The following is a 63,080-nucleotide window of genomic DNA, read 5'->3' on the forward strand; positions in this document are numbered from 1 at the left end:
AATGCTTATCTAATTTATTCCTGATTATAATACAAAACATTTTTACATGGATAGGTTTTAGTACAAGACAACACCATTGTTTACCAGAGGGAGAAAAAAAGTGAATATGTAATGGTTTCCTCTGCATCTGAATAGTTCCCTCCATACAAAAAACAATAAACAGCAACATCCTAATTTAGCATTTACATGATTTATTCAGTATTAGTCTGAAAGCGCCTTGCTTTCTGCTGGTCTTTAGATGGCCTCTCCTTCTGGATCGCTGAATTATCTTGTTGCAAAGGGGAAAGTGCTTACTTTACAGTGCATCGCAATGACCTACACCAATCTTAACCAAAAACAAAATATGATACATAATGTGTTTCAGTGGGGGCAAGAAAACCAATGAAGACTTATTGTTAATAAACCTTTAGGGTGCGTTTCCCCACCAAAAATGGCATTATCATTAATTTGTAATGAATTTTGCATGACTTTGCAAACTGTACTTCAGCACATTAGCATAGAGTCAGCATTGCTTTATAGCCTTATAGTTTATAACCCTAACATAATGAACCTCAACACCATTAATAGAAACAATAGCAGACCTTGCAAAATGCAAGGTAGACACTTTTTTGTGATTTACTCTACTTGAACTAGAAAATGCAAAAGGTTTTTAAGACAAGATTAAGAACAGAACATCTTTATCAAACATTTTTCTGTTCAAGGAAAAAAAAAATTGTCCAAAAAGTACTCAGACCAAAGACTTGGACATTTTTCTACATTTTACAATACCAACCACCTTTCTGTCCAACAAAAGTGATCCAAGAGATTTAAGACACAACCAGAAAATGTTGAGAAGTTTGGGAAAAATATGGGAATTGAAATATTTGTTTGAAAGCTCAATGAGAAACAAAGAAGTACTTTCTGGATACAACACAGTGAAAAATCAACCCTTATGTGCAAAAAAAAAAGTCGGTTCACGTGTTGCAGGGTTCAGTCGGATGTCACCGAACAAGTTTTCCTGCTCCATATATTTGCATTTGTTTTACTTATCGTTTTAAGAAAATTAGTTGGAGTCGTATAGATTTATTGTTTATCCTTTCAGGTTCCAACTCACCCACCATTGATTGAGTACAGTATTAGATTTGACAAAAAGCCTTCTTTTTATCCTGTAATGAACAAATTATAATTGTTATAATTTAAAATACTAGATTTTTTAAACATAAATCTCTGTCTAATTCAAGTCATTTTAAACTAAGTCAGATGTTATGAGGCAACAGTTACTCAGTACTTCAGTAGTCATGTTAACAAATAATTGTATACTTTTACTTGAGTAATATCTTAAGTGACTACTTTCTACTTTTACTTTAGTCAAAAAGGATAGAGTAAATCTGTCTTTTTGGGGTTTCATCTCTGGTGGTTAGCTAATTTGTAGCAACCCCTACCCTGGGGCAGACTGTGCTTGTGCTTGTGAAAAATCAGCCTCAGTCCTAGTACTGATCCAATTCACAAGAACACAAGACAGAGAACGGGCAAAGTCCCCGGATGTTGTTCTTGCCCCTCCCTCTTTACTGTGAATGCATCAGAGCAGACTTGTCCTTTCTTGAGATTGACAGCTGTAACAGAATGCACCACGGCAACTGCAGCTTCCAGTGGAGTGCTCACAGAGCTCAGACTATTAAGTTAAAAGTTCTCTTCTGTTGTCATTGTTCTTCAAAAAGCAACCAATGTTAATCAAAGCAACTTAAACTGTTAATCATTGCCTCTGTAAAAAGAAGCCCTCTGCTTGACCAACATCTCAGATTTATCAAATTATTTTTTGTTATCGACCAAGTGAATGCTTTTTATCGACAAGGGAGTGCTTTCCCTACAAGCAGCTGTTCCCGACCATGTACATGAAAATCAGAACTAGAAAAGAAAGAGCGAGAGAGAACAGGTAAAAGCAAGAGATACAATGACAGAGGGAAGGAATAAATGTGTGTATCCGTGAGTCTGCAGATGCATACAGTACATGTCGCTGCCTGTTTTCCTGTCTTGTCTGTGACAAGCGTCTGGCTTGGCTGCACCAAGGGTTGTGTACTTGTTCCTGCGTGTCTGTAAACGTGTGCGAGCGAAGTAGAAATGAAAGGCATGAGTCCCATCTGTTGTGGTGTAATGACTGTGCTATTTGGAGGCAGGAAAGGTTCGGCGCGGGAGCAGCTGGTACCTCGCCCGGTGACCTTTTAGCATTCCTCCTCTCACCATCTGACAGATGTGTCAACTCGATTATTTCAAAAGGGCCTGAATAAATACACAATTGTAAGAGGGAGAGAGCACGGTCCCGACCGAGCCAAGTAGTGGAAGCATCATTTCCACAGTGGTTCGCATATAGGTGAAGGCAGATGTTACTTGAAAGTTGCCTGGAAGAGTGGAAAAGCACTCTAAATGTTCCCAAATGCAATGATGGACAGTAACACGCCCACATCCAAAAACAAAATCAAAATCTCCCTGAATGAAAGAAGTAAATCATCACAGAAGTGAGCCTATGCCTCACCCATGTTGTTGACTTGCTTATTTCCTACTTCACTCACTTTCCGTGGCTCTCGCTTTTTCTATCATGTGCTAAATAGCTGTTGAGCTGCTGGTATGAGAATTGGTAAAAGGGGTACAATGGGGTGAATTGAATGCCATTGTGGCTCGGGTGCCCTTGGAGCACCACTATTAGCTGAGTATGAGCGGAGTGGGAGGGGAGATGGTGGAGGGTGGGTGGGGGCCTCAGGTGTTGCTGGGAGGTCGCCAATGGACTCTCATTCCCTGGTGGAACCCAGAGCGTATGGAGGGGAATAAGAGTCTGTTGTTCATACCGTCTGTGTGTATGAGTGTGTGTTTCTGAGCAAGCTTGTACGCAGGGGCAGGGGGCTAATTGACTCACTGAGTGATTGGGGGACTGTGAAGAGCCGACCGCAATCAGACCTGGCCTGATAGAGTTTGATGCCTCCCTAAATAGTTTTCAAATGGAGGAGCAGGTGCTGTTTTTCCGAAGCAATCCCCACTGCCCGGGTGTATGAGAGAGGAAAAGGTGTGCATTGTGTGCGAGCGTGTTGGTACACGCACACTAATAAGAACATATAGAGATAGAATTGTGAGGATTTGTGTCATTATACAACTGATTGATTAGTCTAATCAGAGACATAGAGTAAAATGCATTCGGTGGATCTTTAACACATTGCCTTAACATATTTTTTATATTTATATGAAAAGAAAATAGATTTTCATAAAGACCAAAACTTCTTAGTTTGGGCTATTCAAAAAAAAAATCTGATTAAATCAGTTTATAAATTCTCTCGAAGTTTTGCCAACAGATGCTTTTTGGAAGGTTCCCAATTTCTTTTTAACAGCAATAACATAGAAAATATAAGACGAGCATTAAAAATGCTTTCCTTTTATATTTTCCCCCAACATGCTGTGAGTGATAATTAAAAATTTATGTCAAAAGCAGAGGCCATGCTGAACTTTTTTTGAGAAAGAGTAGCTGCTTTAAAACCACACTGAGCGGTTCACATTTTCGTGTTGTCCATTAATTTTTGGTAATGGAAACCTTGTCAGGTATAATCCTGTACTTAATGTGTTCATATAAATTAATGTTTGTTGGAACAAAACCAAGCTATGTTGTTAGGGGCTTAAATGCCCCATGTAGGGTCTCCCAAGGCAAACAGGCTCGGAGTGACGGGTCAGACAAAGAACTGTTCAAAAGCTCAATGATTGCAAAGAATTCAAGGAAAGTGATGATGCTTTTTACAAGGGAACTGGGATCCCACCTTGGAGCCAGGGGTAGGGTTGGGGTTCACCTGATGGTTGTATTCTTACTCTTGGGACCTGTTGGGCCCTGCCCAAAAGAGCAAGGTTAAGCCATTACACAGTGGGCCCACCACTTGCAGGGGGAACTATGAGGGACCTGTGTAGAGAGGATTGGACAGCAGTCAGAGGCATGAGGCCTTTCTCTACCTCTCATACACTTCTTTGACACTTTTTCTCTTATGATCCTCTCCCATTTTTGATGAACCGCGGTGAGAAAGGTGAGCTACAATGACTGTCCTAAACCGTAGCCCACCACATAAAAGTGTGCATGCACAAAAAAACATCGCTAACTGAGGCCTTACACTGCATGAAAAGTGGGATTTTCGTCAATATGCGGCACTGTAGATTGTCGTGGAACTTCAGGTTAGCGGCAGTTTACGACAATTTGCAGGCTTCGCCGAAAACTCCCGTAAATTGTCAGAAATTGACGTGGACTTTGTTAGGCAGTGTTCCCCCAATGCCTCCCCCCCATGGAATTCTAGGGGAGGCTTTAACATGTAAATGAACATGCTGTGAGCTATACAAATGCAAATCAGGGTTGCAGGGGGGGTTTTACTCCAAGTGACATTTTACTAAAAGGTAAGAAAATCTTTGATACAAAGAGATCAGGCTCAGTATAGCCTCTTACATTTTAGCTTGAATTGATTTATTTAATTAAAGTATAGAGACCAAAACAGATCTTTAGCTGACAGAGCAATACATTTAGAGCAGTAATTATAAAAAAAAAAAATTGCATTTAAGATAAAAAATAAAATGTTGTCTGTCAATATGCTCAATTCACAATAACTTAAGTGGAAAAGTTTCAAGAAATGAGTCTGAGATGATTCACTTTATAACATGGCGCATTATCCTGTTGGAAGTAGCCATCAGAAGATTGGTACACTGTGGTCATAAGGTCCGGCCAGGTCAAGGTCCGCAATTGCAATCGCACCAAACAGGAAAAAGAACATCGACAAATTCCGGTTCGTCAAATTAAAATATAGCAGCAACAGATCGGTGACTAGAAATTATAGCACAATTCTTATATATATATAAAAAAAAAAAAAACTAACACCGTTTATTTAAATGATTGGATCCAAACTATTGGTTATTCACCAACGAGGAAGCAGATTTCTCATCTCCATCAAAATATTTATTTTATACCGAGGGACTTAAACTTTAATCAAATCCATTCAAAAGAAACTTCTTATTACAGGAATGAAAAGAGATGTTTGGGAGAAGAGAACAAGTTCATTCAAAAAAAGCAGTTTTGAATTATCCTTATCCCCGTTACAAAAATCTACAAAAATATAAATATATATTTGGGCAGAAACTGAACATATGCTGGATGATGGTGGGATTTTTTTAATATGTCATATTAAATTAAGCGCTCACAGGGTTCATACAGGAATGAGTGACTCTAATTTAATGCTATTTGAAATGATTTTAATGCCATCAACAAGAACCATGTACTAGGGTGGCCATTTCTATAGCACCAAAAAGGAGGACATTGTGCGGCATATCAATAAATTACTAAGGTGTACATAAGAATCGGGTAAAGTTACATTTATAGCACAATTCTTAGTAGTTTAAAGAGGATGCTTGTGTAGCTGAATAGAACAAAATATTAAAGAAATGTAAAAAAGAATTGGTTCCCAGCATTTGTATTTATTTAATACATTGTGGTGTTTAAAAAGTGAACATTTTTTAACACGATTAATTTGCGCAGAACTGCTGCAATTGATCATAAAGCAGTTGTTTGGAAAAGAAGCTCGAGAAAGAGCTAGAGAATAGGACAATGCAAACTGCAAAAAGTGGCTGGAAAAGAGGAATTCATGACATGGCTGCAGCCTGTCGAGAGTAAAGATGATTTCACCATGTTCTCTATCTATCCATATCTATATATATCTATATATCTATAGATATATAGATATATATATATATTTGAGTCATGGAACTGTGCTTACAGCTCCTTATTTCATGTAAACTAATAACTTATGTACATGATACTTGTTGATGGCATTAAAATTATTTCTAATAGCATTAAAAGAGCATTAAATTAGAGTTCCTCATTCCTGTATAAAACCTGTGAACGCTTAATTTAATCTGACATATTAAAAAAATCCCCATCATCATCCAGCAGATGTTCAGTTTCTGCCCAAATATTTTATTTCTGTTGTGGATTTTTGTAACAGTGATAACTAGGATCATACATAGTTTGTATGAACTCTGTTTATTCTCTGCTTCCAAACTCATCATCTCTTCATTCATTCCTGCAATAAGAATTTTCTTTTAAAGTTGTGAGATTCACTCTAGAATCTCACAACTTCTTCCTGGTCTGTTGAAGCACCAATAGTCTGCATCCAATTATTTAATTAATTGCTCTTAGTTTTTGGGAATATATACAAACTATGCTCTAATTTCTAGATACCGATCTGTTTTTACTATAATTTAATTTGACAAACCGGGTCTTCTCTACATTCTTTTTTCTGTTTGGTGCGATTGCAATAGCGGGTCTTGATCTGGACGGACCGGAGGGGAGCAAAAAATAGCTCAGCTCCGTATTTTGACGGTGAAGGACGGAGAAGACGTACGTGGGCGGTGACGAGCGGAGGATGTGGAACAGCTGTCATTGATTTACATGACAGACAAGTACTCCGTACGTGAGCGGGGCGGAGCGCTGACGGAGTATGTGGAATCTGGGGGTAAAGGAGGACAAATACACGTCAGGCTGGGTGCAGCGCCGGACGCCGGACAGTGCAATGAAAATCCGGACTGTCCGCCCTAAAGCCGGACATCTGGCCACCCTACCATGTACACAAGTTATTAGTGTACATGAAAATGAAGGAGCTGCAAGCAGAGTTCCATGACTCCTGTATGTATGTAAACACACACACACACACACACATATATACGTATATATATATCCTCTAGCTTTTTCTCCGCCTGGAGCGATATAATATATCTGACGAAATTGTTTTTATAAGCATTTTTTATTAAAGAATTATAAATACTTCGATAAACATATTTAAATAATTTTAGTGCCAATTAAGGGCTTGATTTAAAAAAAATGAATGATTTTTTTAATTATTTTTATTGATCTGCGGAAAGCCTGGTTCATCTCGCGCATGCGCTCTACGATCTCCAAGAAACAGAGCAGCGCGGTGTGCAGCCACAGTGGAGGATGTATGCTTTGCTTTGTGCACGCGGTCTGGAGCGTCTGGATTTCGGGGTAAAACTCCTCTTGGACGCGATGGCGACTCTGCATCGAACAAGACGAACTCAAAGAAGAGATGCTAGCGGTAAATATATGTTCGATTACTGCCTGCTAGGCTAAAAGCAGCCTAGCCTAAGCTACGGCTTATAGTAGCCTAGCCTAAGCTACCGCTAACAGTAGCCTTGCAAGAACAAGCTTTATTAAAGTGTATTTTTTGTGATTCACAGGAAGCAGTACGCCGTCTTCACAACTCGGAGACTAACTGCAGGCGCTATGAACCGGAACAAGGGTAAGATTTAAAGAATATGCTTTCATTCTGCGGTAAAAGGCAATGGATACGGATAGATACCGATCATAGCTCTACATTTTGTTTTCACAGACCTCCTATTTGCTTGGAGCCATATCAGCAAGTCCAGATTTGCACGATGTTGATAAAGACATTGTGTGTAAGTGACTTGTTTTAATGTTTTCTCCTTCCTTGTTACTGTGACTTGCGTTTGATTTTTTATTTATACCACTCTCATTTAATTGTTTTCCAGCTGCCTGTAAGACGTATTTTCAGACGGTACGCAGGAGCTTCAGATATAGGCTGCCAGCCAACACGCTGCGTGCGGAGGCTATCTGCTCGGAGTCGGGCTAGAAGAAAGAGGGTAAGACTTTATTTGGTGACTATTTTTCAGGTGCATTAATAGATGTGTTGTGTCCATACGCAGTGCGCTGATTCATTGTTTTTTTTTTCAGCTGCTGAAAGCGAGGCAGAGTGTGCTAGCAGATGAGGAAGTGGAACTCTGGAAGTCCGCCGTCGTCGCGGTGTCTCTGGATGGATTGTACGGTCGCCGCCATTTCGTAGGCCGGATCTCACTGAACTCTGTGTTAAGCTGCAGTCCCGGTTAGAAGCGATGCCGAAGTACAGGGCCACGCACAGTAGGCGTCTGCACATCGGACCTGCCTCAGAGGGAATGCTGCCAGTTACCTCCAACCCCGAGGAAGCAAACGGACCGTTCACGGACTTTTAATTTTTAGAAACGCATGTGTTTGGATACGCGTTGTATATAGTTGTGTGTGTGTGTGTGTGTGTGTTTCAATAAAGCTCTTTCTTTGCATAAACAGCTTCCTGGCAAATGTTAATTTCCTGTATAAATTCATTCATGTCCTTGATGGTAGCATAATAATTGTGTAGTAGTGTAGGATAACATAAATACACACCATATGAATTAATAAATATATGAATGAATAAATATATGAATGAATAAATATATATATATATATGTAAATATATATATATGCCAACCAATCACGAGCGACTTTACTTGTTTAAAAAGAAGTGGTTCCGTCCAATACTCAGTAAGAAAATTAAAGCCGGGCTTGGCCACGTGTGGTTTTGCTGCCAATCACGAGCGATTTCATTTGTTTGAGAATAGTGGTTTCAGCCAATACTGAGTAGGTTATTCAAGCCAGACCTGGCCAGCCGCGCGGGTTTGCTGCATTCATATGCTAATTAGGGCCATTAGTACAGCTGATCGCTCTCCACATACGTCATGGTCCGTTTCCGACAATTTCTGGCACGACAAACGTGGACAAGCACGGGTTGCAAATTGTCGGAAACTGACGAAAATCAGGCAGATCTGCGGGAGTTTACGGGGACGAAAATCTCACTTTTCATGCAGTGTTATGTAAAAAATATCACCAGAATGATTGACAATTAGGAAGACCGCTTATTTTGATGGTCCACCCGCAAAAATAACATCCTCGGCTGTACCTTTAAGGCATTCAAGATGTAGTAGTAGTGAGTCATTCTTGTTACCTAATTTTTGATTAACTGATTAATTTGAATCAAAATTGAGGTGTCTGGTCATGTTCACTGAAATCAGGCCCAACTGGATTAATCAGTTAATCCAATAGAAAAAGACAGGAAACAGGTTCCTAGTGGTGTGATCAGCCGATGGTTGTATATTTACTCTTGTGGGCAATTTGTTTGTTAGATCAGTAATATTTTTTTTGTGAAGTAATTAGTTTGATTACATTTTTTTACTTTGTAAAGTGAACTTTTTGGGTTAAAATAACAACCCTTTTTTTTCTGATAATACCTGTGACATTAACCCTTATAAGGGTTATTATTTCCTTTTTTTTTACTGATACCTCCTATGACTCCTCAAGCCTTCTAATTTAATCCTTCATCTATTTATTTAATTTATTATTTTTGAAGGGTTAATTTGGTGTCAGCAGTCCTTTAAAAAAGTTTACCACAAGCATATGGCCAATTTCAAGCTGCATGGCATTAAGATTTCTGCTTGCTGAGTAAGAATTATGGACCATAACTGTGGCTACATCTGGACTCATACTGAAGTGCTTCTATCAGTGCAGGAACTAATCCATCGCTCATTTTCACTGATCTCCACTAATTACAGATGGATGTTACTGTTGGAAAGACAGATTATGCATAACATGTAAGAAAAATAAATTTAGGTTGTGTGTTTTAAATGTGTTGGAAAAGTATAATATGTGTTGTTGTCCCTTTGTTTGAGAAAAAAATTCCTGTGTTTCTTTTACTTTTGATAAACAACAATTTCCCAAGTATTCTTATATTTATCATTCCTATGTTCATACCAAACCCATCATCCATTAAAAAAACCAACAAAGAAACATTTTTATGCTTACAGTTGACATTCCATTTATATCAGTTGCTTGTTGGACCAATATTTATGAAATCATCAAAGAGAAACATCTGTCACTGGTAAAAACAAACAACAAAAATCCCATTACAGAATCTGGGTCACCCATTCACTCATGTTATGTGCCCAGACACCAGCCAAATGTGTAGCATGTGGAGGGAAGTGGGGAGGTTCACTTTCCCCTTTAACATTTATTTTGATTGTTATGTATGTATGTATGTATGTACGGAATGCTTTGCAGAGGGAAAATTAAAGTCATGCCTGCATCTCTATAGCCATTTGAGCACTGCTTAGTACTCATCCTTTCATCAATGCTCTGGGTCCCATAAACTGTCCTGAACTTTTGGATGTTTAGACAAACTTTCTTAAACTGTCTCAAAAGAAGCTCTTGTAATACAAGCTAAAACTTAAAAATATGTCAATTTTAACAGAAGTATGAAAGAAAACATAACAGACATAGGACCAAACAATCTGGCGCCCGTGTAATATCCTGATCCTGTTAAATAGGTTGAAACTTGCAGACAGAGCCTTCATGATTTAAATGTGTTTAAGTTTTTCTGTTTCTGTTTCGGACATTTGTTTTTTTTTTTTTGCTTTTCCTTTTTCTTTAGTTCACATGCCAGTGTTTATAATTATTTTTATTTTTTCATTCTTCAAACATAGTTTCTGAGTTATTCCTGGTCTTTCTAAATTGTTTGTTTTGTCACCATTGATTAAGCTCATTCAGTCAGCCTGTTGCGTAATCATTACATTCATGCTTCTCACCTGCTCCCAATTGTTTGTCTCTGTAGTATACTTAATGTCTCACCTGCTGATAATCATGCCTGTTTTGTTTTTTTTTCCATTAAACTTAATTGCACCGAGCTGCTTATGTTTGACAGTCTACATTTTGGTCCAATACCAAGAACCACATCTTCTCTTTCCAACCATCTTCTAAGTAAAAATTGTGGGAATTTTAGTTCTTTAACAAGGAGTTTGTAGATGGTAAACTAAACATAAATGGCATGTACTTATATAGCGCCTTTATTCAAGTTAGGAGACTTGACCAAAGCACTTTACACTACATTCATTCACCCATTCACACGCACACTCACACACTGATGATTGCAAAAACATAAACAAAATTGCATAATTTCTCTAGCCACCTTCAATGATTAAATAGGTCAGCTCCATCTGCTGCATTGCGTCTTTGTGTCTCTTACTGTGAATGTACATAAATAAAGGATTTCAAGTGAAATATATCCCTTAACTTAGATCAACCCTATTTCTAAAAAGAAAAAATAACACCAAATCATTTTCTTTTTTTTACAACTTTTTGAGAACTTCAGCTAATTTCTCCTCTCACACTTTAACTGCTATAGATAAGCCACATTGTGATTCTAGAGCAAAGTTGCTTAAAAGTATTTCAGCATTTGAAGCAAATACTTTTAATACCTGCATCTGGGTCATAGATAAGGACAGCTCATTATTTATGGTCTCCTGTCTTTGCTCTCCATGCTCTAATGTCACTGAATTTCTTCATAATTAAAAAATAGAATAGAATAGATCTTGACTTCATTGCAGATTTTCAAGACAACAGTCTGAGAGTATCTGAGGGATATGCCTGACAAAAGGTCTGTAAAAGGTAACTTGCCATCTCAGGACATACAGTATAAATGCTAAACCAGTGATATTCAGCCTTTTTTGAGCTGCAGCAGATTTTTTACACATAGATATGTGGTTAAAAATAGGAACAATGTCAAAATAGCTTTGTTGGCCAGAATTGGGAACTCCCTGGCAATATATAACCAAAAACTTTCTGAAGGAAGATCAGCAAAGTTTAGTTTGAAACCAAATTCTTGTTTCAGTTCAATGAGTTCCTCTTGCTTGCTCTTCCTTTAAAGTCATGTCCTTTCCAGCAATTGATATGAAGCTGTATGGGTCCCAAACCCAGTCAAGGCAATCTTTGAAAGCTGAAGATAAATTAAATGACAACTTCTCCTCAAGAGTTTTCAAATGTGTGCCAATCACCTTGCACATTGCAGCAATCTTGCCAACTACTGTAGCAGATTCTTGATGAACAGAGACATCTGAAGCTGCACATGTTGCTGCCAGAGCTGCACATTTAAATTAAACCTGTCATTATATCAGTGCTTGTTGGCAGGTTTCCATTTTGGCCTTGCATCCGTTTGTTCAGTTCATTCTGTTAATGAAATATATATATATATATATATATATATATATATATATATATATATATATATATATATATATATATATATATATATATATATATATATATATATATATATATATATATATATTGGGGTTGTTGTCCTAGTGGTTAGAGCAGTGTGCTTGTTCTCAGAAGGTTGCAAGTACCAATCCCCTCAGCCTGCACTCTGGGTCTCTGAGCAAGCCCCTAAACCCCACACTGCTCTCCGGGTGCCACACAATGGCAGCCCACTGCCCCCCAAGAGGATGGGTTAAATGCGGAGAATCAATTTCCCCATTCTGGGACAATAAAGAGATTTACATTTACATTACACATCAGCCAGGTTTGCCAGCTTTGCACACCACTCATCACTTGCAAGCAGCTTTGAGTAAGCGGATCTCTCAACTACAACTCTCAACATACACATGGGCCATCACTTTGCCGCACAACAGCCACCAGACCTCCATGTGTAGCAATAAGATTTTATGTTCCTCTCCTATTTCTTCACACAAAATCACAAATAAGCAACATCTGAAAGGTTACGTCTTCACAAAGTTCACTATGCGCACAACTTTGTTCAACACAGGTACTTTAGCAATCTCTTTGGCCGTGTCTGGCCAAGCATCTCATTTACAATGGTTTTGCAAGCTGTCAGTATTAATGTTTCTGCCACAGTTTAGGATTTTTGGTTTAGCTATGAGTTCAGCAACAATGTAGTTAGCTTTGAGGGCTCCCTCATTTACCTTTTGTGTTTTTTCTCAAAAAAGGTTGTATGTTTTTCATGGTTTGTACGTAAACGTACAAAATAGTCCAACGGATTGTTTATAATGGGAGGGTGTTTTGTTTGAAGATGCCGTTTAAGCTTTCTTAGCACCATGGCGCTATTGGATACCTTCACACCACACAGCAAGCACAGCGGCCAGGTTGTCACATTCCAGATAACAGTAAATCCAAATGAAAGATAGCTTTTGTTGTAGTGCCTTGCGCTCATCGTCTTGTCTTTTTTCCTTGACCACTCATACTAGGACCTTCTTCTTGTTCAGAATTTTGACCAGGGCTCTGTTCGGCATTTGCATTTTCCCTTCTCAAAAACTTCTTCATCACTGTCACTTGCTGATCTTGCTGAGATCCCAAACAGTGCCTGTCACTTTTATCCCCCTCTGCTGCCACTCACTGAAATAGAAGAGTTTTACTTTATCTGCCACACTTACTTTAATTACAGCACAGACACCCGATAATAGTTAATTAGGTGATATTAGATAATTTCCCACTCTCTGATGGCACACTAGTTGAAAATTGCTGCTCTAAACATCTCCTAATCGTGATGAACCATATTACCGAAAATTCTATCAAAGAATGTCTAGGTTGTGGGCAATGCGTCAGGTATTATGAGTATATGGTACATTCATTCTATTGATTGGGACCAGTGTTGTTTTTGGCAGCAATCTTAGATTTAATCTTAGTTTTCGTCTTCAGGAAAAAACTATTATTAGTTTTAGTCACATTTTAGTCATAATGATGTGATAGTTTTATTTTTTTTCTTAGTCGATTAAAACTCAAAAAGGTTTTTAGTCTACTTTTAGTCAGTTTTATGTTGCACTTCAAAAAACAGCTAACCTTTACAATTTTGAATAACAACCAGACTGACAGCTCTCACCTAGATACTACAATTGCTGGGTATAGAATGCTGCCTTGCAGTTCATCATTGCTGTTGGACAGAAAAACTTTGATTTATAGAATTCAAATAAACTTTTTATGAATTAATGCCCTACTTTATACAAAGGTGTGTAACAAAAGTTGTGAAAATAGCAGATCTAGTTCAACACATCATATAGGTTAAAATGGCAGACAAGCTAACAACATTTACAATAAAGGAATGGTTTTAGATATACAAGGTTTCCATCCAAAAGCAAACACTTCCTGATCAAGTATGAATTATGCATTACAAACGTGCACCTTGGTTAGCACTGCTCAGGGGTCAAAGTAGATTTAAATTCAAAGGGGTCAAATAAAAAAGAAAATACACAGAAATCCTACATAATTGCCATATAATTCCATGGCAATCCGGACCTAAATTTCAATATGCTAGCTAAATTTGAAAATATTCAATTAGACAGAAACTAGAAATATGACAGAGAAATATTCTAAAATCTATGCACATTTTCATCTGGGTCTTTATACAAAAATAAACAGTATGCAATTAAATATTTGGTTTGGATAAAATTTAGGAATTACATTTGGTGGAAATTAAAGAAGGTTATCACTTCTTTTGAGCTGAATAAAATAAAATCCTAATAGATGAAATATTTTTTTTACGCTTGGCAGAGGGTGATCAGCCAAATATAGTTTATCAAGTAGCGAGGGCAGGAAGAGCCATACTGCTGGGAGCAAAACATCAGTGTGGAGCACAACCGCAGCCTCGGATTTGTCTAATCTTATGTACAAAGATGCATTTCTGCAGAAGCACAACTGGAAAAAGCAGTTTTTCAGAGTTTAGGGCGCAGTACCGTCCTGCCGCTGCCATGGTCCATCTGTGATCATGTAGAATGTGCACCGATGCATGCCAGGGGTGCAGCATGACTAAACAGGATGCAGCCACACGGCTGATACCGCTCAGCAGATAACAGCAAAATTATGCATTTTAAACGTCTGACAGACCACCTGCTAACATTTTTATTAAGTCTCGTCTCGTCTATGAAAACTCCCACCCATGACTCGTAATGTTTTTGTCATCAATGGTCCATGTTTAGCTCATTAGTTTTCGCTATGGCCATGAAATAAAATAATTTCGTCATCATCATCTTTGACGAAAATAATACTTCGAAAATAATACTTGTTGATACATATTCCATTAATTGTCAATTTGTCTAAAACCATCCTACCTACTTGTTGGACTCATACTGGTAATTATGAAGATATTAATAATATTGGTCTATCATCACTTTCCTTTACTTCCAATATACTGCAGTAGCATATGTAATTTAATATCAATGTTTGCCAAGCTGTCACAAATTTTTGTGCAAGGCTCCAATGCTGATTTTCTGCTGGGCTGCTGCAGAACTTAAATGCTACTCAACTGTTGCAACAATGACTTGAAAAATATTTTATAATTTACTTTTAAAGAAACACCTTGTATATGCACTATCTATACCAATGATGATTTACTAACCTTAGCCAGGTTATTGGTTTAAGCCCCAACAACTGGGCGTCTAAACTATTTTCAGTTATTCTGATAATAATTATTTGACTCTCTGTCAAGAATCATGGAGCAGTGTTTTGGGCATTTAACCACTATCTCAAAATTATTGGATGACAATAAAGATGAGAAAAGTCAGTCAATCAGTGATATCAAAGCAATAGTAACTGACTGCCATTATGCAGAGAAAGACATTCATTACTCGGTTCAAATTTCCAATATCTCATATTTACAGCAGAGCAGTCGCTTTGGAAGTACAAGTATGAGAAGGTGATTAAATGTATCACATTTCTGTTTCATTACAGTTTCCTAATGGGCAAAACATTCATGTAGAAAACTAGAAATGTGCAACAATAAAACATTTGAAGTTTTTACAGCTGCAGTGTACCTCCAATGTTCTAACAGCTTTGACCAGCTCCACAGCCCAAGCACTTCTTAGCGACAAGAAACCTTTCAGATTTAAAACCTAATTTGCCTAATCTAGACATCACCTAAGGCCCTCTGTCTTTCTTGTTGTTTGGGTCTATAACACACTGTTGACTCTGTCGGACCTTGTCAATTCTTTTAGTCTTTGGGACTGTGGGTGAATAAGATCAGTCTGACAGGCTTTTAGTTCAGAGTAAAACTCTGCAAAACTGAACCATTAGGTAATATGATAAATTCGTAAAATGGGAAGAGTGCTTATCTTTCAAGAGCTCTCAGTTGCTTTATGGATTTAAGATACAATGCATTTCATGCATGCAAACCTCAGTGATGAAAATAATTTCTCAATGTATAAAGATCAAAGCACCATTTTAGTTGTTTTGTTTCTTATAAGTTAATGTTGTAATGTATTTTGAGTAAATTACATAAAGAGTTGTTTATCGACAGGGTGAATAACTTTTTAGATAATGCAACATCTTGTGGGAATAATTTTCAAGAACCATATTCCAAAAGGTTAATGGGGAGGCAAAATTACAACAGCCATATATATATATATATATATATATATATATATATATATATATATATATATATATATATATATATATATATATATATATATATATATATATATATATGTGTGTGTGTGTGTGTTTTTTCTTTTTTTTTTTTTTTTTTCTGGTGTATAACAAAAGGAAATTATGTTGCTGAACAGCACTGACTTCAGCCCACAGAAATGAAGCCTACATGGAAGTTCAGCTGAATAAACTGAATCAAATACCCAGATTCAACAACAGGCTCATCGGACTTCAAGCAAGGCAATCAGCATTGGGCTGCACCTCCATGAAGTCCAATCAGCAATTAAAGTCCAGCATAAAAGACTTTCAAATCCACATTCAGTCGAACCAAACTTCTGCATAGCTGGTTTACACATCAGATTTTGACTAAGGTGACCCTGGTTCTACTCTTCTCCATCCCCCTCTCCAACTTTTTTACAAGCTCTATGTAACCCCTTCTCCAAACTGCTACTGCCCTTGTTACCATTGGAGTGATACCTCTGGTCTCTGCTGCATTCACAAGACAAGACATTAGTCACTCTGGCAGAATACCACCATGTTGAGCCTGGTTCTGCCAGATATTTCTTCGAGGGGAGTTTTTTTTGCCCCACTGTCGCTTCATGCTTACTCATCATGGATGTTTTTTACGAACTTGTACCTTCCTCCACCTGGAATCCATCTTCATGCTATTTCTGTTCCACTACCATTTTCAGGCCTGGGGGAATTAATCCCTGTTGTCCTTCATCAGCTCATGCATATAATCAAAGTACATTTCAGCGCTAATGTCTCCCACTGCAGTTAATACCACCAAAGACCTAAAATATTGTACTATTAAACTTTTCGAATTGCCTTCTTTCTTTCTGTGAGCTTTTGAGTTGAAATGATTTGGTCAGCTGTGATGGACTGGCGTGTACCCCACCTCTCGCCCGTAGACAGTTGGAGATAGGCCCCAGCACCCTTTGTAACCCCATTTGGGATAAGACAGAAAATGGATTGATGCTTTGGTCAGCAAGTCTCTTTTATCTACAATTATGAACAATTAGTTTGAGTTATATAGAAATGGTTATTTACTTAAAGACCTGCAATATATATGCATAGTATTTCCTCTATCTTTTACGGTGCGCAAAGGAGTAAAAATATAAAGTAAACAGGCTTAAAGGTAATCCTAAAGAAGAATCAACATCAACAAATCTTTTGCTATTGTAATGTAAGATTTCTGAAAGCTGGTGCTATAGTCGCTTCTTAAAAAGGTAAATTGTACTGTAGGGATTGTCATTACATTATATATATTTCGTGTTAATTTTCAAGTTAGCCCTTGCCAAGGAAAAACAAGCATGTGCACATAAAATGATGTGAATTGCTATTCAGATTAACATTGGTATAACTACAATGGGTGGGTAAAATAATGGGTAGGCCTACTTAGTTTTAAATTAATTGTTAGGATCATTTATATGATGAGAATCACATTACAGACTTTGAAATTGTAGAATGTGAAAACATTTGCTTGTTCAATAATCAAAATATTCTTGCTAAAAGTCGAACCTTCAGTTTGAAGATGCAGGAAAGCCACTTAAATCGTACATTTATTTAAAAGGTCCAAGTCATGTGTATGCCATCCTAGACCTAATATCTGACAGAACAGAAACAACTCCTAGCAATATATATTCTACATATTTGGACTTTAATAAGTGTTACTTTTAGATTGCCTTTGTTCATCTTGAAGCATACTGCATGGTATAGCAGCAGATGATCTCCTTATGTTCATAAACTTCAACCCATTTAACTACGGCTGTTGGGGGATTTATTCAGTAGACTATGTTCTGAATAAAGCAATGTAAATGCAGCAGACCTTACTGCACTGGTCAATAACCGGTCGATGAAAGATGTGCTTATGACAGAATTATTCATCATTCTTTTGACTGGTGGGTCACCATTATGTCAGCAAATGCCAATATAAAATTGATGTTACCACTCTTGATAGAGAGCTAGAAGAAGATGAGATGTCATTATGTTGAAGTTATTTGATAAATTAGCAGGTTTTTCTTAAGACCATTAGAGTTGGCTTGATCAATGGCTCTACCCTGGAGGAAGAGACGCTGCACTGTCTGTGCAAAAAAAGGCAGCTTTCATATATGTGAAGAAATATCAATGGAAATTAAATTTAATCCACCACTCTTCATTGATTCAGGGTTGTATGTGTTCCACTGAGGGTTTTTATATTGACCCAAATGCAATCATCCATTCATGATTATGCTTGTTATAGATTTCTAAGACTATGAGCATTTCTTTTGTCTATGAATATTAATTTAGACATTTATATTACATTCCGCCATGAAGTTTAATTTGAAATACGCTGGGAAAAAAGTAAAAAAGAAATAAAATGTAAAAAGGTTATCTGTGTTCATTCAAGTTGGTTTCATATAAAAACAAAACAAAGTTTATTTTATTATTGCAATCTATCTAAAAACATAGGATGTCAACATCTGAGAGCAGCGTATCTTCAGCTTTATTATATGGTGAAGGGGGTTTTAAAAATTGTAGAGGTGTAAATTGTACAAATCCAAGCCCAAATCAAGGATAAAATTATTTTAATAGGTTTATCTTTTCATATATATATATATGATTAGTCCACACAAATTTTATTTTTCTTCTAACATAGATCTAATTTTAGCTTTATAGCTACACTATATTGCCAAAAGTATTTGCTCACCCATCCAAATTATTGGAATCAGGTGTTCCAATCACTTCCATGGCCACAGGTGTATAAATTCAAGCACCTAGGCATGCAGACTGTTTTTACAAACATTTGTGAAAGAATGGGTCGCTCTCAGGAGCTCAGTGAATTCCAGCGTGGAACTGTGATAGGATGCCACCTGTGCAACAAATCCAGTCGTGAAATTTCCTCGCTCCTAAATATTCCACAGTCAACTGTCAGCTGTATTATAAGAAAATGGAAGTGTTTGGGAACGACAGCAACTCAGCCACGAAGAGGTAGGCCACGTAAACTGACGGAGCGGGGTCAGCGGATGCTGACGCGCATAGTGCGAAGAGGTCGCCAACTTTCTGCAGAGTCAATCACTACAGACCTCCAAACTTCATGTGGCCTTCAGATTAGCTCAAGAACAGTGCGCAGAGAGCTTCATGGAATGGGTTTCCATGGTCGAGCAGCTGCATCCAAGCCATACATCACCAAGTGCAATGCAAAGCGTCGGATGCGGTGGTGTAAAGCACGCCGCCACTGGACTCTAGAGCAGTGGAGACGCGTTCTCTGGAGTGACGAATCGCGCTTCTCCATCTGGCAATCTGATGGACGGGTCTGGGTTTGGCGGTTGCCAGGAGAACGGTACTTGTCTGACTGCATTGTGCCAAGTGTAAAGTTTGGTGGAGGGGGGATTATGGTGTGAGGTTGTTTTTCAGGAGCTGGGCTTGGCCCCTTAGTTCCAGTGAAAGGAACTCTGAATGCTTCAGCATACCAAGACATTTTGGACAATTCCATGCTCCCAACTTTGTGGGAACAGTTTGGAGCTGGCCCCTTCCTCTTCCAACATGACTGTGCACCAGTGCACAAAGCAAGGTCCATAAAGACATGGATGACAGAGTCTGGTGTGGATGAACTTGACTGGCCTGCACAGAGTCCTGACCTCAACCCGATAGAACACCTTTGGGATGAATTAGAGCGGAGACTGAGAGCCAGGCCTTCTCGTCCAACATCAGTGTGCGACCTCACAAATGCGCTTCTGGAAGAATGGTCAAAAATTCCCATAAACACACTCCTAAACCTTGTGGACAGCCTTCCCAGAAGAGTTGAAGCTGTTCTAGCTGCAAAGGGTGGACCGACGTCATATTGAACCCTATGGATTAGGAACGGGATGTCACTTAAGCTCATATGTGAGTCAAGGCAGGTGAGCAAATACTTTTGGCAATATAGTGTATGTCTTGAAATTTTAGAATACTTATTGGAACAACAAACCAGAAAAACTACATTTCCACTTCAATAAAGAAAACCTTCTATGGAAGGATCAAGGTCTGCACTTTTTTTAATCTCTTAATTATTGATTATTATTTTGCCATCCAGTCCTGAATTTAAAGCAATCAAATCCAAAGTCAACATTTGCTTGTATTAGAGATTATTTGAGTAACTGGTTGTGATTCTTTTCCTTCTTCTGAGTTGCATTTTTAGGTTGCACAAATGTATTTCAACTGGCGATAAAATTAGGATTAATTCATAGTTATTTAAGAGAAAAATTATATCTCAAAGTAATCTGTTTCACTACAAAATGTACAGCTAAACTTTACATCTGCTCGAAAAATATTTGCTTCTGCATGGGTATAAGGTTAACAGTTAGAGGTAAGGTGCATTCAGACTGAGCCTCACAACTTCATGCAGTTGCAGTATTACTCAAGCTTTGCACTAATTAAGAAGAAAAAAAAATGCAAATAAACTCTGTCTCAAGATTTTAGTTTGTCTGTTGAGGCAGTTTCAAAGTATTTTGCCTTCCAATTTACACTTTTGATCTGTTTGTCCTCATCTTTTCTAATAATGACTGTGTCGCTATAATGTGCTGCCTAAATCACAGCAGGATCCTAATCCCAACTATCCATCATTTTCGACTAAGATGAAAAAAGCCCATGTCACCATTTGCTCCCATAGGCCTCCAACAGCCAGCCAGTGGATCCAGCACCAGGATTTAAATGGGACCATAAAATTCTAAATGGAAATGGGAGGCCACTTGCTTAATTGACTTTTATTGGGATTTCTGCTTCATTTGAAGACTAGATATTAAATTAACATGATAATTTAAGCCCAGCATGTAAATGCAACTATTTCCTGCCTCCCCCCACCTTCACCCTCTACATTTTAATATCACCCTGTAACTTTTATGGCTTCCATTGATTTACCACTGCTTTTTTATTAACTATCTTTCATTTTCCATATTGGCGCACATTTACACAAAGATGGTTTTCTTCCAATTGAGCAGTGTCACTGTTGCAAGATCTAGGGTTTATGAGGCAGTTTCAAATAAAATCCTCCCTTATTCTCACTGTGACATGTACTGGCTGTAACCTGAGAGGAGATCTTATACATATGGAGAGCCCAGGGATTGTTTATTGGTCCAGTAACAACAGCAAGCTGGGGATATAAAGAGAAGGTTTTACTTTATGTCATGTCAAAACATTTTATAGGTATTGTGACAGGAATGTCACGCATAGTAAAGTAATTGGATTCCAAATCACAGGTTGTATATTCAGATAAATGCACACGTTATACTGTATAGTCCTTTTAAAGCCTTATAATGTTATATGTAGTTATTAGCATCTCTAATAAAATGTACACTATTTTTGAATGCATACAATTTTTATTGCTGTACAAAAATCTCTCCTGTTGTTAAACTTCAAACCTTATCCAGCCCAGATTATTATAGTTTCATTTCTTTAAATAGCATGCTCTCCTTAGTTTTCTATTTTAAGAAAGGGGCTCCTTTGTGTCAGATAATATCCATGCCAAATGGATCCAGGAAAGCTCATAAATTGATATTGCCAAAGTGCTCTGATTTGATTCCATAATAACTAATCTTATGGTTTAACATAATAAAAAACAAAAAGACAAAATACATATCCGCCGTCTAGTATTATGTTAAAAAAGTCAAGTATGGATTCACAAAATCTGTTGATCTTATTATATATTAAGTTATATAATAATCCAATAACATCAGCAACTTCAACAAATACTGTGTTTCTTATTCTTTTTTTTTCTCAAACTGAATAAAAATTATAATATTAAGATTGTTTTCCATTATTATTATTATCTGCAAAATAAAAATAAAAATGGGAATGTTAGAATAATACGGAAGAGGATTAGGGCCACTGAAAAAAAAAAAAAAGTTAACTGATTTAAAAAAAAAAAATTTCAGTTTAGTATGGGAAAAAAGTCAGAATTCTGACTTTAATCTCAGAATTCTGACTTTAATCTCAGAATTCTGACTTTTTTCTCAGAATTCTGACTTTAATCTCAGAATTCTGACTTTTTTCTCAGAATTCTGACTTTAATCTCAGAATTCTGACTTTAATCTCAGAATTCTGACTTTAATCTCAGAATTCTGACTTTTTTCTCAGAATTCTGACTTTAATCTCAGAATTCTGACTTTTTTCTCAGAATTCTGACTTTAATCTCAGAATTCTGACTTTTTTCTCAGAATTCTGACTTTAATCTCAGAATTCTGACTTTAATCTCAGAATTCTGACTTTAATCTCAGAATTCTGACTTTTTTCTCAGAATTCTGACTTTAATCTCAGAATTCTGACTTTTTTCTCAGAATTCTGACTTTTTTCTCAGAATTCTGACTTTAATCTCAGAATTCTGACTTTTTTCTCAGAATTCTGACTTTAATCTCAGAATTCTGACTTTAATCTCAGAATTTTGGATCTTAATGCAGATGCGCACCATGCAGGAAGAGATGTGGCAGCACTAAGCTTCATTGCCAAAGATACAAGTAGTTTGGGACGGCCTGGTGGAAAATGACGGAATTAGGTGACTTTTTACGTGCCAGAGGAGTCCCCGATGATGCCATTTCATTAATGGAAGAGCAGAAGGTGAGTAAAACAAGAGAGTAGTCTATAAATAGACACGGCTACAGCTTTATGCTAACATGTTTGTTAGATTAAGTCGATAGAGATTGTCAACATAATAGACAACAGAGTCACCGGTTTAACAGCGAAAGCTAGGGTTAGATTTATAATTTGAAATGTTTTACTTTCACTGTGTTTTACATTTGACTGTTAAGACCTGGAGCTAAGATGGCTAGCCACCGGTCCTAATATCAGCTGTTTGGGCTGATATTCAGCGGCCAATGTCTAGCAGACCGAGAGTTATTTAAGAAACATTACATAAATGTGACGGTGGTAGGCTACAGTAACAGCTCACTAAATCAAACAATGCGGTGCTTAAACTTTTTATACATTTTTTAAAAACATGATTGTCGGAACCCACTGTAGCTTTGAACTGTGACCACAGGGTGGCGTGATGACGTTAGTGCAACCAGTGGGAACGCAGAATGTTGGGATGAATGGGTGGATAGATGGATGGATGGATGTAGAGATAAAAAATAACATGATACCTTTGGGATGATTTAAAATGTTAATGTTTGTGTGTTCTACCTGTAATACTTTTTACCTTAAATGGACTGTAAGTCGTAATCTCTTTTTACATCACAATGAATTATTTTCTTTTTTTTTTTATAATTAGTGATCAATTTCCTTAAAGGGTACATTAAAGCTCCCTTCTTCCATTATTTGTATCCCTCCTCAAAACAGTAGGTAGCCCTTATGTTATTTACAGTCAGTTTTCCCATCTATGGGTGCAATGTTAAGGGTGCTCTAATTGATTTGTAGGGAAAATATTTTCAAAACTAATAATTTTCTTGTTCTTTGTGCTTAGATCGACTGTGATGTCATAGCGCTGATGGATGATGCAACTCTGGCAAATTACATCCCCTCCTATGGAGACCGAATTGTCCTCTTCAATTTCTGCAGGAGCAAACAACAACCCTCAAAAAGAAAACAAGGACTTCTGCAGAACCTCTGAAAGTGAAAGTCCTTGTTCCTAAGATGTCAGATTTGGATGAGCTAGTCAGACTGTACTTCAGGCTTTCCTTCAGTAACAAAGAAATACTTGCAATATTAGCACACAGTTATCAGACTGTAATAAGCATTCGAACTTTAAAGAGAATTTGTAAAAGACTTGGGCTGTTCAGAAGGAAGAATCAGTCAAGCCTGGAAGAAGTGTTAGCTTTTATCCAACAACAAATTATGACCAATGGACAGATGCAAGGATATCGTTGGCTACATCTTCGTGCTGTTCAATATGGATTTGTGGTGTCACAAGACACTGTAAGAAGGATAATCAAACTGGTTGACCCACAAGGTGTGGAACTGAGACGAGCTCGACGGTTAAGAAGACGTCAGTACAACTGCAGAGGACCAAATGCTCTTTGGCACATGGATGGTTACGATAAGCTAAAACCCTATGGCATTGCTATCAGTGGCTGTATAGATGGTTTTAGCCGCTATGTTTTATGGATGGAGGCTTATACCACAAACAATGATCCTAAATTGATTGCAAGTTATTTTCTGAAAACAGTTTCTTTTGCCAATGGATGTCCAGAGAGGATCCGTGCTGACAGAGGCACAGAAAACAGTTCTGTTGAACAAATGCAGATTTTTCTGCGGAGAAACCACGCAGACAATTTTGCAGGAGAAAAAAGTTTCATTTATGGAAGAAGTACAGCCAACCAGCGTATAGAAGGCTGGTGGGCTACCCTCCGCAAACAGAGTGCACAGTTTTGGATTAGCTTATTTCAAACTTTCCAGGATGATGGTCACTTCACAGGAGATTTTTTGGACAAAAGTCTTCTCCAATTCTGCTTTCTTAATCTTATTCAGGTAATATTTTGTTCTAATGCTGTGTATTGCCTCTGTTTTTAAAGTAGAAAAGTTATAAGTTGCAGCATAGTTATCTGAAGTGATAGGTCTTTTCATGACAAACAGTTTTACCTCTATTGAAAGCAGTACTGTGTAACTTTTGACCCAAGTACCAGTTTAATTTAAGATTTATGATTTGCCCTTCTCAAAACTCACCAATGTGACCAGGGACGGTTGGATCCATCACTGAATGAGTCACGTAACACAGAGCGCAGCTTTATGGCAGTCTTGGCTCCACTTAAATACATGAGCTAACTAAGATAAAAGGTGTTGCTAGGCAGCAAAACAGATTTTACACCTGATCAGAAATATTTCAGTTCTCTGATAAAGTAGTTAATCTAAAGGGGTAAATGTAGCTTTGGTTTTACAAGTAACTCCATGACATCTCAATCTGCTTGTTCAAAGGGTTGTGCTAACACATCCAAAAACACAGGTTAACTTAGCTACAGTGCCGTCTTCCCATTTACTATCAGGGGTGCTAAACCTGGCTGTGACAAGTGTCCTTTAGTGGCTTAATATGATATTGCTTTAAATACTTTAGTTTTATTTTTATTAATTAAGGAATGCTGAATAAAATATATTGAGGAAGGGTTGCACACTTACTATACCTTTTTTCACCTCTGTTTATCGAAGGAATTATTTTATTATTTAATCAAACAATGTAATTTAAAAAACCGGTTTGCAAACAGAACTTTTAAAAATACATAAATACATCTCATTTCCATTTAAAAGGTTTTGTTCCCAAAAATGTTTTAATTGAATTTTTTTTTTGCTTGTTTAAATATTAAAAAGAGAAATTTGCTTCATACTCATTCCACATGTGCTGTTAGCTGAATGTGCTATATTTCTGTTGCTGCATGGTTATATGGTCTGTTTCATAAATTTACTCTGTTCTGTTTTTTTTTTTTTTTGCAGGATGAACTTGATGACGTTGTGAACACATGGAACTCACACAAAATCCGGCCAAGTGCTAGTGCAACATCAGGTCGACCAGTAGTGATGTACTCATTTCCAGAGCTGCACAGGGCAGAGGATAGACTGAAACCAGTTGTCACAGATGAGATCATTGTGTGTTCTGAGGAGTGTACGCCAAAAGGCCAATATCCCTGTGATGAAACCGTCTTTGAACTTTGTTGTCTGCTCATGGCAGAAAATGACTGGGATGCCCCAAGAGATCCACTTGTTGCAGCAGATTTGTATATGAGATTAAGAGAAGAAATACTCCAAATTATCTAGGAAGTGCTCGCAATAAAAGGAAAAATTTAAGCACAGTGTTTCTGTTTCTGTTGATAATTTCACTGAATAGCCAAGCCATGTCTTACAGGTACCCAATACACATGCATTCATGCATTGTAGCAAGCAAAGGATATTTTGGGTGAAATCAAATCCATTTTTTGTATTCTGTCCAAATATTGTGTTTTTTTTTTTTACTGATTTATTTGTAAATTCTGATTTTCAATACAGTCTGAGTTATGCTTAAGTCAGTGATCACAATAAAAAGCAGTTTATGTGACCTTATTTTACAAAATAGTTCATTTTTCTTTAACCTTTTCTATTACAGGAAACAATGAAAATCTGTTGCTTAATAAAGCTGCATATTATGATTTAACTAGCTATGGTGTACTATGCAAATCCTTCTGAATACCCATGCATTCAACTGCTTGTACAATTATCGCAATGTTTTCTAACATTTCTGTACTGCTAAACTAAATTCACTAACGGTGCATGTCTGAGATGTAACATTAGCAGTGTAAGTACAGTTAAAATAACATAAAAGTTGTTTATCCATCTTCCATTGAATATAAATATAACAGTTTTGTTGCAAAGTTTTTACGTAGTATAAAGTGAAACTCTACTGAGCTACCGTTCAACTTCATTGTATACTTTCGTCATCATACCAGCATCAAATCAACAAGCTTGTTATCAGTCCTCTACAGAGCTGCTTAACATGCTGATGAGGGTATTCAGTGTTAAGATTTAAGTTTGCTGGAATGGTTACACATCTAAAGTTGCAGAATAATAGCTCTGGGAGGTTGGACTTGGCCCTTGTGTGATAACACAACATTTAAGCATTTCTAAACATTTATCTTCATGTGGATTTCAAGCTATTATGCTTGTTGGAAAGCTTGTAGTGTTAATAAGAAATGCCATCTAATCATGACAGATATGTAGATCCATCACCTTAATATTGCATTTAAGCTCTGTAATGTAATATTTTTAGCTCACATTCTAAAGAGAATGCAGCTCCAACTTGGAGTACTTCGATTGATAAGTAATTGATTTCAGTTTCTGCAGCTTGATTTATTAAGTTTATAAGTTCTCTAGTTAAACCATTGTAAATACATCAAGTAAGGTAACTGAAGAAATGTAGTTAAATTGAAGCTGCTTTCCCCTTTTAGGGTACAGGGATTTCAACTCGACTCCTTGAGTTTACTAGAATGTTTAGATGCGACTCTGATCCAACACACCTGAATCAAATTGTCAAATTATATCCACAATATGCAGTAATATTCTTCCAAGTCTTCGAAATGACATGATTATTTAATTTGCGCTTGTTGAAGCAGAGAAACATCTAAAATTTCCTGTATATAAGCCCTAAATGACTGGAGTTAAAGACCTGTTTGCTTTTCATTTAAATTGACTTGAGCCATTACCAAAATGATGCATTGTGAGCTGTACTATAAAGCCCTTGATCTGACATGACTCCCGAATTTTTAAGAAACACATACCCAACATAATCTAGTGCAACATCCCTGCATCTATGACACAGATAAAATACCAAGTCATCTGTCCATCACATGTAAGAGAGCATGTACGATTAATAGATACATTGCATGTATCACACTATTTTTAAAGAATATTTGAGAAGATAAATGGTATTCCACCCTGTTACAGAGTTTAAGCGTTGGAGTCTCTTTGAATTGTGATTCCATCGTTTTCACATCATCACAGTTGGAAAATACATATTTAAAGCTTTGGATTTGAGCCCTCTTTATATAAATGAGCTAGATAAAGGATTTCAATAAAGCAACACTTTATTAGGAACATTTTAGAAAAACATTTGCTAATCCTTATAACTCAGTAATTAAAATGAGCCAACTTTTAGAACAATTTTTGGTCTAATACAGTTGTTTGTAATACACCAGTGACATTAACTAGAATATAATGAACATTAATGTTCCTTTGTAAACAAAATTAAAGGTAAAAACCAAGGTTCAGAGATAAAACAAGCTCTATTCTTTTTTTTTTATAGAAAAAAAGAACTTCATTCAGTAACAGTGGAATTCTATCAGATGTTAGATCAATAAACAGTTGAGAAGATTATTATTTGGCATATGGACAACCAAATATCAGAGCTTACGATCAGCTCACTCCATTGTAAAGTTTACATTTATAACATAAGGGTCAGAGGATTCATCACAAGAAAGCTGAACTTGATTAGTGAATGAAACATATATATGCTTAGAATCAATTAGACATTTAGACAATACTGGAAAAGCCATAAACATGTTCATTTATGTTCAAATGCAAAAAAGAAGTCTGATACCTCAACTTACCTTAACAAACAATTGCATAAGCTGTAAAGAAATTTAAACCTGGATTAATTATTCTTACTTCTAACTTACAAGAGTCTGTGCCAAACTGTCACAAAATATGTGAAATATTAAGGAAAACAAAGTAAAAGCTTCATACTAATTTATAGATATCAACTGATATTTTTTTCTTTTTGCTGCTTAGTTTCTAGCATGCATCTGGAGAACTTGGTCTGGTGAAAACAGCTCCTGTTACAGTAATAAACAGTGAACTCATTCGTGCTTGACAAATTCAACTATAGGATCCGAAAATAGGCATAGTAAAAGAAACAGGAATATTTTAGCCAAAACTGCTTTTCAGGCACAAAGGGTTCAATTATCTCTTTCTTTTTTTTTTTTTTTTTTTTTTTTTTAGAAGAGGAGTCATTTTCATGAGTTCAAAATGTATAATCTATATTTTTTTACAGCCCTGCTGTAGTCTGCATAAATAGTTAGAATGTAGTGGAGAGTTAAGAGTCTACACAATGTCCATTACCCATACATTGCTTTCAAGAACTGCATTAAATTCAGAACGGAAGTCAGGGAAGTTTTCATAGCTATCAGCTATTTGTAGAATGCTTCCACATGTGTGTCCCACTGGTCGTCTTGTGAAATCTGTCATATCTTGAAATTCCACATAAATACTATTTGTTACTATAAGATCCGATCCAGTGCAGAATCGCATAAACTTCTGAATTTTAACGTCATCCAGCTCTCTGATGAATCTTTTGAGATAGTTTCCCACTTCTTTTTGCATGGGAGACAAATCCTCTTCAAATTTCAGCAGTTGGCAGACTTTTCTTGGTGTTGGTTGCAGGTCTGAAAACAACTTAATTAGTTCCTCTGGAGTAATGGAAAGATGTGGATAGATGACCTCCCTCCAGCAGTCAATGACAAACATTGGTTTTTGGACAAGCTCTTTGTGAGCTATTTCATCAATGATGGTAGGAAGATTTTCAGCCGTTATTTGTTTTCTACAGTCATAACTATCAAGTACTTCCAAAAGATCATCAAAGTCAACAGCAGAAATGTTCTTGACTGCTTCCCTCAAAACCTCACATTCTTGGCTGCTGACAAACTGCAGAAAGTGCCCTTGAAGATCACTGTAAACACCATTGAAAAGCACTTGTTCAAGAAAGGGGATTGCAAGTTTATTTGGAAAATACTGACAGTCCTGGTAACCTTTCAAAAGTATTCGCCCAACTGCCTTCCATTTCTCAGCAGTGAAATCATGGCGGATGAATGGCACTTTAACTGTTGTTCCAAGAGTGCATCGCTCGTAGAATTCATTCCAGAAGCAGGTGAGTACATCTCTCAGTATCCCTGATCCACTGCCAGCTTCCTCTTTGTTGTCTGGAAGTATGCGTTTCACTTTCAGTGTTTTTCTCATAATTTCAGCATCAGAAAAAGCACTAATAATGTCATTTAAAGTGTTAGTGTAACGTACAGTGATTGCTGTTACATCCTCTGGATTTGCTGGACTGAGTGGTGCAAGAAAACCCTCATAGATTATTGTTTCTTCTGTATCTTCTTCAGCATCAAGAATGGGACCGAAAGTGATTTCTGAATCATCTAAATTGTCCAATCCAGGTTGGACTTCAGCATAACTATTCCTGAGTTCCACCCCTTGCAAATGATTAATTTCACTGCTATTGCTTTCCAAGACAAATATGACATCAGATTTCTCACTTTCATCTTCTTCAGGATCTTTCAGCTTTGTTGAAATGTAGAAGCGCAACATTGTCAGCCTCGCTGCTTCATACATAGTGCCAATACTCTGGCAGGTGTCTTCAGTAAGGTGGTTCTGTTTAAAGCCCCAAACTTCAAATTCAAAATCTGTTTCAGGTCCCTTAGGTGATATGCCACCAGGAAAAAACAGTTTCTTTCCTTCTCGAAGAATATCATTTAATCCAGCATCAGCGGACATCTGAATTTTTCTAGTGCCGCCTCCCTGCTTCGCTCTCACCTGTTTGGTTACTTTTCCATCAGAATGGATCCATCCTATCTCCACATTTCGTGTTGCTTTCTGCTTCTTTGTCTGCCTTGTTCTTTCATGTGAGGTGTTCTCTGTTGAATTTCCCTCTCTGTTTTTCATTTTCTCACGAAGCCTCTGCAGAAGTCCTTGTTTTCTTTTTGAGGGTTGTTGTTTGCTCCTGCAGAAATTGAAGAGGACAATTCGGTCTCCATAGGAGGGGATGTAATTTGCCAGAGTTGCATCATCCATCAGCGCTATGACATCACAGTCGATCTAAGCACAAAGAACAAGAAAATTATTAGTTTTGAAAATATTTTCCCTACAAATCAATTAGAGCACCCTTAACATTGCACCCATAGATGGGAAAACTGACTGTAAATAACATAAGGGCTACCTACTGTTTTGAGGAGGGATACAAATAATGGAAGAAGGGAGCTTTAATGTACCCTTTAAGGAAATTGATCACTAATTATAAAAAAAAAAAGAAAATAATTCATTGTGATGTAAAAAGAGATTACGACTTACAGTCCATTTAAGGTAAAAAGTATTACAGGTAGAACACACAAACATTAACATTTTAAATCATCCCAAAGGTATCATGTTATTTTTTATCTCTACATCCATCCATCCATCTATCCACCCATTCATCCCAACATTCTGCGTTCCCACTGGTTGCACTAACGTCATCACGCCACCCTGTGGTCACAGTTCAAAGCTACAGTGGGTTCCGACAATCATGTTTTTAAAAAATGTATAAAAAGTTTAAGCACCGCATTGTTTGATTTAGTGAGCTGTTACTGTAGCCTACCACCGTCACATTTATGTAATGTTTCTTAAATAACTCTCGGTCTGCTAGACATTGGCCGCTGAATATCAGCCCAAACAGCTGATATTAGGACCGGTGGCTAGCCATCTTAGCTCCAGGTCTTAACAGTCAAATGTAAAACACAGTGAAAGTAAAACATTTCAAATTATAAATCTAACCCTAGCTTTCGCTGTTAAACCGGTGACTCTGTTGTCTATTATGTTGACAATCTCTATCGACTTAATCTAACAAACATGTTAGCATAAAGCTGTAGCCGTGTCTATTTATAGACTACTCTCTTGTTTTACTCACCTTCTGCTCTTCCATTAATGAAATGGCATCATCGGGGACTCCTCTGGCACGTAAAAAGTCACCTAATTCCGTCATTTTCCACCAGGCCGTCCCAAACTACTTGTATCTTTGGCAATGAAGCTTAGTGCTGCCACATCTCTTCCTGCATGGTGCGCATCTGCATTAAGATCCAAAATCGTGAGATTAAAGTCAGAATTCTGAGATTAAAGTCAGAATTCTGAGATTAAAGTCAGAATTCTGAGAAAAAAGTCAGAATTCTGAGAAAAAAGTCAGAATTCTGAGATTAAAGTCAGAATTCTGAGAAAAAAGTCAGAATTCTGAGATTAAAGTCAGAATTCTGAGAAAAAAGTCAGAATTCTGAGATTAAAGTCAGAATTCTGAGATTAAAGTCAGAATTCTGAGATTAAAGTCAGAATTCTGAGAAAAAAGTCAGAATTCTGAGATTAAAGTCAGAATTCTGAGAAAAAAGTCAGAATTCTGAGATTAAAGTCAGAATTCTGAGATTAAAGTCAGAATTCTGAGAAAAAAGTCAGAATTCTGAGATTAAAGTCAGAATTCTCAGAAAAAAGTCAGAATTCTGAGATTAAAGTCAGAATTCTGAGATTAAAGTCAGAATTCTGAGATTAAAGTCAGAATTCTGACTTTTTTCCCATACTAAACTGAAATTTTTTTTTTAAAAATCAGTTAACTTTTTTTTTTTTTTCAGTGGCCCTAATCCTCTTCCGTAGAATAATGATAGTTCACCAGTAAATATTGGAACCACAGTGAACCAACAGTGATAGGACTAAAAAGTATATTTGAAATAAAATACTGTTTAAAAAAAAAATAGGCCATGCAGCAACATTTACATAAGGAGACCTGTCCTGGCTTAAGGTTAGTACATTTATTTATACATTTGCATACCTTTATAGCTGTGGAGTCATCCAAGGTGAAGGAAGAGATTTTGTTATCTCACTTTTAAAAAAGTGTGGAGGGAGCACTACTGTCCCCATGTGTTGGCAAAGTGAATTTCTTAAAAGTAATGACTGAATGCAAGCATCTGGAGGCAATGAAGGAAGGATAATTGTTCATTTGAAGGACAGTTGACTGACAAAAGAAAGATTGGTGGTTAATTTAGTCCTCGTTTTGTATGCTGTAAAACTGTGTCAGCCCAAGTAGCATTCAGTAAAACACCTACATGTCTTTACCATATACTTAAGGTTGTCAGCGTTGCACAATTGTGCACATATGATTTTTTTTTTTCATATATCTCTTCCCACATCTTTATAAACCTTGGTTTCTTATATACATTAAATATGCAAAAGAATAATGCTGCAACCAACCTAGAACTAGAAAATATTAAGTGGTGTATAGATTTTGCAGATTTGGAAGCAAAAATGTAATTCAATTGAATGAATGAATTCAGTTGAATTGATCATTCTAAATTTTTTTATATGTGGTTATGTTAAAGTATTTTTAAACGCTTTTTTTATTTAGTATAAATAATGATTAGTTGCTGCTGGAGGTTGAAAAGTAACACAAAAGCGGCCAAGACCAAAGCTTTCCTGGTGAAACACACACTGAGAACACAACATTTAACATGCTTCCAGTCAGTCTGACTGACATAGTGAAGCCACATTTATCTTCCTATGTAGAAGTTAGGTATTGTAAATTTTACTCATCCTCATTTTCCCTTTTACTGTACATCAATATATGTATTGGATTACTGGTATATGCTTTACAGATAACTGATAATATGCCACAGGTCCACTTCAGTTTTGGTCTTTCAGAAAAACTGTTGACCTCATGCAAACTATCCAACTAATTCTAGACCCATACTACATGAGGATAAAAAAAAGACTTACCTACTATAAGTAACATGCGCTATCAGCTAATTGTAAACACAAGAGACCCTCACTTAAGTACACTGCTAAATTTTTTTCAGTGGTTGCACACAGCTACAGCTCACACTGTACGACAAAACCCTGCGGTTAGTCGTACAGTGTGAGCTAGCAGCTCACGATAAATATGTTCGGCCCGACGCTCTCATGCGATCTGCCTGCTCACACTGTACGACTAAAAACCACGTTGGACTCAGCTCCGCAGTGAGATGGAGCTGCTCTGACTCGTCTATCCGGAAGCCAATCCAGTAGAAGGGGAAGATGAAGCTCACTAGAGTGAAACGTGCTGCCTTGGCAATTTGTGCAATTTTGTGCTGAAAGCCCTAAAAAGAAAAGGTGACGATGTATTTGAAGACATGGCTCAGCAACCATGGCTACTACGGTTTGTCAATGTTACAGAAATAACTGCATGTCACTGATTGCATCCCTGCAGCACTGCTGTGTTTACATCTGAGAGGAAGAATAAAAAGAAGAATCCTACTTTGTGCATGCCCCCGGAGTGATTTGCCCATGATTCCTGATCGGGAGGTAGTCGTGAGAGGCTGATTGCCCCTCGTAACCCCCTGTACACTACACGACTCACGACGCACGATCAGGCTGAAAGTCGGCCCAAAATTCAAGATTCTCGCACGATTGGAAAATCGCCCTGAAAATCGCACAGAAGCTTTAGACGTTCTGACCATAGATTAGATTATATTAGACCCTTAGATTATCAAAAGTGTTTTGATGCTACTGAGTTCTACTATACGATATAAACTTGCATATGTACACCGCAATACTGTTTTAAGATGAAAAAGAGCCTTCTAAATGGGACAGGTTAAAGAACCTCACTAAAAGCCAAATAACCCACCAGCATATTAGAGGTGAATTGTTGTGCTGAAGCAGCCACTCCCCCTCCTACAAAGTGGATGCATTATCATTTTGTATGTCGCAAAAGAAGAGGCACCCAAGAATATGAATATGCGTTTACATCTGTCTTCCATTAATATGCATGCCTAAATCCACATCTCAACAAAGCTAATTTTCTGGCCATCTGTGGGATGGCTGGTGGATGTAATGAATATTCTTTATGAATATGTTTTAGTTTTTTCGAGGTGGCAATATATTACAGGCAGGCCGTTATCCTTCTCTCCTCGAACTCCTTCTCTTCCTCTCTGAGGTGCTGGAAGCCGTCACTGCACAACCTGATGAGTTTAATTAGACTGAAAGGGAGGGTTAGAAGGAAGGACAGATGGAGGGAAGGCTGGGTGCGAAGAATGAAAAAAATACATTTTATTGCACATTTCTCCCTTTTACTCTAATAGGATCTTTAATGGGCTGCACACCTGCTCTGAGTGATGATGCTGGAGAGAAATATGGTTGAAGCTAATAGCTATCATGACTTCTGCAGTAACTACTGATGATTGTGAGGTATTTTCTAAAGTTGTGACAGCAGAGCTTCTCATAGATACACTTTGTTTATCAGAATTACATAGAAATGTGAGGGAAACAATTGAACTAAAGAAATCAAATCAAAACCGTTGAGATAAAGGTCAAGGGCTATGCTTAGGGAAAATCTACAACAGATCACCCTAAATAGGGCATATCCAAATGTGAAAGTGTTTGTGACAGCATCATGTGGTGGGAAAGATTTTTGTCACCAGGGATGGAGAACATGGTCAGAGTTGGACTTTTTATTAGCTGCAATATACTAGAGCGACTGGGGTATAGCTTCACCTTCTAGTGGGATAACAAGCATGAACTGAGCAACAGAGGAATGGTTAAGATCAATTAACATATATGTGTTAGAATGGCCAAGTTCAAGTTCAAATCTATATTGATTTTGGATTGGTAGCACTTAAGTTACCACCCAATATTTTCGGGCAAAAACATTGAGATGGACCACTATGCATAAAGCAAAATGTTAATGGAAAAGCTTGCTTCACTTTTAACTTTTGAAAAAAGAAAGGTATTGTTGTCCTTCCAATTTAGGATGACTTGTCTTTTTTGTGAATTATTTTTCTATCATATCGTATTGCAATAAATTGAATTTGATGTTTTAACATGACAATACATGAACAAGTTCAAAGGTTATGAATTTATTTGCAAGGCCCTGTAAAGCCAATGTTTAAAAAGATATTTATGTTTAGAATACATAAACGTACCTGTGTAGGGCATTTATTAAGAACTAAAGCCTTTCTAATAGGGTGGTGGATTGTAGGATATCTCAGCCCTTCAGTAACTTTATATGTCACATCGATGATTTAGATGTCAGTGACAGTATTACTGTTCCTCCTGTGTCTCCAGGGCCCTGGCATAGTCCATTGGCAAGTCATGTCCTTTAATGATTTATGATTGAAGTTAGCTCGTGAAGTCCCCAGAGGACTCATCCCCCCTTCAGAACGAGAGGCACGGGGAGTTACCAGTTTTATGACAGTACTGGGAATCAATTATGCTAATGGTGGCTAATGAATGCACTTCAGGGAGCTGCTCCCTGCACTAGAGGGCCATTTTTACCATTTGCATATTGATGGCAGAAGGACAGTGGCCACTTTCATCCGGCATGGGGAACCACTGTGGAAGGGCACTCCTGTGTTCTTTGCACTCTCACCGTAAATACAGTGGTACATTTGATTACCTTTTGCTTTTTTTCACTTTGTGTAACATCAAGTAAAAAAAAAGAAAAAGGAATCAGAGTGCGTGCTTTAACTGTCAATAGATCAAATTCAGGATGAGCAATATGAATTACACTTGGAAAACTCCTATAAGCTGGTTTACACAGCAAGATTTTAAAATTGTCTGCTGATTTTCAAAACTTAAGAGACCCCACACATGAATGCATAAAATCATTTAGCTGTCATGCAGGAAAAGTCATTATACCTCTACAAAATCCATACATATGATTTAGAGTTTGTACTCTTTTAACAACTCAAGGATAGATAATAAAAACAGTTTAATTTCACAGTACATGCACTATTTAACAATGCCCGAATGTCTATTTTTGAAGCATGAAACAACGCAGCCTAAACTGAATTGAAGGCACCATTGGAGAATGCTTTGAATGTTTTGATCTGGTGGGAAATTGGTTAAAAATGTATCCCTATCCTAGCACTGATAGCACCTTATGTGTTTTCTATCTGCCTCAACAGTGAGCAATGGCAACTTTTCATCTGCTTGGTTTGTGATTCAGAAAAGGAGAAGATAGCTTAAGCCAATGACAAAATGAATTAGTATCTGCACAGCACACCAAAGAGCAAGGCCTGAATATCAGTTAGTGAACACCATAGTTAGTAAAATAAACAGTGACCTTAGAATAATTTAATTGAAGTTCTTACATATTTTTGGAGCCCCAAGTCATTACCCCTGAAATAGTTGTGTTGTGCACTCTGAATGTTAATGTTATATCTCTTTATTTACTTCAACGTTAAATCGAACTGTTTTTTAAAAAGATGTTTGTTTTGGTTAATGTATTGTATGCATGCCTGTTAGTGTGTATTTTTGTATGTAAAAGAAAGCAAAAACCCTACAATCGACATATGCACTGTAGCTAATCTGGGGCGTAAAGCCCTGTGGTGTGTGCTCATACCTCTCTTTTTAAGACAGTGTTCCACCACAGCCACACAAATAAAACACTTTGTAAGTGACAGTGCGTATACATTGGGATCAAGGGTTGGGCGACAATCTATTACTAATGGTTCTGGGCAGGGTTTTAAATTGGTAGAATTTCAGGTTACAGATCAGGTCTGATTCCGAGTGCCAGGGTGCAGAAGGATATGGGTTTGATAAATCATGTAGGACTCTGGTGCAGAGCAAAACTGAGCTGGGACTAACTGACTTCTCTTCTAATGAAGAGAGAATAGATAGAATGTTGCTAGGACTGTTGCTTGACAGGACTGCTGCTTGCCTGGTTCCCCTTAGAAGGAGGCCATACATGACAAGATATTGGACCAAGACAAACCAATAAGTTGAATTTCACCAACTAGGGATTAGGGTAGTCCCAAAGTTCCTCTGAGCAGACCAGATCAATCTTAGAACCCTGTATACAACAGGATGTTCTTGCCACAGTTGTGGCCAATATCTGGGCTTTTCAACAGAGGACGATCAGGGCAGAAGTCTACACAATGGTCTTGCAGAAACCCTCCTTATGTTGCTCATGGGAGTCCTTTTTTCTGGTCTACATCAATTCTGTGTAACTAACTGGAGATATGTCAGCATACTCAACACAGTTGAAGTTGCTTGTGGTTTTGCCCATAATCAGGCTTGCCTCTTGTCCTTGATTCTGTTTGTGGCCTTAATGGACAGTACCTTAAGGCACAGTTTTGGACAGGAGGCTCTCTGGCTGTGAAAACCTCAGGGTCTCTTCTTGGCCTTGCAGATTTTTTTTTTTTGATTTTGTTGATGTTTACAGGCCATGACCCTCACTTCTTTTGAGTTTGAAGTGGCTTTGATGAGGGTCAGCGCCTCAAAGTTCACAAATCTAGCTTTGCTGCACAGAGGAGTTTAAAAATCAGTGCCTCGTTCAGTGGTGGTAGGACGGAGAAGGATAGATGGAGTTGGGCCTCCAGCAATAGAGGCATTGTTCTGTTCTGTAGTGGTGGAGAAGAACTGAGCTGAAAAGCAGAGCTCAGAATTTAGTCAACTGACTCGTATTCATTAGACATAGACTGTAATTAAAAGAACTAGAATTTGCATACAAATGTCTAAGATGATCATTTCAGGTGGGGCAGCTAGGATCAGTCTTAGAGTTAATTTGTATTAAGTGATATACATTTATTTACAAGATCTGCATTATTTTTGTTATTATAAAAAGCCCAACAAAATATACATTAAGTATATTCTTCTTTCAAGAAGGCTCTTCCTCTTTTGCCCCAGTCTGAGGTCATTTTCAATTAAAGCCTTTTTGTGGTCAGTGACTCAGTAGTCCTGGAAGTGCTTGAGTCTTTCCCCAACGGACAGACACTGTGTAGATTAAGGCGAGACCTCTTTACTGCCGCTAAAGTTAACATGCATTTAAGCCATCTGTTTGCAAAGATAGATGTCTGGCTGCATTCTTCCTCGCCCTGCTAAAATGCATTAAGGGAGAGAACGCCAGACCAAGAGAGAAGTCGTTATGTCTGATGTGTTTCAGTCAAGTAAGGGCTATGAATAAAAACCCTGCTATGAATAAGTTATGATGGTGATAAAGGAAAATGGACGCAGTCTTATATAAACATAAGTCTGGAAGGTGCTGTATAATATTTACAGACACACACACGCACACAATAAATATATATAAACAGATGTGTTTAAAAAGACAGCAACACAACCATCCAGGATACCTGTTCTTAAGTACAAACTTTAAGGTTGGGAGAAATATAGTGCGGCAAATTGCATTTCAAGAAGAAAAACAGAAACAGCAAATTCCGAGATTCTGGAAAGTTTCCGGAATATTCCGGAAATTTGCGGCTTCCTAGAAATGCAATACTGTAAATAGTACAATATTCTGTTTGAAATGTAGTGGAGTGAAAGTTATGTTACTACTTAAAAAAAAAATGAATTAATGACGGAATGCAAAGATTCTCAAAAGAAAAAGTTCTTAAGTACAGTAATCAAGTAAATGTACTTTGTTACTTTTCACCACTGATTTCTGTATACAATTGTAGTTTTAGTTGTTTTTTGGTTTTACTTTTTAATTTTATTGCACTTGTTTATGAAGTATATCATTTCTAATCTTATGATCAGATTAACAATACAAACAATATATATAAAAACCAAGCAATCATTTTTTGCAGAAGTGCTCTAAGCATGGTGATGATACCTGATGAACAATAAAACATAAAGTTTGCAAACACATCCATTCTGCCAGATTAGTCATTAGTACCATTCAAACTGAAAGACTGAATGAATAAACAAACAAACAAACAAACAAATAAATAAATAAATAAATAAATAAATAAATAAATAAATGAATGAATTAATGAATGAATGAATAGGAATTTATTTCAGACAATTTCAGACAGACAATTTGACAAACAACAATAAATGAATCAATCAAGTGCACACAAAAATACTACTTAAAATCAAACAAACCAAACACCAATTTCCAAACTAACTAAATTCACCTGAACATAAATAGAAATAAAACCCTTCACCAAATAAACCTGTCAGTATATACAGCCAGAGAAGTGACATACACTATATTGCCAAAAGTATTTGCTCACCCATCCAAATTATTGGAATCAGGTGTTCCAATCACTTCCATGGCCACAGGTGTATAAATTCAAGCACCTAGGCATGCAGACTGTTTTTACAAACATTTGTGAAAGAATGGGTCGCTCTCAGGAGCTCAGTGAATTCCAGCGTGGAACTGTGATAGGATGCCACCTGTGCAACAAATCCAGTCGTGAAATTTCCTCGCTCCTAAATATTCCACAGTCAACTGTCAGCTGTATTATAAGAAAATGGAAGTGTTTGGGAACGACAGCAACTCAGCCACGAAGTGGTAGGCCACGTAAACTGACGGAGCGGGGTCAGCGGATGCTGAAGCGCATAGTGCGAAGAGGTCGCCAACTTTCTGCAGAGTCAATCACTACAGACCTCCAAACTTCATGTGGCCTTCAGATTAGCTCAAGAACAGTGCGCAGAGAGCTTCATGGAATGGGTTTCCATGGTCGAGCAGCTGCATCCAAGCCATACATCACCAAGTGCAATGCAAAGCGTCGGATGCGGTGGTGTAAAGCACGCCGCCACTGGACTCTAGAGCAGTGGAGACGCGTTCTCTGGAGTGACGAATCGCGCTTCTCCATCTGGCAATCTGATGGACGGGTCTGGGTTTGGCGGTTGCCAGGAGAACGGTACTTGTCTGACTGCATTGTGCCAAGTGTAAAGTTTGGTGGAGGGGGGATTATGGTGTGGGGTTGTTTTTCAGGAGCTGGGCTTGGCCCCTTAGTTCCAGTGAAAGGAACTCTGAATGCTTCAGCATACCAAGACATTTTGGACAATTCCATGCTCCCAACTTTGTGGGAACAGTTTGGAGCTGGCCCCTTCCTCTTCCAACATGACTGTGCACCAGTGCACAAAGCAAGGTCCATAAAGACATGGATGACAGAGTCTGGTGTGGATGAACTTGACTGGCCTGCACAGAGTCCTGACCTCAACCCGATAGAACACCTTTGGGATGAATTAGAGCGGAGACTGAGAGCCAGGCCTTCTCGTCCAACATCAGTGTGCGACCTCACAAATGCGCTTCTGGAAGAATGGTCAAAAATTCCCATAAACACACTCCTAAACCTTGTGGACAGCCTTCCCAGAAGAGTTGAAGCTGTTCTAGCTGCAAAGGGTGGACCGACGTCATATTGAACCCTATGGATTAGGAACGGGATGTCACTTAAGCTCATATGTGAGTCAAGGCAGGTGAGCAAATACTTTTGGCAATATAGTGTATCTGCACTATGTATATTAATGTGCTTTAAAACCGATAGTACTGAGGGTAATAATTTCTATCTGCTTCCCAAAGTGCAAATGCACATGTGTTTCCTGAAAGCATGTGCATGTGCAAATGTGTTGCTGGAATTGGTTGTACTTCTAAAACGGATCAGATAACAACAGGGATGCTGGTGTTTGAACCATTATTACTCTTCTTCCAGCATGACCAAGATCTTAAATATACAACCAGAGCTTGTATGGTTTAGATCAAATTATGTTTATGAGTTGGTATGGTCCACTAAAGTTAAGAACTTAGTCCAGGAGAAAAGGCTTGAAAACTAATGTTCTAAAAAGTCTCAATTCAAGGCAACTCAATAATGCGACTCACTTTTCTTCCTCCTCCCAGTAATGTATTGCTTTGTGTTGTTCTTCAAATAATAATAAAGATACACTAAATTTTTACACTAGGGTTAATTCACTGTTATATTCCTTTTAACAAAGGACTTCTAACAGAGCAAACATTCTTGGTTAGTGTTAGATGAATATCAATTATGATATATATATTAAATATATTAGACTTAGTTGTAATAGTTTCATCTAACCTCTGTTAGGAATTAAAAGACTGAAAAAATCTGGAAGTTGCACTTTAAGTTTACCTCGTTTCATACTGGTGGTTTACTAAACCAAAAACTAACAATATACTTTTAAATTCCTTAAAACTAAATTATTAGAGTACAGGGGTCACAGACTCTCATTTTTGAGTAAGGTTAAGTTTTGACACATAAACTTCTTGAAACCTCCTTCTGCGATGCCATCACTCTGTGGAATAAACAGAGGGAGACAGGCAGTGTTGGAGGCTCCCACTAATTTGCTATGGTGACATTTTCTTCTCTGTCTCCTTGGGGGAACCGCATAGACAGACTGAGGGAGTCTGAAAAAAAGAGGTGTTTGGAGAAAGAGATAGAGAGCAGTGAGAGAGAAAGAAAAGAGGGATGGTGAGGTAGACACTAATGAACGCAGACAACAAAGACCCTAACCTGAGCTTCTAAGCCCCTGGAGACACGGAGAGGTTTTTCAGCGGGTCAATAAAAGCACTGGACCATGTCTGCGTCTGCCTGCCCTTCAAGCACCCGCTTAACTATAGAGTGAGGACTTTTGTTCAAGGTTGCCAGAGTTAAAGTGGAATAACATGGAATTTCATCTATAATTCTGGCAGAGTTTATGGATTAATGTGCACAGAAGGAGAAATCTGTAAGATCTAATGTGAACTCTTCTACATCTATGTAATTATGCATTAAGGAAAATGGCTAATGATTTTTTTTGGCAGTAGCTGGCATGTATGCTATAATATAGGGGTTAGAAAATACACCTAAGATCCTCGAAGATACAGGCTTATTTTACCACAAACATTTCAATCATTTTTTAAAAACAAAATTTATTGTAGATTTCTTTTTTTTATCAAAACTAAATCATAGTATATCGGATCAACAAACCAGCGTTGCTAGCCCAAGGCAAAAGCAAACTATGTGATTACTCAGGGCCCTATGGGGTCCTCAAGAACAATTTATTGTTGTTTGTTGTTTTTTTTACATTTCTACATTAATATAGCAACAAAAGCAAACAGTTATATTAAATAAATAGGAATTTTTACATTTATATGTATTTAATCATGTATGAATCATTACTACATTAAGAAGATATATGGGTTTAGCAGAGGAACAGCGAGTATTAAGGAAGGACAGTGTCACATAAAGTACCATGTGTGGGTAAAGGCAGTTTCCATTTTCAAATAGAGATTTTACATGTAGTTATGTGTATCTATGAAGTTCTAAAAACTAATTATTGAAATAAAAAAATTATTTTCCACCTGGTTTCAGGTGACATTGCATCTGCATTATTTAAGATCTTATTTGATATTTGACTATTTGATTTGATTTGTTTTGGTACAATTTGATGTATTGTTTTTATTTAAAAAGGCTATTTTATTAGTATGTTGTCTTTTCACTATAGGTTATTTTAGTGCATTAGTGTAGTTGGACCTGGTAGCCAGATTGATATGTGTAGAACTGAGTTAAGTTTTACGTTATCATTCCATAATGGCTGCCGTCCAGTCTGTCCGTGAAAATGAGGGATGTTTAGTACAATACTTTGAGCTGATTGGATGTAAAACAGTCTGTTACTGTAGTCTTGCAACTGTATACAATAGGACTGTTTACGATATAACAGATCATGGCAAAAAAATATGAAGTTGTTTGTGTTTTTAATTTTACAGGCTATTATCATATTAAGTAGATGGTTAATCTAGTTAAATTGACCTTAAATATGGAAAATGTAGGAATGATAAATGAATTACCGTGGGGGAAATAATCCTGCCCTTAAATTTGCAGATTGATTTTCTGATAAAAAAAATAGCCTAATTTATCTAATTGTTATATATATACCCAACTTCTGATGGCTACTTTCAGCAGGATAATGCACCATGTCATAAAGCTGGAATCATCTCAGACTGGTTTCTTGAACATGACAATGAGTTTACTGTACTCAAATGGCCTCCACAGTCACCAGATCTCAATCCAATAGAGCATCTTTGGGATGTGGTGGAACGGGAGATTCGCATCATGGATGTGCAGCCGACAAATCTGCGGCAACTGTGTGATGCCATCATGTCAATTTGGACCAAACTCCCTGAGGAATGCTTCCAGCACCTTGTTGAATCTATGCCACAAAGAATTGAGGCAGTTCTGAAGGCAAAAGGGGGTCCAACCCGTTACTAGCATAGGGTACCTAATAAAGTGGCCGGTGAGTGTGTATATATATATTATTTTAGGTACAATAAAGAAACTTCTGAGAAGTCTATAGAGAAGGATTTTATTTTGCTCTTTAAGTTAATTCTATAATGATACGAAGGATCTGTTGTTTGCCCGGGGTTCCAAACAGGCTAGGACCGCCCAAGAGTGCAACCTAATAATGGATAAGAACATTAAAAAAAACTAAATCTAATCTAAACAAGACTGATCTTTTCTGCCAATTTGATTGATCAGAGAATTCTGCTTTATTTCATTTCGACATCCTCCATGAGAGCATTTAATTTAGTCTGAGAACAAATCGATTCTTATTTTATAAGGGTTATAACAATAAAACCAAATCTGAAAGCGAGAGAAAAGACAGGCATATTTCCCCCTGGAATCTTTTTCTGTGTGCTCTGCATGTGCTGCCAGAGGAATGCAGAGTTTGAGAAAAGTTAGCAAAAATCAGCATGATGAGATATTGACTCTAATTCTGTAACTTCATTTTATGCATCAAGTGGCAAACAAGATATCATACCGCTCATAATCCTCAGCCTCCCCGAACACACAGAGGCCTCCCACAGACCCCATATTGATATTGATGGGGGAAAAAATGTCTCACATCTGGGGTCCACACACCACAACACACACCTGAAATAAGGAGGGCGCAGCACGCAAGCATGCTGGGAGCAGCATACTTGGCTGCCCTACTAAGTCCCTCCACGTCTGACATATGTCATTCCCAATCTGTTCAACAGGCCACACGGCTCTGCTGCTGCAGCACAGAGGGTGGCAGAAGATTGAAGGAAAGGGCACAGAGGGACAGAGACGGTGAGGAGTGCATGAAACCAGCAGAGAGAGAGCTACTGCTGGTGGCTGCAGTGTTTTCCATATTAACTGGTGGTTTGGAACAAACACCATCTGCTCCTCAACAAAGTTAAACCCTCAGTGAAAACAGATGTCACAACCCCTGTATACATTTACCAGCAGCCACTTTAAATGATTTAAGAGCAATGAGCTTCTTGAAACACAAATCTGCAGTCAAACTGACAGGCAGCTGTTGTTTGCACTGTAAGGTTTAGGCATTCTTAATCTTATCTTGGGCCCAACAATAACAAAAATGTACATATATGAGAATGAACTGAGGAAAATTTGTGCGTTGGACTTATTATTTTTTATGTAAGATTGGAGGGATAAGTATGATTGAATTTGCACCCATAACTTAATAAAACTAATATAAATTATGAACAGAACTTGGTTGCCCTCATGTGGCAGGGTGATGTAAACACAGTCAAGGTAAATCCTTTTTTTGTAAAGGTGCTGAGTATTGGACAGATAGACAAAATGTCATTCAGTGAGTCTTAAAATCTATGAATAGATATTAACAACTCTATCAATACCAGGATACATGTTTTCTTATGAAAGCAGTACTCACAATAGACTCTAATAGTGTCTGTAGTTAACTTAATGAATAAATCAGGGGCTGAAGCTGATCAAAAACTACCATTGCTAGAGCCTTTATCAACAGCATAGACATAAATAAATGCAGCTGATCCATTTATGTCAAAACATAAAGCAAACTATTTTATTAATGTTTGCAGTGGCCTTTGTTTACAGTTATCCTAGAGCAGCACTGAAACATTATTGTTCACTTTGGCTTAGCCACAACGATGAAAGATTCGCTAATCATTTTAATCAAGTCTTGAATTTATGTTTGCTTTAGTTTAATCAATTTAACATTAATTTCTTTTATTTGAACATTTCTGTTTTGTTTTTTCACTTTCATATAAGCTTTTTAAGTTTGTGACATTGATCCTATTTTGTTTGTTGCTCGATTGTGTCTGTAAACTAACATGTATAAGCTGAGAAAATACTTTTCTTTATCTAACATGTAAAAAATTATTAAAAAAACAAACAAAAATTTCACATTTTTCTCAATTCAACCTTTTTATATGCTTTAGTGTAGATGAAGGGATCAGTAATGATCTGGAGTTGAGTTATTTTTCCTGCTACTGGAAATACAATTTCCCGAAGGGAGTAATCCCAAGGGATTAATAAAGTCAAGTCTAAGTCTAAGTCTAAGTCTGTCCTTTACCTCTGAGGGTTGTAGGTGCATCACTTTTTCACTACCTGAATAAAAACCTCACATGTTGTTTCATATAAATTGTGACATTCACCAGTCTTAGCCGAAGGCAAAACTCAGAGAAGTCAATGGGATGTAACCACAACTGAGAAGTCTATAATTTTCTGAGAAATGTCCTTTTTTTATATATGAGTTACATTTATCATGTCTTTAATTTAGTTTTCTGATAACAGACATTCACGTGAAAATCATTGGATTTTGTTTGCCCTTAATAGTAAAAAGAAAGTATGATCAAAAGTGGGATCTTGCAAAACTTTCTTTAGTATTTATTTTGTAAACCTTTAGAATCCGTTAGTTATGCAGGGAAGAAAAAACTGGATTTGAAATTCAAACATTGATAAGGGTCATATCATAAAGTTGTCTTTGAAAAGCGTTGTCTATGCTATTATCAGTCGTATCTGACAGTATAAACCGAGCTCCCTGGGGATTCCAGGCACACACCTCAATGCCTTGGCCTTGTTTTACATCTCCAATCTGTTACAGTGGAAACTCCCCTGCTTCAATCCCACGGATGATTAAACACGATAATTAAGGTTTTTGGACGTTTTCCACAGAGGAGCAGACGTAGCAGCTGGTGACATTCATGCATTCCCAAACAGGGAGGAGGGAATTACAATGATGCTCTCATTCTTTTTCAGCTCTCACAATGTCTGGTCTTAGCATCAAAATAGTCAAAAACAGACAATTTCTTGGCTATTTTGTAACTCATCTCAGTAGCTTAAAAGCAGTAATAGAGTACTTTGATGTTTGGATCTGAACATTTGGAAATCACATAGATAAGTAGATAGGACTTAATATCTCTAGAATCAAACCTGAAACCTTTTTGCTATTCACTACCCACCGAGCAGCCCATAAGAAAACCAAGCAACCAAGAAAATCTAAAAAAAGCTAAAAAATATACATAGGTACAGTAGCCCTATTTACCCAAATTGAACTTAGAGCTCAGTTTAAAGGTTGCTCCATTTAAGTAGTAATACCAAACTACAATAGACTAGCTGCATAAATGTTCTTATAACCATGGATGTGGGTGTCATCAAAGATTTTGCTCAGTGCAAAAACAAAACACAGCTTACTCCACCGCTCTGGACTACTCTAAGGATTGTGGCGACAGTTTAATGCTTTGGGGTGTTGTTTTTCTGCAAGAACTTAAGATCTGTTTTTTTCTCACCACAACAAGAGAAAACATAGAATTTCCCAGGTAGAGCCTGGACTTGAATAACACCGAACAAATTAGCTATACTATGATCCATTTATTTCTTTTCCAAGTATTTAAATTAGCTTTTTATTGAGTTGCAAATTATCTATTCCATTTATGTCTGTATTTTTTGTAACAAAAGCCACTTTAAGGGGTGTATTCAAAAGAAACCTAAATTATTAGTTTAAATTAAATCTAATTTGGATGTTAACAACAAATTTATTTTAGCAATCCCGATGAGGTATCTTTGAAATGCAATGATAAAAGATTTTTCATCTTTTATAAATAATATTTCATTTATTCCAGAGACATGAGAAAGAGTATGGAGTCTGAAACAGAGCAAAATACTTAATTTCCCAGAATTTAGTGACACCTCGAAGAAAATAAGCAATCTGGCTAAAATCTATGAATTAGATAAGGAAATATTCGAGTTCAATCCAATCAGTGCTATTCCTCCATGGTCATATCCTGAGACAAAAGTGGAGGGTTTATAAAATTAAAAACACTTGGAAACTAAATGAAGTAGGTGTTAAAACAAATGTTTTTTAGTGGTCAGGAGACAACAGAAAAGCCATAATTAGAAATTCAACACAGTTAATTTAGGTTGTCTAAGGTTGGTATAGATGTTCAGTCTGGTTGGGCACCAGCCCATGGAGGAGTAAAATGTAATTAAATGAGAGATAAATTTGCTAAAAGTGCTTTAAAAAAAAGTCGGTAACAAAATATAGAATAAGTGCATGAAATTTAATTTCATGCACTTATTCTATCTGGGTCTCAATCATGGCACGATTTCCAAAAACTATACATTTTTGTTTCACCACAATAAAAAAAAAAAAGAAATTGGGAGGAAAGACAACAACAAATGTGAGAGATGTGAAGCAAAAAAACAGTAGAACATAGAGTTGAAGAAACAGACTGTGTGCAGAAGTCAGAACGGCAGGGAAGAATGGGGATTGGAGGGACTATTAGGAAATAAATGAACAAAATAGAAAGCCCATATGATTAAAAGAGCATTTTTACCTGCATTACAAAACACTAATAAATATAGAGGGTAGGAGCTGTTGTTGTTACACACTAATGTGTGATAGGTGGCGGTATGGGGCAACAAGCTGTTTTCAACGCGTAATGATATGAGAGAAGAAGAAGACTCCATGGAAACGGTCTATTGGCGTGCTACATGCTAGCTAGTTGGATAGCAAGAAGTGAGAGGACGTTGCTGTGTGCAGGATAGATTGATCTCCGTCTGTAAATATGAGTCGTACGCCTGATGCGAGAGCCAGGTAAAACTGATTTAACACGCAACTCACCATTCAACTGATTTACCACGTCTAAGATATCAGTTAAGAAGCTCAAACCCCACAACAACACGGGTCTTGAATAGTTAAGCAACCTGTTAAGATGCATTTATTTGATCAACTATTCAAATTCATGGGGCGATGCTATTGAATGCTTTAATCTATTGCATGTGTGTCTATCAGTCGCTGTTGTTATCTCTAAACATGTGAAATGCACAGCATCCCATCCTCTCTATGTTTAGACTGCCTTTAATTTATTATTTTTTTGATTTATATATTTTTTTACACATAAAATTTCAGAAATAAATAAACCCTAAAATCAGTCAGTTTTGTGCAGCGTCTTCCATTAGTATTCATCGCCATATTTTTTTTAACCACATCATTAACGCTATGTTGTCTATAAATAAACCCAGCTGTTTTCAGCTGCCATTGAATCAACATCATTTGGTTGATTTGGATAACGGTTGAAATTTGTAGATTTTGATCTAATCAACGTAGAAATATTAACCTAATTTCTATGACATGTTTCTCAACATAAAAATCACAAACAGAACAGCAGAGACAAATAGGGAAGAGGATTAGGGCCACTGGAAAAACAAACAAGCTGATTTTTAAATACGGTATTATTTCAGTTTAATATGGAAAAAAAGTCAGATTTCTGACTTTAATCTGAGAATTCTGACTTTTTTCCACAGAATTCTGACTTTAATCTCAGAATTCTGACTTAAATCTAAGAATTCTGACTTTTTTCCTCAGAATTCTTACATTAACCTCAGAATTCTGACTTTAATCACAGAATTCTAACTGAATTCTGACAGCTAACAAGCATGGTAACATCAAGCCGTAGTCATGTCTGTTAGAGAGACCAACCTAGCTCTCTTGTTTTAATCAGCTTCTGCTCTTCCATTAATGAAATCGCATCACCAGGCACTCCTCGGGCATGTTAAAGTTGCCTAATTCCATCATTTTCCACTAATGTGTTACTGTGTTGTGTTACTCTCAAACAACTAGCATCTTTGTCAGTGAAGCTGAGTGCTCCCACATCTCTTCCTTCATGGTGCCCATCTACATTCAGAATTCTGAGATTAAATTCAGAATTCTGAGATTAAATTCAGAATTCTGAGAAAAAAGTCAGAGTTCTGAGATTAAAGTCATAATTCTTAGAAAAAAGTCATAATTCTGACTTTTTTCTCATATTATCCTGAAATAAAATTGAGAAATCAGTTCACTTTTTTGTGTGTTTTTCAGTGGCCCTAATCTCTTCTGTAGACAAAAAAACCCCTGAAATTTAAAGTCTCCTGAATCAATTATTATCATACCTACTATTATCTATTATACATGCTCTATTGCAGCAGAATTCACAGCAAAATCTAAAGGTACCACATGACTACAAAATGTTCTCAAAGCAGCCTGTGGCAGGCCAAATAATAACCTTAAGTTTTATTTCCAAACCTGCTGACTCTGTAAAACATGTGACGTAATGTTTTCAGCCAGGTGCCAAATTAACCATCAGTTTGGACAAAGTATAATGCTAATCGACAATTACTGATAAATTTAATTTGACCAAGTTCTGCGCTGGTAGATGAACAAATGACCAAGACTCAACTCAAACATCAGATTGAGAGTTGAGCTTTTAACATGGCTTCCTCATTCATGTTTCAACACTCTTTCAACAGTTAATTAATCTCTGTGGGTGTTGGAACAAAGTTATTTTTCAACTGACATATATCGGTAAGGCATGTTTGTAAAAAAAATTTTTTATTAGACATATAACTCAAAAATGGTTTATATTTCAACACTGAATTCATGATGAGTTAACAACACATTTTCAACTGGTTGGTGTTCAATGTTGTTTTGATGTTGAATCCATATTTTTCTTAAACTGACATTGTTTTCAACAAATGGGAACTGAAAGTTCTGCAATGTTTTAGATACTAAATGTGGTCGGTAGTTGTACTCATCTGCCCTGAGACACTCTGTAGATGATATTTGCTGCAATTTCACGATGTTTTTCTCCACCATCATTACACATCTACTAAACGTTTTCCCCATATTTCCTTGGGAAGCAGCTTAACCTCAACCAGATTATACAGGATCTGTGAACATCAACTTGTAATTCTTGCTTAAGATTCTCAATTACACTTAGGTCTTAACTTTGATGTGGCCATTCTAAGCCATCTATTACTTAGATCTCATCTATTCTGGCTGTCTCTTAAGAGCTGCTGTTGCACTGAAAGATGAACTTCTGCCTTTGCAGCCTTTAGCAAGTTTCCTCCCCAGGATTTCCTTGCATTTAACTTTGTCCTCCCGTGAATTCACGACAATCTTTACCATGTTGAATGAAAGCATACCTACAGCAAGAGGCTGTAGGGAATAAGATCAATTAGTTTTATAGTGATGCGCGTGAGGTTCACATTCAAATGAGCAGGCGTAAGCAAATGCCGACCCAAGTAACACATTGTCAGCAAGCTGTCCCAACTGAAGTCTGATGTCTGGAACCATTTTGAATTTAAAACAGCTAAAGATAATGTGCTGATATGAGACATTAAGGTGGCTTCCCACTACACTGATAATGAGTGACGCCTTGCATCTCGTGGTACAGACCACCAAGTTTACTTCAAGCCAGAAAGCCTTTAGGTTGACTGAAGACATTAACAAATGGGGCCTGACCAGCAAAAACCCTGTAGCTGTTACAGACAACGCTGCAGAGAAGATAATGCAGTTCATGCATGTCTGCTGTGTCCCTGCTGTGTCACGTCTGCTTGTTTGAGTGAGGCTTCACTTTTTCACTTTTCACTTTTCACATTTGGGCTTATGAGACAGTTTTGTTCACATCTCCATTTTAAACTGTCTGATTTACAAGTTACGAGTTATGGAAAAGACAGGTCGAATCAAAATCAATCTATTTAGAACTGTAACAATAGAAATCGAATTAATTCAGGACTTTGGCGAAAATACCCAGCCCTAGTCCCAACTTTTGTTTAATTACTGGATGGTGTGCTCACAGCGTGATGTGCTTGGTTAGTGGCATGCCACACCTTGCATTTTGCACTTTTTCTAAAGTCCAAGTTTTTGCTGTCCTCTACAGTATGTGTTTTTAGGTAAACTTTGAACAGGCTTTTTCTTGGCAATAGCTGTTCATCCCAAAAGGCCAGATCTCTGGAGTATATGACTACTAGTTGTCCTGTAAATATCTTCTGACTTTATAATCTCTGCATCCCCTCTGAAAATAGCACAGGTCCCTCATCTCCTTCTTTGTTTATTCTACCCTTGCCTGGACTGCTACTTTAATTGGATGTTTATGTATTTGTATGCTTGTATTTGTGAAATACTCCATACTTTCTGTTTCTAGACATTCCATTAAACAGTCTTCCATCTGATGTTCAAAAGTTGTTTTGTTTTATAATCTAACCTTTTTGCAAACTTCCCCCAAATCTTTATTCCTGACCTGTCTTGTGTGTTCTTAGTTCTTTAACATGATACTTGCTCTCTGATGTTTTCTACTTATTAAAACTTCACAAATATGTTTCTGTGGTATTGTTTTTATTTTTTATTGTATTTAAATCATTTTCATTATTCCTTTTCAGAGATAAGCAAACAAGGAAGATCCAGGAGAACATCACCAATGTGGAGAAACACTTTGGAGATATGTGCCAACTGTTTGCTGCATACACCCGCAAAACAGCCAGGCTACGGGACAAGGCAGACCTTCTAGTCCAAGAAATCAACTTGTATGCGGACACAGAGACACCTGACCTAAAGAGAGGGATGAAACAGTTTGCAGAACACCTTGCCAAGATTCAAGACTACCGCCAGGCTGAGGTAGATTTTTATATATTTTACGTATATACATCATCTTAAATGAAATAATAAATCTAACATTTAATGTTACCTTATAGGTGGACAGGCTGGATGCCAGAGTCATAGAGCCATTAAAAGCTTATGGAGCTGTGGTGAAACGTAAAAGGGTAAGGTATATCAAGAACCCCGTCAGGCTTCATTCACTGCTGCACAATGAATATGTGAGGCAGTTATTTAAAAACATGGCCACTTGAGGCTGTTGCAGAGCCTGCAAAACTGTAGAAACTCTCGCAAGGCTGCAAGAGGGCAGTATTGGTTCAATCATGATGTGAAATACTTTAAGCAATAGTAAGCACCTGCGCTGCTTGAGACTGAAAATTTCTTGTTGTTTGTTTTTAGCATTTGGTTTTTATGACATCATTTTTTTTTTTATCCAAAGAAGGTGTCTCCCTTGATGTAGGTATATTAAATTTCTGGCTCATCTGCTGCAACTCTGGCACTTATTCAAACATCTTGCAAAATAAAACCATTGAAAGACACAGTGGGAAACTAGCTGTTTTAAACATTACTGTGTGAGGTCTTGTTTCACATTGATAGCTGACCTAAAGCTATGGACTCCTGTAACAGGTTAACAAATTTCGTATAAGTTGCAAGAGTACCACATATGTTGTGGCTCACTGTTTATGTTCAACATTTAATCTGATTGAAATGGTGAGAAACATGTATTCAGATTTTAACACATACCTAAATGTTCTGTGTCTCTGCAGGAGGATCTGAAGGCAACGCAGAGTGCCCTAGACAGAGAGGCCAAACAGATGGCTCAACTGGAGAAGACCAGGCTCCGAAACCCTGCAGACAGACAGATTATTGTATCCTTGCTTTGTTTCTCTTTAGTTCTTAACCGGAAACATTTATCTATCAATGGTTGACGTTCAGCATTTAGCTACAGAACTTAAATTTTCCTCATTTATTTCCTTGATCAAATCTTCAGTCTCAGGTGTGTCCCATGTGAACCTTGCAGCTCCGTAATTTCCTCAGTTTTACAAAGTTGAATTTGTCCTCTATGGTGGAGCATCTAAAATCATATTTTCCTAAACATTTTACAAGTTTATATTGCCTTTTAGTATATGCATTTTGTTGCCATCAGGCTGAGAGCGAGCTCCAAAGAGCCACCATGGATGCCACACGGACCACCAAGAAGCTGGAGGAGACCATAGATGAGTTTGAGCGGCAGAAAATCCAGGACATAAAGGTTTTTATTTTTTTTTCCTAATTGTCTTCCAGTTGTTTTGTTCCTGTGGAGCAGTGGGGAACAGTTAATGGAAACCAAACAACAATGATTTAGGCAGTCTTTCAACTCGGCTTAAACACAGGCCCATCTTAAGCTGTTTGAAACTATTCCTACAATTCTCTTTCCCCCTGTCAGCGCACGCTCACTTTCGCTGTTGATCTTATCAGTCTCTTCTTCTCCGGTAGAAAGTCTTGGGTGAATTTGTGACAGTGGAGATGTCTTTCCATGCCAAAGCTTTGGAGATCTACACTTCTGCATTCCAAAGTATCCAAAGTGTGAATGAGGAAGCAGACCTGGAGGTATGGGAATCTCTTGTGTAAAGTTAAAATATATAATCACAGGCTCACAAACTTTTTATTTATCACAGAGGTATGATAAACAACCAGCATCTTCAGTTAATATTAAAAACAATTGTAATAGTTCACTAACACCCACTGAGAAAAAGTCATGCATACAGGTTGCAGAGAAATTACAGATTTTCACAGTTAAAACCAGTTTCTGGCATGATTTTTGTCTGAATATTTGACCTATGCGAAATGGTTGTGCTCCATGTTCCAGAGAAGCTTTAAAGCATAGTCTGTTGATTTAAGTTTGGGGCCTTTCCAGGAGCTTTATACTAGACTGCTTTATCCCTTCTAAAGCCCGCTTCAATGTACATTTGGGATTATTATTATTATTATATATTATCATCTTGAAATGCCCAGTTTTGGCCATGTTTCACCATTTAGCAGCAGAGAATAATGTAAAACAGGATGTGGTCTTTCATTATTATTCCATCTACTGCATGATGATACTAATAACGTACTTGATAGCGCACACTCCTTGACTAAATGTCTTGTTGTCATTGTGGCCAAACTTGCAGTCTTTATCAACTCTTATTACAAAACAACATTGACGATTATAGTTTTACATCAGAACCAATAACAAGCATCTTCTAATACAGAAATGTGATCTTATTGAAAGATATTTTCCATGATTACGGCACACAGACTACATATCAATACATAATGCTCATTATATACCAATACTTTTCAGCTGGTAATGCAGACTTTTCTGACACATACTGAGCCAATAAAAAAGTACTTGGCTTTAAAGTTTAAATTTTAAATTAATTGCATATGGAAAATTAGAAAATAATGAATGCTTATGTTAAAAGTCGTCTGGTATTTTTTCTTGTTTTAGAAAGGCTTCTTCTGCAAACAATCTATTAGTTGTGTTCTCTGCTATTTCAGTGGTTCTCTGGAGTTGGCAGCAAATATTTAAAAAAAACACTAAAGCATAGTTATTCAAGAGTTTGGTCATGGTTTGGTGAAATCTTTCACTAAATGATACTACTGCTACTTCGATATTTTGAAGTTTCTTTTCTTTTGGTCTTTAATCCATAGGGCTCAAGACTTAGAACACTTTATTAATCCCACTAGGGGCAATTCGTTTAAGCAGTACATGAGGAAAACAAACAAAGAAATAAATAAACATGTAATAGCATGAAAAAATAAGATGATTTAAAAAAAAAAATGAGGATCAAAATTAATAATGATAAAAAAAACACTTAAAGATAGCATAAAGATAACACAGTTATCTTTAAAAACACACAAACACACACACACACACACACAACAACCAACTTATATAGAGTTTAAAAGTGGAATTGCTGCTGGTATAAAAGAATTTGCATAGCGGTTTGTTTTACAATGAGGTGTTACAAAGCGACATCCTTAAGGCGACAAAGAGAATTAATTTTTAAGAACATGTTCTGATGAAGAGAAGATCACTTTAGCTTTTTTCCAATTTGTTTATTACAAAAGGAAGGCAAGTCCTTCTTGTTCACTCCTATGATTTTAGAACAGATTTCAGCTACACAACTCAGTGTTTAATTCAACCTTTGCTGCTATAACGGCTTTACCCCTTCTAGAAGGCTGTCCACAATATCTAGTAGTGTGTTCAAGGGAATTTTTTCGATCACTCTTTTAAAAGCCAATTCATGGAATTATAGGCTGATGTTGGCTAAAAATGTCTGGTTCTAAGTTTGTAATTACTTTCCAAGGTGTTCTCTTGGGTTCAGGTCCAGACTCTGTGAGAGCCAGCCAAGCTCACCCAAACCCAACTCTCTCTTCAATGTCTTTTTTGCTGCACTCTTATGTTCAAGGAGGAAGAGACCATCTCCAGAAATTTTTCCAGGAAGTCGAGAGCATGGAATTATCCAAATACTCTTGGTATCCTGAAGCATTCAGAGTTTAAGTAGAAAAAAGGAGTCAAACCCAGCTTTTGATTAACAAACCTACGCCATAATCCCTACTCCACAAAACTTTACACTTGGCACAACGCAGTCAGACAAGTACTGCTCTCCTGGCAACTACCAAACCCAGGCTCCTCTGTAACATTGCCATATAGAGAAGCTCAATAAGTCACTCTTGAGACGGCACTTCCATTGCTTCACATTTCAATCCCTCATATTCTATGAAGCTTTCTACACACTTCTCTTGAACTAATCTGAAAGCCATATAAAGTTTGTTGATCTGTAGCATTTGATTTTAAATAAAGTTGGGAACCTCTATTGAGCATCAGAATCTCCTACACCCCTCCATCACTATAAGAAACCCATCAATTCATGGTTGATTGGCTTTTCTTCCTAATTACTTCCACTTGCTTATAATACTACTGGTTTATAGTGGAATATGTAAGAGCAAGGACATTTCTTAAGTGGACTTTTTACATACAGCACCAACCTGGAACTGATTGAAGCTCCTGAGAGCAACAAACGGTCTGTATTGTTTAAATAATGTGGATTTGCTTGCCCACAATAATGCGGATTGTGAGCGAATATGTTTGGTGTAGTTGCTCCTGTAAAATAATCCAAGGTTATGAGCTTTCTCAAATGCACAACAAACTCCAATTCAACCATTCAACTGTCACTAAAAGACTACCACCAGGATGTAAACAGTTGCTTGGTGCTACCCTCCTAGCTCAAGATCCTTTAGGAGCTTGTTTATTACAACTCCTGGATGATTTTGGTCTAAATTTTAGTTTCATCTACACCCTCTGCTCTTTGTTTGATAAAGCTGAGAGTTTTGTTTTAAAGTCCCCGCATATCATAGTCCACGCCCTGTGGCTTAACTTTGAAGTCATCTGCGGTAAATACTGAACAATCCGATCAGTCATGCCAGCCTGTTCTCCTTTGTCTACCATCTGCTGAGAGGTTCTCTCTGCTATTTGAGGAAAGAAAGGAAAAAACAAAGGATCAATGATTCCCTGTGAGCGATGTTCCTTCTGCGGATGCCCTTGTGTTGTTTTCCCTCCACCCGTCGCTGTCTAATTTGTGTGTTTTTGCAATGAATCATCTGCCTTTCATTCATACTGAAACAAAACTCTTTACTGAGATCACTCTGGGTTTCAGCAACTCCTCATACATAACTTGGGAGATTGAATCATTTAAAACATGCACAATGATAAGCATGAGGGAAATCCTGATCTGGAGCCAAAGCTTTCTATCACACTGATTGCACCTCTGAGATTCTTTCATTATCTAAGCACACTGACGACCCACATGTAGATTTGTCCTGTTATCATATCCTACAGTAGTTTTCAGAGATGTAAACCTTGCTCTAAAATTGCCATATTCTTATCTCACTGTTTTGATGCGGCTCCCCCTACTGCTTTTTGCAGGTGTTCAGGAGTTCTCTGCACCCCCCTCACTTCCAATCTCGCTTAGATATAGTGCGAGCCAATTCCAAAGTATCCCTCGATCAGACTGGCTCCTTCATGAGTACATCAGGAACCTTACAGGTAAGACGTATATAGACTCCTGAAATGTTTTGACCAGAGTTTCCCTTAAAATTGCCTGTCTCGGCTTGCTCATAATCATTCCATCTTCCCTGTTTGTTGATGCAAAACTTTTACTGTTGTGCAAAAATAAAAGACAATCTTATTGTTTTTTTTTTAACGGTTGCCTTCCTCGTGTCAGCATAGCTTTTTACTTGATGAACGAGTGTTACAAGAGTTGCCAGAGGATAATCGTTGTATTTCCCCATCCGTCATATTCGTGATTTGCACAAGTTACAACGTGCCGCTTATATAATTCCTTTTCTACAATATTAATGGTTTACCCAGCATCTGGACAGCAGCACTGCTCTTTTTTATGGGTGGCTATTGCTATATTTAGAAAAGTTTTGCTAAACTACTTACATTTAATCAATTTTCTATTTTGTAAAATTACGACAAGATTATTTAATTTGTATTTCTGACACACCAGCAAAAAAGAGGGCATAATTACAAAGTGGAAGGAAAACCATATTTGGATTAGATTTTTTTAGGTACATATAAGCCACTGAACAGTGCAGTGTCTGTTAGTATGCAGTATTTATTCTGATACCCCAAAATAAAATCAATAGCAAAAAAACGACTAAGTCAGCCTACTAGAAAGCTGTCCACCCATTTAGTTCCAAGGCTACTGCACTTCTATGAAGACCCCAGCTTGTTTTTTTGTAGTTGTTGTTGTTTTCAGTCTAGTAAACAGTATAACCAAGACATTAATCCAAAGACGAATTTGTGGAAAATTAAAAATGGGGTTTGGTTTAAAAAAACAAAAACTAAAAACAGTCAATCCATCATTTGATTGAAGCAGCTACAAGACTGAGTGTAACTTAAGGGGGAGGTGGAAATATTCTTAACTGTCAACAGGACAGTTATCATACAGTTCATACACTGCTTTAATGTATTCTTCATGTAAGAGTGTCAAAAAGAAAGCTGTTATTAGAAAGGTCACAAGCAGCCCAACTTGCCGTTTGCCAGAAGCCACTGGGGACTCCAGCAGATGTGGAAGAAGATGTTCTGTTTAGATGAAAAAAAAGAGTGGACTTTCTGACCTACATGCCAAATGCATATAAGTCAGATGTGGTAGTAAAGTGGTAGAAAATCTATCCTGCACATCAAAATTAATTTATCATTCCCACGTTTAAACATGGTGTTGGCAGCATCATGCTATGAAAACCCCTTTACATATACCGATCTTAATTCAGGGCAATCATGAAAAAATCGTTGTGGCTTTAGATGAATTCAAATTAGGAAAGTAATGTAAGTAATGAATGTTTCAAGGATTACTCACCCTAATACTGACCTTTTTACTATAAAATATGCATGAATGTTTTATACTGCCTTCTACATGTTGAACTGTGTGGCGCCTTCTTCATGTTTATGAATGTAAGGCATCTGATTTTGAGTCAGTGTTGGTATTTGCTCAAAGGATTATGACATCATTAGCTCTGCCACTGTGAGGTATGTCCCTCAGTTGCGTGCATGCCTCTGTAGTGAGTTGGCGGTGGAATAGTGAGCTTTAGCATCTTTCTATTGATTTTCAGGAATAAGATTCATTAGCTTAGCATTATGTTAGTTCATTCAGCATTTATTTTTCAAATCTTAGAAGTAGACGGAGTAAGGCCCTGCTATGACTGGTAGAAGGTCTTTTTAAGATTATGTCTGATCTTGCTGAGGTTGATCTATTTTACAGTGTATATTGGCAGATATACTCTAATAGATTTTCACCTGTAATTCCTGCAAGAAATTATTATATAAAGCGCTGACTCAAATTTAGATTGATTTTCAGATTTTACAACTATGCTAAAGTTTGTTTTGGGCTAATAGATAAAATCCCAATAAAAAGGAATTAATTGACGGGTATAATGTGAAAATTATGTTTAAGCATGAATTCAGTTTTATGGAAGTATAGCTGAGGACTTGTTTTTTTTTTTTTTAAGTTCTTGAATGATTTGAAGTTGCAAAAATCGTTAAATCAGTATTTTTAGATATTTAATCTGTCCAGAGATGTTTCGGATTAGAGGTTTCAGATACACATTGCGACACAGTCCGGTCACACCAGCATGCCTGAAACTCGTCATACCTCCTCCTATGATTAGATTTGAATTTATCCGGTAGCACTCACTTCTGTTTTTAAGATACAGGCTGACTGTGAGAAACTCATGTTGCAGAACCGGCTTACTTGATGGGTGAAACTAGAAACAGAAATCTGAAAGTAAAAACGTACCGTACCTTTTTAAGGAATGAATAATCTGACATCAGTGCCTGCTCATTTTACTATACGCTTAGCTGATGTACCAAATGCTCTGGATTTAACCAAAGCACAAACTGTGCCTAATAACTGTCTGCAAAGTGTTTTAGTTGCGCAGTGACTTAATTTGTTGTCACAGCAACAAAGAGCCAGCAGCCGCCAGACGAGAAGAGGGGATGAGGAGGAGGAGGATGATGAAGACGAATCTGAGGAGGAGGAGGGTGATGAGGATGAAGATGAAGAGGACTCAGACGACGAACATTAGGCTTATTAAACTATTTAGGCTTGCAGAAAAAAAAAGAGAAAGAAAACAAAAAACAGATAAATTGTTTTACGAAATAAAGCTGTGATTCTGCCAAACAGTCTTTACCCAGTTGGAACAGTATTGTAGTTGTTACGTTATGTAGAAGACACATTTATGCTCTGGTAGTTTTATTTTTGTCAACAGTTTCTTTGAGCTGTATTTTTATATGTCACACAGTGTCTCTGAATATGCGTTGTATTTGAATGATTTGCTATGTTCAAATAAAATGGTTCTCTGCGTAATAAAAGAATAAAAGTACACGGTGTACTCCTGCTCACTTTTCATTAGAAAAAAAAAAAACAGGAGAGCGCTTGTTTGTTATTTTAGAAACTGTCGAGAGAGTGAATCAGTCCAAGTGACAGTAGTTATGTGACGACCACAGTTAAAAGTGACTCATCTCTGCCACAGACATGTAAAAATGGAACAAATGGGAGACAGAAATATTTTGCAGGGAAACGTCCGTGTTCATGTGGGTTAATATGCATGTATGTGTAACATCAAGCCTTTCAGCAATCATGTCAGATTTTAAAAGACCTTTTCTGTGCGTTTAGCATGTTGCGTGTTGACGATCTTGGTAGATGCTGCAGCCACAATGTCTGCTGATCTGTCTTGGATGAGTCACTCAACACATTTTATAGTTCTCAGCTGCTTTTGTCATAATTCATTCCTTTAACCTCTGACGCTCTATTGCATGCATGCACATCTGTTAGAAAAATTACAAAATATATGCAAATTTACAGTCCTTAAACTTAATTTTCATCTATATGCAAGAAACACAAGGGATACTAGACCCTCCCCTACAGCAACGTTAATTTTCTCACTGGCTGCCACTAAAAGGTGTGTAGGTGTCGTGTCATGAAACCTCTACGCAACAGCGCCCTAATGCATATAAAGGTTAATGTGTATGCAAACACAGTCATTTTAACATGCACTCACGTAGCCGTTTGTCTTTGTTGCAATGAATGGCCTGTGTTGCAGTGAGTCATCACCTGCAGTTTGTGTGATGGGGTGAGTCAGAAAACTTTTCCAATCGCAGATAAACCTTCCACTCCCCTATCACAGCGAAACAGGGTCTGAGAAGAACAAGGAAAAAGACTTGCACGATGGAAATGTAGAAAACAGTCTCCTGATTTAGCTAAGAAAGTCAGGGGTGCCAGAGGAAGCAAGAGTTGGTTTATGAGTCAGCGACTGAAAGACAACAAGATGTAAAGGAGGTGGGGGTGGAAGGGGCAACTGGGAAAGGTCAGTCAAAGCTCCAGGTCCTTGTCATTGACTCATAGGCCGGCACTCCTATCAAACTCAACGCCTGCGGCGCCATCAGCCACCGCATGGTTTCATGCAAATGCCTTCATGTGCCCTATCTTTCCCTTGAGGAGAATGTCACTGATCTCACTTAGCCAAAAGCTTATTCATTGTGAACACAATTTTTTTATTGCTACAAATTGTTTAGACCTGTTTTAAAGAAACTGGCTTGAATAAAGTTTGAACAGCAGCACATCTAAAATGCTTCCTCTATGTAGTAATTAGCTGATCTAAGCGATACAGCCGATCATACCAATAAGTTGCTGACTGGAAACATGCATGGGATTTTCTTTAATGCTTGGCAGGCCAGGACTAGATAAATTACAGGATTAAATAAAGTTGGTATGTGGCATTCCTCTGGGTTTTTTTTTTTTTTTTTTTTTTTGGGCAACTTTTAATTCAAATCTTTATGCTCTCCCAAGTATAGATTCTGTTGACACTAAACTGTACATTTCTGTGTCACAATGCGATTATAGACTCCTTATACTAATAAAGCCAGCATGTTTATAGCATGGTAATGTTAAGTAGATGGGTCTGAATTTCCTCCAGCTTAATATAGGAAAGAGTTTGTCGTTGTTTTTTCCCCAACAATGCGAGGATCGATTTGGGTTCAGTGAGAGAAATAACACCAAGCACAATCATAGATGTTGCTATGGATACAGACTTTAGTTTTAACATCCTGTCTCCAAAAAGGCCTACTGTTATCTTTAAAGTTTTGTTAAAATGGCTGGTTTTGCATAAAAACATGATAGTTAAAGTGGTTGTTTTTAGCTTCTCATATGTCTCTATATTGATTTATAGAGAAGGTTCTTTCTCTCAACCAATTGCAGCTCATGCAAAAATCTGGAAGTCCTAATCAACACCAGGAGAACTGATCATCCAACCAGTCTTTAGCACTGGTATCCTTATATTATCATAATAAAAATGTTATAAGAATATAAAACACCAAGTAGTCTTATGCCTCTGAACCTTCTACAGCCCTCATGTGATCAGAAACTGTGATTTAGGACTGAAGGAGTGAAAATGAATATAGTTTATATCCTAATATGGTTCCTTTTCTAAAGCACTTTAATTCCCTTATTGATGACTGATACCATACAAACAAACCTGCCTTGTCTTAATTAATTAGCTCTGTAGTGACATTAAAATCAAAACCTTTACACTTTCTCTAAATAATCAATTTAACTATGAAGGATTAAGGTAATTCTGCCTTAGTCCCTTTTGTTGACACCACCAGAGGGTGATGTTTCAAAGTTTTTGTTTTGGTGCTGGTTCAGTCTGGCAGGCTGAAATGAGGAGACATTGTGTTCTTTTCTCCTCATGGGTAGGTGCTGTGCAGGCGATTTGCCTTGAACCAACTGACTTAATCAGCATGCAAAATCATTCAGGTATGGCTTTCCTTTCAAAGAGAAAAGGAACAGGACTCAAACATTCTGATCTCCAAGTTTTATAACATATAGTTGTTTTACATTCAATAACAAACGCTGACAGTATTGATCAGTGTCTATAATCGGCTGCTTGTCTACCAGTCTAATAGAAACAGGTTAGGATTTATTCTTTAAAGCTGACCCTTTTCATATTTTTCTTATCTATTTCAGATTCTCTAGAGAGTTCATATAGAGGACAAATTAATAAGTTAAGTTTCAGTAGTGGGAGTTTCTAGGGCGCCTACCTCAGACTGGCCTTCCTTTAGGTCTGGCAAACAAGAAGAAAAGGATTCCCCGCTCTCATACTCTGACTCAACTTCTCATTAATGGGCGTGCAATTCTATGCTCTTTCTCTGAGTTGTTTTGAAACAAGGACATTTTTTTGTTGTTTTTTCTGTTTTTCTTGAGGATTCATATCGACATCACATCAGGTAGCAGTGTGCAGATATTTGGGGACATCAAATATATGCATATGTGAATGACTGCTACAAAGTACTGTTGTTTGCAATATTAAACACAGTGTCGTGCCAGCGGCTGTTATAGAATCCAGTGGCAGCATAGCCGGAGTGTGATTCACACAGTGACTCACTGACAACACTGCTATGGTGTGTGTGTGTGTGTGTGTGTGTGTGTGTGTGTGTGTGTGTGTGTGTGTGTGTGTGTGTGTGTGTGTGTGTGTGTGTGTGTGTGTGTGTGTGTGTGTGTGTGTGTGTGTGTGTGTGTGTGTGTGTGTGTGTGTGAGAGAGATAGAGAGAGAGAGAGAGAGTGATACAAACTACACACATTCTCTTTCAGACCTGCCTTCTGCTGCCGGTGTTTTAGGAACCTTTTTGTGCCCCATGCCCTGGAGTTCACACTAGCAGACAAGGTTAAGTGCTATCAGGAGCAAAGGTTTGTTTCCCTCTATAACAGTGATCAGTAAAGTTGATATTTTCCCCTTCCTCCTGCAAACAAAATTTTGTCACAGTTGCAAAACTTACTTAAAACATGGAACAAAAATCTTGTAGAGATTTGGAAAT

At 37.3% G+C, this 63,080-nt stretch overlaps 3 protein-coding genes across 3 annotated transcripts; 2 read left to right on the top strand and 1 right to left on the bottom strand.

Moving 5' to 3' along the window:
- The first annotated feature begins 22,455 nt into the window (after positions 1–22,455).
- On the top strand, positions 22,456–26,042 carry LOC119785851. Its single transcript, XM_038288692.1, has 3 exons — positions 22,456–22,642; positions 23,487–24,490; positions 25,445–26,042. The coding sequence occupies exons 2-3, from the start codon at positions 23,657–23,659 to the stop codon at positions 25,763–25,765; spliced, it is 1,155 nt and encodes a 384-aa protein (XP_038144620.1). The 5' UTR covers positions 22,456–22,642; positions 23,487–23,656; the 3' UTR covers positions 25,766–26,042.
- Positions 26,043–28,449: 2,407 nt separating this feature from the next.
- On the bottom strand, positions 28,450–31,362 carry LOC119785842. Its single transcript, XM_038288679.1, has 2 exons — positions 31,194–31,362; positions 28,450–30,349 (listed from the first exon to the last, which is right to left on the bottom strand). Exons 1-2 carry the CDS (start codon positions 31,266–31,268, stop codon positions 28,580–28,582), a joined length of 1,845 nt encoding a protein of 614 aa, XP_038144607.1. The 5' UTR covers positions 31,269–31,362; the 3' UTR covers positions 28,450–28,579.
- A 16,359-nt stretch (positions 31,363–47,721) lies between these two features.
- On the top strand, positions 47,722–59,590 carry cibar1 (CBY1 interacting BAR domain containing 1). The gene is made up of 9 exons (XM_038288661.1): positions 47,722–47,860; positions 51,463–51,697; positions 51,775–51,843; positions 52,444–52,545; positions 52,668–52,673; positions 52,824–52,928; positions 53,153–53,266; positions 56,631–56,750; positions 59,168–59,590. Exons 1-9 carry the CDS (start codon positions 47,832–47,834, stop codon positions 59,291–59,293), a joined length of 906 nt encoding a protein of 301 aa, XP_038144589.1. The 5' UTR covers positions 47,722–47,831; the 3' UTR covers positions 59,294–59,590.
- The last annotated feature ends 3,490 nt before the right edge of the window (positions 59,591–63,080 follow it).

Source organism: Cyprinodon tularosa, unplaced genomic scaffold (genome assembly GCF_016077235.1).
Source record: "Cyprinodon tularosa strain WSP-4 unplaced genomic scaffold, ASM1607723v1 ctg26, whole genome shotgun sequence".
NCBI lineage: Eukaryota > Metazoa > Chordata > Actinopteri > Cyprinodontiformes > Cyprinodontidae > Cyprinodon > Cyprinodon tularosa.

Bases quoted from the DNA above. Each gene is read 5' to 3' on its own strand.
- cibar1 (XM_038288661.1), top strand. From the start codon at position 47,832: ATGAGTCGTACGCCTGATGCGAGAGCCAG. The intron at 53,267-56,630 runs GTATGGGAATCT...TGCTTTTTGCAG, and splicing joins ATGAGGAAGCAGACCTGGAG to GTGTTCAGGAGTTCTCTGCA. The intron at 56,751-59,167 runs GTAAGACGTATA...TTGTTGTCACAG, and splicing joins GTACATCAGGAACCTTACAG to CAACAAAGAGCCAGCAGCCG.
- LOC119785842 (XM_038288679.1), bottom strand. From the start codon at position 31,268: ATGACGGAATTAGGTGACTTTTTACGTGCCAGAGGAGTCCCCGATGAT. The intron at 30,350-31,193 runs GTGAGTAAAACA...CTTTGTGCTTAG, and splicing joins CATTAATGGAAGAGCAGAAG to ATCGACTGTGATGTCATAGC.
- LOC119785851 (XM_038288692.1), top strand. From the start codon at position 23,657: ATGTCAGATTTGGATGAGCTAGTCAGACTGTACTTCAGGCTTTCCTTC. The intron at 24,491-25,444 runs GTAATATTTTGT...TTTTTTTTGCAG, and splicing joins GCTTTCTTAATCTTATTCAG to GATGAACTTGATGACGTTGT.